The sequence below is a fragment of the Euphorbia lathyris genome, chromosome 7, assembly GCF_963576675.1.
Source record: "Euphorbia lathyris chromosome 7, ddEupLath1.1, whole genome shotgun sequence".
Classification (NCBI taxonomy): domain Eukaryota; kingdom Viridiplantae; phylum Streptophyta; class Magnoliopsida; order Malpighiales; family Euphorbiaceae; genus Euphorbia; species Euphorbia lathyris.
Window position 1 is genome coordinate 66458596 of NC_088916.1, and position 72089 is coordinate 66530684.

The following is a 72089-nucleotide window of genomic DNA, read 5'->3' on the forward strand; positions in this document are numbered from 1 at the left end:
TATTTATAGTTAGGATTAATTAACAAATTGTTTTGATTAATTAATTCTAAAGATAAATAAGTTTTAATTAATTGTTAATTAAAATAGATTGTGCGTATGTTCCTAATTATTTTGGTTGATAATCATCATAACAAAATCTATTAGTTTTATAGTTAGATTGATAAAATCAGTTTTATTAATTCTAAAGATAAAACGGAAATCTATAGTAGTTTTTCCTATTTTCTGAAAATCGTTTTAAAACCGTTTTAGAACTGATATATATATATATTTAAAATCGTTTTTATATTTAAATATATATGTTTCAGAAATTGATAGTTTTCTGGTTTGATTATCGAATGAAAATTTGTTTAAAAGTTTGTTTTACCAATTTGTAAATCAAAATGTTAAATGAATTAAAATCAAAATAATTGGGACGTGCATAATTAAAGTTTTGTATAGTTATATTAATCTAAAAATTAATATAAAAGATACGAAACTATTAGAAGTAAAATTGGATGGAAGTTAATTTGATAAGTTAATGTGATTAACATAAATATTACATAAGATAGTTATGTAATCAACCAATTAAATTTATTTAATTGAGTCTATGCATGTTTGGAGTTATGGACATATTTGGACCCTCTTTAGTCTTTTGGTATTTTTGAAATAGGGCCTGCGAGTCCTGCCTTTCTACTATCTATTGTAATTTCTCCTCTCATCTGATTCCCTTCAATTCAATTGAAGTTTTCTTTAGTAGTATAGAAATTAATATGTAATTTCAAGGCGCCATGGAGAAGACGGAGGACCTAAAGAGAAATATGTAATAGTTAGTATTTCCTTAGGTTTGCCCTTTTATTCCGTCTCTGGCTCGACGGAATAATTTAGATGATATGTCCATAACGCCAATGTATGTGAATGTATGTATCTGATGTATGCTAAAGCAAATCAAGACTAAGTTAGATTATGAGACCTAAAACAAAATCCCTCATTAAAAAGTTAAGTAAATAAACAAGTTATTAAAATCGGTTGGCCCTCCCTAATATTATAATTCAGCCGGCGGTGCTGAGGGCCTTTGGGTTGTTGAGTAAACTCAAGCTCGGGGTCCTTTCGGTAACACCTGAATTATCGAAAATCATTTTTCATGAATATGGGGTAATACTTAAATTAGATTATGATAATTGGATGAGTAAACTCATGTTGTTATAAACTAATGGGCAAGACGGTTGGGATTAATATGAATAGCATATTAGTTACTAATGTGGTTAGTAACCCAATAAACTAGGAATCACAGTAAAGATGTGACTGATTACATGAATCTACCTAATGAATGAGACTAGCTTGTTGAGTAAACTCAAGGCGAAATCTCATGAGTTAGGATCCTAGCTCACTAAAGGATTTGTGAAATTCTTCGAATTAATATGGAGGGCTATTAATCTAAAATAAACTAAAAGGCCTATAATTTTAGATTGATATACTTTAAGCAAATGAATGACATACGTTTACTCTTTCTCACTCTCAGGTTTAATTAAACACACTCTTATAATCATGACTAAAACCAATCTGCAAAACATTCTTACCGATAACAAATTGAATGGTTCAAACTTCACCGACTGGTTTCGTAACCTCAAAATTGTTTTGAAGTTCGATAAAATAGGGTATGTACTTGATACATCGATACCCCATCTCCCTGCTGATGATGCTCCCATTGAGGAAATTGATGCTTACCAGAAGCACAGGGCTGATGATGATCATGCCGGATGCATCATACTTGCATCGATGACACCGGAATTACAAAGGCAACATGAGGAAATGGATGCCTATTCCATCATCATGCACCTAAAGGAATTGTTTGGGAAACAAACCAGGTGCGAACGCTACGAGATATCCAAGTTGCTATATCATAGTAGGATGAAAGATGGCACATCTGTCATGACACATTATGTCAAGATGATTGGCTACATTACCAAACTTTCTAGTATTGGATTTGTGATGGATAACGAATTAAGCTTAGACTTAATTCTTCAATCCTTCCCAGAGAGTTATTCACAGTTCATCATGAACTATCGGATGAATGACTTGCAAACCTCTCTTGAAGAGCTTGCAAATATGCTCAAGTCAGTTGAGCCTAATATGAAGAAAGACAAAGTCATACCGGCTCTTGTCATTGAGGGATCAAAGAAGAGGAAAGGGAATTCTCCCAATCCTAAACATCCCAAGAAAGGTAAGAAAGTCGTGCCCAACAAAACTAAGGGAAAGGAAATGAAGAAGCCCAAAGGAGAGTGCCACGTCTGTGGTGAAGACGGGCATTGGAAAAGAAACAGTTGGTGTACCTAGCCTTCCTCAAAAGGGGAAGAAGCCGAGACTTCAACATCTGGTATGTTTTATATTGAAATTTCACAGTCTGAATCTTTTGGTATTTGATATCGGATGCAGCCTAAGGATATTCTAGGAATATCTAGAAATATTATTTCTATTAGCCGTCTTGTTGACGACGGCTTTTCATATTTCAATAAAAGACAAGAGTTGCAATTTTTCTAAAGATTCGATCTTTTATTTTTCAGGAATATCACAAAATGGGATTTATGTGTTAGATGACAAAATTCCTGTTTTTGCAATTGATACCAAAAGACATAAGCTAGATAATTCAACTTACTTGTGGCATTGTCGTTTAGGCCATATAAACAAGAGACGCATGCTAAAGCTACATTCAGATGGGCTTATAGATCCAATCGATCCCGAATCATTAGAAACATGCGAATCATGTTTAAAAGGTAAAATGACAAAGACACCCTTTAGCAATAAAGGTGAGCGTGTATCAGACACTCTAGGACTCATTCATTCAGATGTATGCGATCCTATGTCAGTCCAAGCAAGAGGAGGATTTAGATTCTTCATAAGCTTCATAGATGACCATACCCGATATGGTTACATCTACTTGATGAGGCACAAATCAGAAGCTTTTGAGAAATTCCAATGCTTCAAGAATGAAGTAGAAAATCAATTAGGAAAGAAAATAAAGACGCTTCGATCTGATCGAGGTGGCGAATATCTTTCAGATGATTTTCTGAATTATCTAACTGAATGTGGGATATGCTCACAATGGACACCTCCCTATACACCACAAAACAATGGTGTGTCCGAGAGGAGAAACCGTACCCTATTAGATATGGTACGATCCATGATGAGCATGGCCTTACTTCCAAAGACGTTCTGGGGCTATGCCTTAGAAACTGCCCTCTTCACCCTAAATCGAGTACCAACTAAATCCGCTAGTTCCACACCATATGAATTGTTCATTGGTAGGAAACCCGTGTTTTTATTTATGAGAGTATGGGGTTGTTCAGCATTTGTCAAACGCATTGCGTCCGATAAACTAGATTCGAAATCTGATAAATGTTTCTTCATTGAATACCCTAAGGAAACTATGAGATATTACTTCTATCATCCAGATGATCAGAAAGTAATCATATCCAAGCACGCAACCTTCTTAGAGAAAGAGTTTCTCGAAGAAACACAAAAGGGAAGCATGATTGAACTTGACAAAGTTCAAGAAGAAGAAACACCGACTGAAACAACAGAGGCGGTTGAGGTACCTGAAGGAGTCCCATTAGATGAGACTCTAGTGCCACCTACTCGTAGATCACAAAGAGTTCGTGAACTCCCAGTTAGATATGGTTTTCTAGTGGGAGATGATAATGAGGTTCCCGTGTTAGACGACGAACCCGAAAACTACGAAGAGGCTCTTACTAGTCCAGATTCTAAAGCATGGCTTGAGGCCATGGATTCTGAAATGGATTCCATGTATACTAACCAAGTGTGGACTTTGGTTGATCCACCCGAAGGGATAATACCCATTGGGTGCAGGTGGATCTTCAAAAAGATAGGTTAGTAGCGAAAGGATATCATCAGAAGCAAGGAATTGATTATGACGAAACTTTCTCTCCTGTGGCTATGTCCAAATCAATCACAATCATGCTTGCAATTGCCGCTCACTACGATTATGAGATTTGGCAAATGGATGTGAAAATAGCTTTCCTAAACGGAAACCTGCTTGAGGATGTATATATGATGCAGCCTGAAGGTTTCATATCAAAGGATGCAAATAAAGTTTGCAAACTTCAGAGATCCATTTATGGACTCAAGCAAGCATCTAGAAGCTGGAATAAGCGTTTTGACAAAACCATAAAACAATTTGGTTTCGAACAAAATTGCGAAGAAGCTTGCATTTACAAGAAAGCAAGTAGGAGCTCTATAGCATTTCTCATACTATATGTGGACGATATATTATTAATGGGAAATGACGTTGCTCTCTTACAGTCAGTGAAAGTATGGTTATCTGGTAACTTCTCAATGAAAGACCTTGGTGAAGCAGCTTATATACTTGGTATAAAGATCTATAGAGATAGATCGAGAAGACTGCTTGGTTTTTCACAGGCTACATACATTGAAAAAGTGCTAAATCGGTTTAGCATGCTTGAATCTAAATGAGGTAACTTACCGTGTTACATGGAGTAAAGTTAAACAATCATCAATGTCCTAAAACCGATGATGATAAACGACGCATGGCTGTAGTCCCGTACGCCAGCACAATCGGTTCGATTATGTATGCTATGCTATACACTAGACCTGATGTAGCGTTTGCGTTATCTGTAACGAGTCGTTACCAAGGAAATCCGAGAGACAAGCATTGGATTTCTGTCAAGAACATTCTTAAGTACTTGAGAAGGACTAAAGAAATGTTCCTAGTGTACGGAGAAGGTGATCTGAAAATAGAAGGATTTCCAGACGCAAGTCATCTCACAGATGAGAATGATTATAAATCCCAATCAGGATACCTGTTTATCTTGAATGGGGGCGCGGTCAGTTGGAAGAGTTCTAAGCAGGGAAGCGTAGCTTTCTCTACGACCGAGTCAGAGTATATCGCAGCTGCGGAAGCAGCAAAGGAAGCGGTTTGGATTAGAAAGTTCATTACAGAACTAGGTGTGGTGCCTGACATTGTCAATCCCATTACACTGTACTATGATAACAATGGAGCCATTGCGCAAGCAAAGGAACCACGGTCTCATAATACATCCAAGCATTACCTTAAGCGATACCACATCATTAGAGAGATTGTGGCTAGAGGAGATGTGAGAATAGAAAGAGTACCTACAGAGGACAACGTTTCAGATCCGTTGACAAAGCCTTTAACCTAGAGAATACATGATCGTCATTTAACTTCTACTGGGATAAGTTTTAGAAACAATTGGCTTTAGTCCAAGTGGGAGTATGTTGGGGTTTAGTGTCCTATAGACAATTGTTCTAGGATACAAACTTAATGTAAATGAATTGTTCTTTATATCATTTGTTTAATGAGATATATGTTTTATAACTATATATAAAGGCAATCCCTTTTAAGCACTAAATAAAGTCTAATAAAAGGAAATCCGTAAGTTTATTTAAAGTGATTATAAAGTGTTCATACAAGCATGAAGTGAGACAAAACTTTATAGTAAACTGATAAACTTAAAACCACCCCAAGTCAAGTGATATGTTTAGGATTGACATATCACTGTGGAGACTTGTATGTAACAATGTCTTCTGTCCGACAGAAAGCTGATCTCACAAGCTTCATATATACAAATATCTAGACAGTTACATAGATCCGATGAAACGTTGTTCATTAGGATTGGGGATCCGATTTGAGATAACAGGATGGGTAGATTCATCCTTGTCACCTGTTCATCTCATTGGTATTAATAGGTATAACTAATCCTCAGACTCAAAGGAATATTAATTGGTATTCTGGATTACGGAATGTGATGCTTTGACTCTGGTGTAACACGATCCTTAACAGAGATGACTCTGGGGTGTGAACAGTAGACGTTGGGTATCACAGAAAGTGATTGCGGAGTCGTTATATATTGGATTGAGCATTTATCACTCCCGATAAATGGGAGATACATCCATGGATCGCTTGTGGAAGACTCGACTCTAAATCCTTGCAAGGTGATAGCTTAAGAGTAAGAAATACAGATTTCACTTAACCTATCTTTTTGAGTTGACTCGGCCTGTACAAGTAAAACGAACGTCTCGCTATATGTGACTTGACATCACCCATAGTCATAAGATTCAGTTCAAGGATGTAGTTGATAAAGAATCGAATTATACTATAACTAATACGGAAAGGTTAACGACAGAATCAACCTGTTTTCTTATAGCTCTGGGGGAATGATTACAGACTTGCTAATCACATACTATGTACATCATTCCGTTATGCAAAGATTAAATATAATTCTTTGAAAATTAATTTAATAACGTTGCATACGGCTAGAAGCAATAAGAACCTAATGGATCACACATAAGACTTGGAACCTAAAAGAGAGATAGATGTTAATTAATTGATAGAAGCCCAATTGAGCCTAATAAGGCCCATGGACATAAGGGGGTCGAAATTCATGTAGTAATATACATGAATAATTAATTTGATTTTGTTAATCCTAATTAGATTAGGAATATGAATTAAATTAATTAAGAGATAATTAAGTAAGGAGTTTTAATTAGATTAATATACTCCTATTATTATCCAATAAGGTTATTATTATTATCCTTAATATATTAGATATATAGTGAGATAATAATTAGGAATTCTATTCCGAATGGAATTCCTATTCAGTAACCTAATTCTATCTAACTAGGGATTAGATACAAGAGATTATAAATACTCCTTCCCTTGAGATTTTCGAAATCCAAGAAAGCCATACCCTACTGTGATTTTCGAAAATCACCTAGTCCAAGAGAGAGAAAATTCGACACCCCTAGTTCGAGGACGAGATTTCTCTACGGCTTCGTTTGATCAATTGATTTTCATCTATTTCTTTTATCCTTGATCTTGTGTTGATTAATTAGAGGCAATCTACTTTGGTTGTTATTCAACGGTTGATTCCAAATTAATCTTCCCGTGTTTTATTTCGTGTTTGGGAACTCGAAGAAGAAAAACAAACAAAAGGGAGAAATTCGTTTTACTACTCCTACATCAGGTCAGTTCACAATTTTGCGGATTCCCGGAGATTGAACCGTCGGATCGTCGCGATGTTTGGACAGGAGCTTCTAGACATATTCTTCCACGTTTCCACCGAAGGGATTATCGTTCGGAGGTCTGGAAGGTCTGTTTCGGATAGGGGCAGATTGGTAGAAAGTTTCTATCTCTTTTGAAGTCGTGGGAACTTCGTTTGCAACGGTAGATAGAACTTCTAAAAGGTATTTCTTCTTATCCTTCTTTATATGAAATAACGGTTAACGGATCTTGTGGTTAAATGGAAATAGGTTAAAATTTTTATATTTCCGCTGCTATACCTTAGCCTAATTTCCAACACAACTTATCAGCGAATGGCTACGGCAGTGTTCCACTATATGATACACAAGGAAGTGGAGGTTTATGTGGATGCCATGATGGTCAACTCGGATATAAGAGAAGTGACTTCGTAGCACTTGAGAAATTTCTAGCACGCAGAATTTAAGCTAAGGTTGAACCCGAAGAAATGCTTCTTTGGTGTTTCATCGGAGAAGATCCTAGGCTATATAATCAGTAACAAGGGGATTGAGGTGGATCCCGACAAAGTGAAGGCCATACAGGAAATGCCAGCACCGAAAAATGAGAAAGAAGTAAGAGGATTCCTGGGGCAGGTTCAGTATATCAGTCGGTTCATAGCATGACTCACCACAATCTGCGAACCAATATTTAAGCTGTTACGGAAAGATCAACCCATGGTTTGGAACGATAAGTACCAACAAGCGTTGGAAAGTGTCCGAACCTATTTGACTAATCCACCGGTTTTGAGACTGCCTAAACTTGGAAAACCGCTCCTCCTATATGTAGCGATCGAGGAGCGATCAATTGGAGCAATGCTGGCCCAGGAAGGGGACACCAGTGTGGAGCATGCGGTGTATTATCTGAGTAAGAAGTTCTTGGAATATGAGCTTAAGTATAACATGATCGAAAAGACGTGCGTGGCAGTAGTATGGCTAACAAAGAAGCTGCGACACTATTTTCAGTCTTATAAAGTGATCATTATTTCCCGGATGGATCCCGTGAAGTATCTGTAACGAACTCCATCCCTAACAGGGAAGCTAGTCCAATGGTTGTTGTTATTGTCAGAATTCGACATCGAATATGGAACGAAAAAGGTTATTAAGGGAAGAGCCGTAGTGGAATTTCTGGCCAATCAACCCTTGAGTGCGGAAGAAGAGGAGATAGAATATGACTTCCCTGACGAGCACTTGAACGCAATAGAAGTTATACCGTGGAAAATGTTCTTTGATGGAGCGGTTAACTCGAATGGAGTCGGGGTAGGAGTGCTACTTATCTCACCAGAAGGAGAAAGGATCCCAATGGCAAAGAAGTTATCATTACCTCTCACTAATAATATGGCTGAGTATGAAGCGTGCATCTATGGGTTAGAGTCGTTAGTAGCGCTGGGAGCATCGTACGTTGAAATCAAGGGCGACTCAAAACTGATTATCGAATAAGCACAAGGAAACTGGGAAGTAAGGGAAGAAAGTTTGCGCCCATACCTAGACCAGCTGGAGGGGTTGGCACAGAGGTTCAGCGAGTGCCGCTTTTATCACATTCCTCGAGCACAGAACCAAGCAGCGGATGCTTTGGCCACTTTGGTGTCGGTGTGGGATAATCCACGGAATCTTGCCTCAAAGCCTTTGGTGCTAAAAAGGTCCCACAAACCATGCTATGAAGATGTAATGTTGTTAGGAGTTGACGAGAAGCCTTGGTACTTCAACATTGTGAATTTCATGAAAAACGAAACTTATCCGGCAGAATCAGAACTTAGGGATCATACTGTGATCAGGAGGTTAGCTCAGCAGTTCGTCATCCATAATGATTTGCTTTACAAAAGGCACGCTGATGGATTACAATTAAGATGCTTGGATGAGGGAGAAGCCCGTGAGGCAATGGAGTCGGTACACTCGGGAATTTGTGGAGCCCATATGGGAGGAGCAGTGTTTGCAAAGAAAATCGTAAGGCAAGGCTTCTATTGGCTCACCATGGAAAGAGATTGTAACAAATATGCGAAGAAATGCCATGATTGTCAAATCCACGGGGATTATAATCACCTACCAGCTATGGAACTGCACGTGTTAGCATCCGTTTGGCCGTTTGTAACTTAGGGCATTGATATCATCGGTGAGGTGAGGCCTAATGCGTCAAATGGACACAAATTCATCGCAGTTGCCATCGATTATTTCAGCAAATGGGTAGAGGCAGAATCGTTTAGCAAGTTGGGATCTAAGCAGATGAGGAAGTTCATTGAAAAGCACTTAATCACTAGGTTTGGGGTACCCCATCATATGATCACGGATAATGGGGTCCAGTTCCAAGGAGAGGTGAAAAGTCTCTTCCAAGAGTACGGTATTGAGCATCATAGATCTTCTCCATATCGCCCACAAGCTAACGGGGCAGTAGAAGCAGCAAATAAAAACCTCAAGAGGATCCTCGTAAAGACCGTGGAGTCGCACCGGAATTGGCACGAACAGCTTCCACTTTCTGTGTGGGCCTATCGCACGACTGTCAAAACATCTACTGGGGCAATGCCGTTCTCCTTAGTGTATGGGGCAGAAGCAGTTCTGCCAATCGAGATTGAGAAGCGATCGCTGAGAATCGCGGTAGAAGCATGGATTCCTGAGGTGGAATGGGTGAAGAAACGATATGAGCAGCTGGCATTGGTCGACGAGAAAAGAATGGACGCACTATACCATGTACATCTATATCAGAGGAGGATGGCCCGGGCCTTCAACAAAAAGGTTAAGGTCAGTCCTATCAAAGAGGGAGACATGGCGCTGAAACAGATCCAAATGACGCACACCGACCCTAGGGGGCAAGTTTAGGCCAAATTGGGAAGGACCATTTCTCGTGAAGAAGATGATGAGCAAAGGCGCGGTTAAGCTAACTATTATGGACGGCATGGAGTTCTCCGAACCTACCAATCTAGATAGGCTTAAGAAATACTTTTCGTAAAAAAAAAGAAAAAAAAAAGAAAAATTCCCGATAGGTTGAAAACCCGCAAAGGGCGATCTATGCAACAATAAGGGAAATCCCAATGAGTGAAAACCCAAAAGGGCGCTCATTTGAAAATTCCGGGATAATAAAAGGAGAGTTGAAAAATTGTTGTGATCTGAAAACCGAAAAAAGGCGGGTCCTGGTAACAGTAGTTATATCTTGAGAAATTACAAAAATACTATATAGTCGGTTAAGTATTTCTGTTGTTTGTAAATAAATAAAGGCATGAATATATTTGAAGAGAGTGATTGGAATCGTTATAATCGACTGAATGCATTGTATTATAAATCATGAGTTATACATTTCCTATCTCTATCACATGAAAAGCCTATACCTTTATCTTCCCCTCTCCCTACGTACAAAGTATACATCGGGGTAATGCTAATAAAAGAAAGCTACAAGGCATGACAATGGTGAGCCCGTCAAGGAGGAAACGATCCAAAGTCCCAGAAGTCCTCAAAGGCCCTCATATGTGAAGCCCGCTCCATTGCCAAAGCCTCCTCGGCGATCCTGCGCCCCTCCTCAGCAACACAGCGGCCCTTTGTCTGAATGTGCATCCTATCTGCCCAGCTAGCATCCCTCTCCCGATAGACGTGTCCAACCCGAGCGTCGGCGTCCCGCTGCAACTCCCTGAATCGCTGATCATTAGCATGAAGATCACTCTGCGAAAAAAAAACAACAACAACAGAAGTTATACATACATATGTGCATCACATGCATACATTTCACTATACTATGACGGAATAAGAATACTCACTAGATGGCTGGCACAACGCAGATTGAGCTGCTCTCGAAAATAATCAGATAATCCCACAAAGTCGGTGCACGTCTCCCTCGAGGTATGGAGGGCATTAGGGGGATCGAACGACACCATCAAGGTAAAAACCGGAGGGGCAGTCTCAACGCCGGAGTAGGCCACGCCCGCCTCGCCATAACGAACCACCGAGTACTCTCTCCCTGAGGTAGGGAAGGGTACGCCTAGGGAGAGCCGCTTTGGTCGAGCAGCGCCTGAGGACTCGCCTGCATAGTATGAGGGCTCGCTCGCGGATGCCCGGGTCCGGGTATCATCAAAAAAATCTAACGTGTGAGCGCTCCTCAAGGAACCCTCCTGCAAACAAAGGCAAAAATAAATACTTCCAACTATCTCACAAATAAGGAATAAGCAAGCCGAGTACTCACCAGAACCACATCAAGGCCAAAGACCCCAGCAACGGCCGCCGCCGAGAACACGTCATCCGCAGAATCGACATCCATCATGATCTCAGGAGGGATCGTCGGGGTTAGGAGCGTCAATAAATAGCGAGCTCGACCCCTCACATGGGTCCATACATCCCGAGGCGCTAATCTACAAATCAGGTCGCGACGTATCGTCCGTAGGGGCATAATCCTCACCGCGAACATGGAGACGGGGATCTCGCCCGGAGTCCAAAAGGTGACGTCAGCTCCGGTAAAGCTCTGATCACCCAAATACCACGCTCGCACTCACGGGCTGGTAAGTACGCACTGCTGCCTCTGGATGTGGGTAACATATGCGTAATCGGGACCGAAGTCGAGGTCGTCCCATCCAAAAAAGATCTGAAATACAAGGAAAATCAGACAAAAACGAGTAAAAATCCAGCAAAATCGGAAGACACTCACCTGCCCCAAGCTCCGTGTATCAATCCATGATAGTAGTCGTGCCACTATCGGTCTCCCCTCGGTGCTCAAATCGAAGTCCCTCCACCTCGCCATAAGCGGAAGCGTAGCCCCGCGTGGACTGCTCCCGCAGACGCTCGGGAGAATCCTCCTCTCGTAGGCCCAAACCTGCTCATAAAAACCTGCATCAGAAGCGAGAGTCATGAAAAGAATAAAAGATAAGCTAGGGATAACAAACGCACCAGGAGGGTGAAAGTATAACCACCGAAGTCCTTGCGCTGCCGGTAAGTCAAGTCCAGGAATCGGTAGAGGTATGCCAAACTAGCTCCGACCCAATCGTTGGAGGACACCGCATCTAGGTCCTGGAAAGCCTGGATGAGGCCCGCGTGTATAGACCCGCTCTGGGTACGAAAAACTGTCTCGCCCAGAGCATACAGGAGAAAGCTACGTGTAGCCCGGTCCGTATCATCTCGATCGCAGAAATCTCGACGACTCAGCAATCCGAAAGTAGTGAAGAACTTCGACGTGGTAGATCTAACGCATGTATAAACTCCAGGACCGATCAAAGCATCCATCTCGTCAAGATCAACCTCTGGACGCACCATATCGTAATAAAGAGGGACCGGAGTGTCGCTACCTCGTAATCCGGTCAGTAGGAAAAAGTCCCGGGGTGAGATCGTCATCTCCCCGAATGGAAGGTGAAAAGTGTGGGTCGATTCCACCCACCTCTCGCAAAGTGCGCGCAGGGCACGCCAGTCACACACACCATTGGCATGTGGCAGCGCCAGAATAAAGGGCTCGAAGCCCAGCTCTCGCACGCGGACTCTGACCGCCATGGGAAGCAAAGCGTACCAGGAGTGGATGCCCTCGGTGGAGCCCGAGGTGGCAATTACCTAGACAAATCAGTGCAAATAAGAGTGGGACTTAGCTAGAGTCATTATTCTTTAAAGGCCTCACTTCCATATACGTCTGATAGAAACTCAGTCTAACTAGTTATTCTTTACATTTCGTCTAAATTTAACTTAAAAAATTCTTTTCGTTAAGATCGTCATTCTTTAGAGTTCCGTTCGTAGGATCATCCTTATATGATTTAATTTAATTCGTTATTTTTTGGGGTTCCAATTCAATTCAAGTTTTGATAAAGGTGGTTTAGTATTATTCACGTTTTTCTTACTATTCATGTGCACTATTCACGTGCACTATTCACGTTTTTACTACTCACGTGCATTATTCACGTCATTTCACTATTCACGTGCACTATTCATATTTTACTATTCATATGGTTTCGGCTATTCACATGTATAAAGTTCATATTCTTTCCAAAAATCATAAAGTGTCGTTCACATGCATGAAAGATTCGCGTTTTCTAATTAAAGGAATCATAAGCGGTTTAAATGTTAGCATGCAAATAACGTTCAAATGGGGTTGCTAAAACCTAGAAGTCTTGACAAATAAAAAGCAAAGAGGTACTTACCCGATTGACATTGGTCCGACTTAGATGAGAAGCAGGGTTCTGGAAAGGGACGACACTAGCCAAGTCCTCAAAGACCACCTCCATACCCTTCGTGCCATCGTATTTGCTCGACACCATCGCAAAAAATGCTCAAAGTTAGAGAGAGAAGGAGAAGAGGAGAGAGAAGGTGTGGGGTTAAAATGAACCCCACCACCCTTTTATAAGGGTGAAAAATGGCATTATCGTAATAAGAGAAAAAGGTATGATGTGACATAAAGGTAAAAAGTAAATAATTAATTACCAAGTGCACAAATCTCCGATTCGCAGTTCGTTTCAGCCTGCGTTCTTACCAAGCAGTGACCATTGTCTAGGGAGATGACTCCAGGCGACAGTCAAAATTTACAGAACAGTGGCGCCAGTCAAGATACAGACAACAGTCACTAGGAAAATAATTTTTAACCCAAAAAGATTCCAGGCGAAGGGATAAGGTCGTTCCTATCCACAACTTCAGTATGCGAGACCGTGGCTCCAGTCAAAATACAAACGATAGTGCGTCAAAATTCTGAATCGCTAGAAATAGCAATTTTACATGCGGTCGATGTAGAGACTAGGGTAGCTAGAAACAGCAATTTTACCTGCGGTCGATGTAGAGACTAGGGTCGCTAGAAAGAGCAACTTTACCTACGGTCGATGTAGAGACTAGGGTCGCTAGAAAGAGCAATATTACCTGCGGTCGATGTAGAGACTAGGGTCGCTAGAAAGAGCAATTTTACCTGCGGTCGATGTAGAGAGAGCAACTTTACCCGCGGTCGATGTAGAGACTAGGGTCGCTAGAAAGAGCAATTTTACCTGCGGTCGATGTAGAGACTAGGGTCGCTAGAAAGAGCAATATTACATGCGGTCGATGTAGAGACTAGGGTCGCTAGAAAGAGCAACTTTACCTGCGGTCGGTTCAGAGACTAGAGTCGCTAGAAAGAGCCACTTACCTGCAATTGATTTAGAAACTAGGGTCGCTAGAAAAACCTAGGGGAAGACGGTCGATGAAGAGACTGAAGACGAGGAAGGAACTTACGACATGGAGATCAGGTATTTCTCCTCCAACTCTATATGTGTCTTTTAATTTAATATGTTTTCCATTGCATGCGTTGCATTCGCGAAAAAGTTTTTTTCGAAAAAGCACACACATCACTATTAAAATAGGACGTAGGGACAACTGTAGACACCGAGTCGAAGGACCTATGACGAAAACCCATAGCAGACGATTAGAGCAGTTGATTCCAATAATAAAAAAATAAAAAATAAAAAAAACCACGAAAGGGTTCGGAGGGATTGCGTGTCGTCAAATAGACGGCTCGCGAGTGCCCAGCAGCGTTGGACGAGCGCCCAACGGCGGCCGGCGCGCGTCCGACGGCAGTTGGGCGCGTGCCAAACAGCGCTGGGCGCACACCCAACGACAGTTGGGCGTCGCCCAACCTATGTTGGGCGTCTGCCCAACCTGCGTTGGGCGTCCGTCCAACGCGAAGTTGGGCGTCGCCCAACTTAAGGTTGGGCGTCCACCCAACCCCCCGTTGGGCACACGCCTAATCTTGGGATCCGTGCCTATAAAAGGCATGAATCCCCATGCAAAAAACGGGAAGAATTTTTGGAGCTTCTCACTCTAAAATATTTTTTAGAGAGAGAAAGTGATTTTTTTGGGAAAAAACATTTTTTTTCCTAAAAAATTTGAAAATTCCTAAAAGTTGAATATTTTACCAAACACGAAAAAACACCGAAAAATCATAACTCGTGGAATCGACCGAGATCAAGCCTTCAATACCGATCTTGAGGTATTATCCGAGGACTAGACTCGTTTTATTTATTTATTTCCTTTATTTAAGTTATTTATTTATCACATTTATTTATTCCGTATCTATTTAATTCCCGTCTCGTATTAAATAAATGTTTTGTTTTGTTTTGAACTAAAAAACCTCGTTTTAAAGTCCCAACACGAACCGTGACCCAATTAAAGGGGAGTTCGGGATTAAAACATTGTAAATATAGATTTTAAAAATATTTTTAAATAATGTTTTGAAATAAAACATCGTTTTAGGAGTCTCCGTTATAGACTATGATCCAATTTGGGTAGTTCGGAAGCCCAAAATGATAGAATAGAGTAGATTTAAAGTGTTTGAATAAATCTGGAAACTATTGGACTGATTCTGTAATTCTCCATTTTCTGTCACTAAAGGCTGTTTATCGACAGATTTTCCGTCGGTAAAGCTGATGGAACTTAAAAAATCACTTTTTCAATCTCTTTCTCATCTTTTTTGATATTTGGACTTGTATATATATGTATATAATTAGGTAGTATATTTATTAAAGTTATTTTTAGGGTATCTAATTACTAATTATTTGTGCATTCACTTATTTTGCACATTTGGGTATCATTTACATTAATTTGGTTTTGTAAAACTATATATATATATATATATATATATATATATATATATATGTGTGTTTTTCTTTTATTGTTTTGGGTGGGTTACTCTCTATATATTTATTATGTAGAAAAACTATTTTGGCTTAAATATAGTTTTCTTATTTATGAATTTTATCCATTATTTTTACATGTTTTTAAATTGGAATAAAACTGTATCATATCTAGTATTATATATATTATTATTTTTACTTATTAATAACTTGTATATATATTATTATTATTTTTCTTATCTTAGTTTTGATCTATAAGTATAATTATTATTTTTACCATAGTGTATATTTATATAAATATGTACATTTATTCTCCTTTTGAACTTCCTATATATATATATATATGTTTTAAAAGTATTTTAGTTGGGTGAACTTGGGGTAAATTACACCCATGGCCATTGAACCTTACCCATTTTCACATTATGGCAAATGAACTTTATTTCTTCCCAGTATAGCTACTGAACTTTACAGTTTTTAACACCGATGGTCACTTAATTTTAACTAACTTCTCAAAATGACCGTTAACAATTGTTAACGACCTTAAAATGAAAACATTCAAGAATTAAAGTTGTTCAGCACGACATTTACCATGAAATCATATTTTTTATTTTTGAAAATCACATTTTTTATAGCTTTCTCTCTCTAAAAATTCACTTTCCCTCTCCTCACCAAACAACACCTAAATGACCTCAAAACGAAAATTTTCAAGAATTAAAGTTCTTTAGAATATTATTAATATTTTGGATTTTTTATTTTTAGCCGTCAACTGTCGTTTTGAGGCATTGAGTGGCCACCGGTGTTAAAAAGTGTAAAGTTCAGTGGCCATACCGGGAAGAAATGAAGTTCAGTGGCCATAATGTGAAAATGGGTAAAGTTCAGTGGCCATATGTGTAATTTACCCGGTGAATTTGGATTTAATTTGATTAATTGTTGTATTCTTATGCAAATGAAGGTTAATTGAGTGAAAAATGGGAAATAAATCACAAAAAGAGAGTTTAACTTGCTTATAGTAAAGTTTTTCTAGATATTTCTAAAGTGTAAATAAAAGGCTTTTTTTATCCATTTCAAACCATTTCCTAAACGTCACGTTTTAAAACCTTAATTCGTTCCAATGGCGGATTAAGCGAACCTTGTAATTAAAATCGTTTTCATTGTAAATAATGGAGTTTTGAGTCGTTTTCCTAACTAAACGGTTTTGTACAAAAATAAATGGACTTGTATGCTTAATCACGTTTTTGGTTAAAACTTTTTGTTCAACGTTTTCACACGCTCGAGTCGTTCCAACGGTGATTCGAGTGAACATCATGTAAATTAACGGGGTTTTGAAACGTACTTAAATCGTTCCAACGGCGATTAAGGAACCATGTAAATAAACTCGTTTTTTGGGAGTGAGATTAGTGTAGATTTAATGTATAATACAAAGCATAACTCACGTGGTGAATAAACTAATTCTTTCTTCTATCTCCCTCTTTCTTCCATATACTCTAAATTCATGTAAATGGGTAATTCTGTGCTAATATGGCTTTCAATAATATATGCTCAAAACAGTTTTCAAAACGAGAAAGAAAAGGTTTCAAATGAATTTTAAACTTAAAGAAATATGTGATTAGTCCGTTAGCGCCTAACATGCTAAGTAGGAGGCCGGTGGTTCATAACCGGGCGATGTTGGGGTGCCTAGTAGCCTTTCTCCGGAAAGAAGCTAGCCTTCTCGGCTCGTACCTAAGTTTCCCGAACCCTCACCGCTCGTCCGCAAAGGATCGGTGTTCATTTCCCATTCGTGGGTGGCGACTCTTCCATACTCCGAGCTCTGGCCCTGCCGAGCAGCTTGATTCCGCGATTGGTTGCTTTCGGCGCCAATCACAGCATCTGTCGTCAACGGTGTCCACCCTCGGTCCGCCCGGGCGAGGCCGTGGCACCTACAACGGGTCACATAGTTTCTACGTCAAATGATTTCGGGAGGAAATATCGTAAATCCACAAATTAAATGGTATTAAGTTATGGATCTCTTGAGTGTATGTTGAGAAGTAACTTAACCTCTATTTATTGGTTTAAATGGATAACATGTAATCATTTTCTTCGATTTCATAAGGAATGTTAGTTTTCAGATTTTTATGGACCATTTTGAAAATTATAAGTTCTATGTGTGATAATAATGAAACTAATAATCTTTCCCAACTTTGTTTTGAGGTTGGTATCTATCTTCTCCTTATATAATTTCCTTCTCAACAGCAAATTACCAATTATATTGCAATAATCCTCATCTAAAGTTAGTGATTCTTGCACAAAATATTTAATCAATGATTCTTTCATTAGTTTATAGTTTTGCAAATCCTCATCTTCCATAACCATAGCCAAATAAATTCTACTTTTGACAAACATCATATAACATAGAGCCTCCGAGTTTTGACATTTCTCATTTATATTGTAATTTTCTGTAGGTTCATATTTCTCTTGGAAAACATGTTTCTAATGCTGTAACTTGAAAGAACTATCAAACTATCCATGTTTTCTACAGTTTAGTAATGCAATCACCAGTTTAATTTGAATAATAAGTTATATAAATTCAAACAGACAATCAATAGCTATTATTTTATTCAAAAAAAGGAGAATAAACATATAGATATAACTTGTCTAATCATTAATTATAATGAAGAAGTTTTTCCTCTGGTGGAGGAGGAGGTGGTGATCCACCTTCATCTCCACCTCCACCTCCACCTCCACTGCCACCTCCACATTCCATAAAGCACCAACACTTCTTTTTGAAGAATGATCCTTTACAACGACCTCCTTCAGCGTGTTCAGTTTCACAAATGTGATTGCAGATGTTGCTATTCTTGCATCTTCCATCAAATGAATGGCTCTTTTCCCAGCATTTATTTGCTCCCTCCACCATTTCAATGTTCACTGTTTCTGTGTTTTCAAAACAAGATAAGAACAGTCAATTAGTCGATATTAAGTGGGTGAAAAATTTACCATAGGCAACAAATAAGAATGCAAGTAAAAGAAGAAAGGAGTATAGCCTCATAGAATGCTCCATTTTAATCACAGTGAAAGAAAATGGATGATGAAGTGATGAAACCATCCCATACAACCACTGCTTATATAGGCAAAGGAAGTAATTTTACTTACTAATAGTATATTTAGAGGTTGATTTTGAGAATCAGCTAAAGGTGCGCTTTTTACAGAAACAGAATCCTATGATAAATAAAACAAAATCTGGCATCCCTTTAGAAACCCTAAATATGCAAATTAGTTTGATTTTATCATTACTTTGCACAAATTACAATTAGATTATGGATCTCTTTAATTCTGATGTTGCTGTTTAGTATTCCATATTTTTGGTGTTAATAGATATTGGATGATTTTTGTTAATAATGACCAAGCACCTTAAATCTACTATTCTTCTGAGGGGTGGCAATGGGGCGGGAGTAGTTTTGCATCTCCCATTCCGGCCCCAATATTTTCAGGGGTGGTTTCGGAGAATCCAAAAAAATGTTCTGGGATTTTTTTGACACCCACACCGGTCCCCATTCCCACGGGTAATGGGAAATGCCCCAATCCCCAAACCAAATTTTAAAAAAAAATCCAATCAACAATTTAAAAAAAATCCCCACATGTTATTGGTATAAACCAGTTAGTGGTATAAACCAGTTACTGGTATTTGGTAGTAGATTTTTTACAACTACTAATACTTCCATGAACATCATTTGTAGACGAATCAACATAACTAAATTTATCCACGATTCACCTACAAAATCAACATTAACATTCATTATAAAACATATAAAACGTATAAGTTTGTAGTAGCAATAAAACGAAATTATAAAATATAACTTTAGAACAGTAACAAAACAAATTAAAGTACTGATAGAATAAAAAAAAACTCAGCATTCAGTATTGATATATCTAAATACATGTGATATACCAAGAGCATAATAAAACAAAGCTAAAGTACTGATATAATAAGAAAAAAACTCACAATTCAGTACTGATGTATCTAAATACATCTGATATACCAATAGCAGCAAAAAAAACAAAATTAAAGTACTGATATACCATGAGCAGCAATAAAACTATACGAATAAAACAAAATTAAATACATGTGATATGTTGGATAAACCAACGTTACTATTTCTCCAAAACTCACAGAACAAAATAAATTGAAAGCACAAGTTATAAGTGTTTGAAGCAAATTCTTTCTGCATTCAATATGAGGAAAAACAGTACATATGGAATTAATTAAAAAGCTAAAATCCGCCTCCTACTTATACAACTTGAGAGTGGAGTTTGCTAAGCAAATTCAGCCACTAAGAAACTCCTAACATCGTGTATTATGGATGACTAAATCAGTCCTTCATCACACTATTTGTTTTGTATAAAAATAGGCTTATATATAACTATCTCCTAAAGACCAGGAACAAACTAACTGAATTGATTCTAGAAAGTTTAAACATAACGTTCACATGATATACCAAGAGCATCAATATACCAAGACAGACATGTTTTCCAGAATGTAGAGTAAGCTAACAGATTCTCCTGTATTCCTAATTTTCTTTGGTCTAGAATTGTAGACACAACAAACTTTGATTCAAATAAAAAACCCAACAACAAAATTTGATTAAAATCATAAGGAGTATGAATAACACCTTAATAGAAGCCACAGCAAAGTCATCCCGGAGATGCTTCTGATTCGTAGAGTAGAAGGTCGATTTGAAGAAAAGGATAGAAGAAGTCGGAGCAGCGTTGTCTGAAGTGAAGAAGGAGAACAAAAGAAAAGAAGGAAAGTGAAGAAGAAGGAGCCGTGTTGTGTCTGAAGGAGAGAAGAAAGGAAAAGGATCGACATATTATAGATAGGATTTTTAGGGTTAGTTTATTATAATATTTGTTTACTTTTGGATAGATCATAGATAGAAAAGAAACAATAGAATAGAATGGATATAGATACATTTTTTTAGTTAAAGTATTGATTTTTTTAAGGGTAAATTAAAAAAAAGACCCTCTGGTTTCAAAAAAAGAACTGTGGTTTGACTGTGGTTTATTCCGTTACACTATTTACGGATTTGGTGAAAATGTCGTTTATTTGCTGACGTGACTAAAGGGAAAATATCGATTTTTAAAAAAAATTGGGGTAAATTTCAAAAAAAAAAAACCTAAGTGGTTTCATTTTTTTTTTGCAGAAAAATGACTGTGGTTTTTTTTTCAAATACATGACTGTGGTTTATTCCATTACACTATTTACGGATTTGGTGAAGACGTCGTTTATTTACTGACGTGGCTGAAGGGCAAATATGAGTTTTTAAAAAATTGACCAATGGATTTTTTATAACTATTTTGGGTCTACAATATTGACCAATGAATTTTTTTTTATAACTATTTTGTGGCTACAATATTGACCAATATGTTTTTTTATAACTATTTTATGGCTACACTGTTGACCAATGAATTTTTTATAACTATTTTGTGGCAACAAACCAGGCCTCCACCATATTCGTACTGAAAGAAGATAAGGCTTCCCAAAGACGTTTGCGGTTGACTAGAATCGGATCCGCATACACAAAAGTAATAAAGAGGGGTTTATTCCCAGGGTAGGTCACTCTACTATGAATAAATTGTCTATCCATTTTAACGATATCCAACTGAACCAGATTAGGCTTCCAAAAAAGCCAAATACCACCAGTCCGGCCACAAGCCTCAGACCTGACACACTTCCAACTTCTAAACAACTTCACCACATCATCAGCTTTAGCTCCGCTGACCTTTGTTTCCAAAAGAGCAAAACAAGAAGGGTTAAACTGTTTAATCAAATCCTTAACATGGATACGGGTCGCCTTACTTGCCGCTCCTCTAACATTCCAAACAAACAAATCCATCACAAGAGGAACGCAAAACACATGCCCAAACAATCTAGACCAGATATTTATTAGGGGCTCTTGCGAGCCTAGCAGAGGTACCAGCAGCCCCCCTTTTATCTATGAACCCAAAAGAGGTTTGGCTAGTCTTGTGACTAGCCTTTAGTTTCTTCATGTTCATCTTATTGACTTTCATGGTTTTCCCATTTCTAGCCTCAATACTGAGTTTATAAAAACTAACCTCTTTATTTGACTCTGAACCTTGAAGAATTTGAACCTGAGGACAGATCTGGGCCTCATCTTTGGACTCAAACAAATGGTTGTCAGTCTCTACATTCTTCTCTAAAGGATCATCAGGTTCTAAATCTGGCATATCCAACTCTGAAAGATCAACAGTAGGACCTGGGTCTTGCTCACCATCCACCGGAAGAACCCCAAAGCGAGATCTAGAACAAACCTTCAAGAGGATGTCAGTAGCCCCACTTACCTTAGGGATGGAAATCTCCTTCTTCCCATAATCATTCTGGATCCGGAACTGCTCATTACTAATGTCAGTAGGGAGATTTTGGGCCACCGGAGCTCAAGTCCTTCGTCTCCTAGATCGCTTAGCCACCATCCAAGGACCAAAATTCCTCACATCTTCATGGATGTCCTCCTCCCTAGCCTTAACAGTTTCCCATAACTCCATAGTCACCATCTTTCTTTTAGGCCATCCCTCATAAGTATGACCAAACATCCCGCATTTATAACAGATATTATGAATCCCTTCATACTCAATGTAATAGACTGTATGATGAAGACAGAATTTAGACAAAAGAGGTTTTTCTAGGTCGATATCAATACATACTCTAGCAAATTTGCATCTTTCGGCTCCAATAGTTGTTTTATCCACATGGTGGACTTTCCCAACAAGTCCGACAATTTTCTTTAGAAATATTTCATTGTAATATTCAATTGGTAGACCCGGAAATCTAACCCAAGTCAAAATCCTATTGACTGAGCAGTCCATAGGATTAAAGTTAAGAACCCAAGGTCTTAACGCAAGAACATGATTGGAAATAATGTAGGGACCCCCATTAATGACTACTTCGTAATCTTCAACTTGTGTAAACTGAATTACATAGTAATCATTCTCCAAATCAGTGATACTGATTTTCCCTTTCTTGGCCCACTGAGCTCGGATTCTCTGAGCAAAATAACTAAATCCAATTTTTTTTCCCTAGGACTGTTACAATTAAGGACAATTTCCATTTAGATCGAATGGCTCGTTTGTCAGCCGAGGACAAACGAATAACAGGGCACAAGGGATCCTCATGTTCCCCGTCTTCCACATCTGAGTCAGATAAAAACTCCTCCCAGTCTTCCTCTTCCATCCCTTCTATCAGGGAATTATCCTCCTCCACGATGCCTAACAGTGTATCTTTCCAATTCATTTTCTTATTCCCCGGAGAAGTACCTCCTTGAACCTCATTCATCATTATTCCCTTACTCCTTATATCTATTGATGAGTTCAATTCTTCCACAGGGGTCATCACGGACGCCTTCTGCCCGTTATGTGAAATCAAAACCGCCTGACCGGAAAACCCGACCCCATCTGAATCCAGAATCCAGAATCGCTGCCAGAGAAAATGGCAGGCGTGGCTCTAGGCAGAACAGCCACATCTGTCGCCATCAAACAAAAGCCCACCGCCAGATCCACCTTAACCGGTGCCCTCTCCGGCCTCACACCAATAGATTCTGCCATCATAATATTCCCTCCGCCGAAAACCGCTGCAGAATAGCACTACCCAACACTCCTCTCACCTCCTAACAGATCTGAAACCATCGCCCCTATCGAAGAGACCCGCGCCTCCTCTGTCAGACGGGATGCCTGCATCGGCGCCACCATACCCGGACCGCCGCCCGACCTCGACCTCTCCCTCCGATCACCAACGATCTGTCACTCCACCATCGTCCCCAGCACCCCCTCGCCTCACGCGGCGATCTCGTTTTCATCGCAGCGTTCTTCGACTTTGTCTCTCGAATATCGCAGGGTTCTCCAATATCGCGTTTTTCTTAATCGTATATCTTCATCTTATTATAATATCTTTTCATTATTTACCCTTCATTCACATCAGCAAAATTTAACATTCTTATAGTTTATCTTCATGTTATTATAATATCTTTTCATTAGTTTACCCTTCATTCACGTCAGCAAAATAAATAGAGGTATGAAAAATTTCTTGATTTGCTTTTGTTTTGCAACTAAAATAATCATAGACATATATTTCGCAATAAATGTAACCACACATTTTTTTTTCATTAATTAATTACATATTTTTTCCTCAATGTAAAATTCTTAAAGTCCAACGCACAGATAATGCGGTACAAGTATAATAAATTTCCCCTCATAAGTCACATAGTCCTTCAAAACTAAAAACTAAATTTAGATGAAAATAATTCCTCTCCTTGTAAACATTTGTAAGTTCTTGACCGAAGTTACTATTTTCTAATAGAAAATCACTGTCTGGAGTTAACCTTTAAATTCAGACAACATACACTAATTGATCCATATGAATTAATACGGGGATCCTAAATCCTAATCTTCCATTCATTCACTAATTCATCCAATTCCACTCCTCTCGCTTCCTTCACCACACAAATTCATCACAAATTAACTGCCTCCTGTTGGGCGATTTCCGCAAGTGCACGGTATACGCTTGTAGTAATAAAAGATATCGAACCCACATGGAACGCTTTTTAACTAAAACTTATTTAATTTGGTTTTATTCACGTCTTTAGATTTAACTAAAGAAAATCGTTTAATTAATTGTATTGGTTCGGATTAATTAGGATTAGATGAGAATATTATATTGAACTTAGAGAACAATTCTGTCTTGAGATTTTGATTACAAGACAGACGCTTTCGTATTTGGAATAAATCAAAGGTATAAAACTTATTTTCATTAAACAAATAAAGCAACTATAACTTTGGTAAGATTATGAACATGGAATAATACAAGAATTTATGCAATTAGATGGCTTTGAACCGTAGAAATCTCTCTGGATCGGAGCAGATTTCTACCTTAATCAAATCAGTATTTTATATCCGATAAGCCGCCATCACGATCATATCATCCATAAAAACCAATTCTTTCAAGTGTTCAACAAAGTTTCTTTGTGAATATGATTGTATAAAACGTTTTAATAAAAACACAAATTTATCATTTTGAAAATCATTTTGTCAGAACAATATCAAAATAACAACTGGAAGAATATATTGAATAGAATAAATGTATTATTAGTGAATTGTTAATCTTCACAAGTTAACAGAGAGGAAGAAACATGGATAGCATTTTGACGAAATCTTTGAGATCCGGGTTGTCAATATTTCCTTCAAACTCCATAGGTTTGTCAGACCCTTTTGCACTTCAGCCGTTAGTTCTTCTCGCTGAATCTTCGGAATAGAGACCGCTAGGTCCACTACCAGAATGAAAACTTTTCTCTGATCAACCTTTGAAACTAAACTAATACTACTGTGTTTATAACTAATCTAATAACAACTTGTGTACATTAAGTTTGTTTGTACAGAAATGAAATCTAATTTTCTAACTCTTTCTGAATCAGAGTTTCTTCAACATAATAACAACTCTCTAATCACTAGTGGAAAAATGGCCATTTGCATCGGCTATTTAGAGCCATTTGCATCGGCCATTGGCCGATGCAAAAGCCCTCGATGCAAATGTGTTGCATCACATTTGCATCGGCCGTTGGCCGATGCAAATGGTTGTAGCATTTGCGTCGGCCCTCTAAAAGGGCCGATGCAAATGCATCTTATTTGCATCGGCCTTTTAAAAGGGCCAATGCAAATGATGTAGCATTTGCATCACATTTTTTAAAGGGTGATGCAAATGCAGTCTCATTTGCATCGGCCCTTTTAAACGGCCGATGCAAATGTCATTTATAAAAAATATAAAAATAATAATTTGGATTGAATGGAGCTCTATAATATAGCAAATAGCTTTGATTCATATATATAACAAATATGAGCAATCATTCCAAATATACGATCTGCAACTGAAATATGGCAATGTTGTTAGATCTCAAAATATGAGCAATCATTCTAAATATACCTGCATTCCACATTATTTCTTTAGTCACTGAGCAGATTTTAAATAAAAAAACTGATACAATGTCATAATCCAGAACATTATATTACTTTCAAGTGCCATCTCGCCATGATCTAGGGACTCTGTTGACCTCTCTAATTCCTTGTTGCTCTTGCTCCCTTAGTGCTATAATGTAGTCGTATGTGCTAATTCCCTGTCAAAATAACCATATTAAATGCATCAGCTAAATATCAATCAACTAACAAAAATTGAGAAAAAAAAAGGTTGCTGCCAATCTAGAAAGAAAAAAAGATTCAAAAGAAGATGGCACATAAATGGAACCATAATAAAGTTGTATCCCAATTTAACAGTTTGCCTAATAAAAAACTCTTGTATTACCTTTTTTAATGAGAAGGATGTGAAAGAAGAAAATATCAAAAAACATTATTTGAAATTTTCTTCTTTGACACACTGAGAATCTCATAAAACTGATTGAGAATTAATTAACATTAAAATTTATAAAATCTACTATAAATATCATAAAAGGAGCCAATTCTCCAGTGATAGAACGAAATTGCATAATGAAGCAATTTTGATCAATTAAATAATTAATTTATGTATACAGAATGAGATAATGAGTACAATGATATCAAGCTTTCCGAATTGAGATGTGATATGAACTATAAAGTTAATTGTTCAAAATCAACTATGGACTATGAACTATGTATAAATCCAATTCAAATTTCTCTTTAAATCCACTAATCAAACAGGATATAGGCATGAACTTTAAATGCAAAAATTAAGTGAAATTAGATTAATCATACCAATATATCAAGCTTTCCGAACTGAGATTTGATGAAATCAGCAAGAGCAGCGACACTATCAGAATCAGCGACATCAAGTTGATGAAAACCGAGATAATCGGAGAGACCAGAATCATTGAGCTTAAAGGCCTCTCTTCTCATCTCTGGCAGTTAAAATCACGAAACTCCGAATCCGGTCCGAGCCCCTTGTTTGCTCCTGTGACCACAGCATATCTGGAACATAATGAAATTCTCACAAATCACAAGTAAGAAACAGGCATAAAAGATATGGAAGATTAATTTAATTTCCATATGAGTGAAGAAGAATTACCTCTTGTTATGTTCGAAGATGAAAATGAAACAAGCCCATAAGTACGTACTTGAGCTTGCAACCTCTGGCAAGCAATTTCCTACTGCAGATGCCGAGGAAATTCTCTTCGGGGACATGTTCTCCGCTGAAACTACCATTAGAAATACCATTGATAACATTTCCGACTGCCCCTGCGTTTAATCCTTCCTCCGCAGGAATCACTGCTGCTATATTCCATACCTCCTTCAATGATCTGGCCTTTAACGTTGCTGCTTCGCGTAATGCTGCAAATTAAATCTTTAATTAAATCCCAAACTCATACCACCAAATTAATTTCAATCCATAAGATTCAAAATTTTACTCTGTAATTGAATAGTGAAATCAAAAGTAATAGTTAGGTAGCAGCAGCCATATACAAACAAATCGAAAAGAAAAAGATAACCTTAAATGAAAGAGATAAGTAGAAGAGAAGTGTGCGGTGATAACAGTCCTCCTTGCGTCTTCTTGAAGGACGATGAGATCGTAAGGAACCTACAATATATTCTCTCTTTTTTTCTTTCCTTGAAGTTTCCGTCATTGAGTCAACTGAAAATGGATTTTGGACAGAAGCATGAACAGTATAGCCTCTGTGTAAAAGGGTGTGAACAAGAGAGGTGCCTAAAACACCAGAAGCATCCATTACACAAACTATTGTTGAAGTTTGGAGAAGTTGATAGGTATTAAACATGACTGCTCAAGTTGGATTAATTGAAACTCAAACTGAAATGTGCACTTACCATTCTAGCTCTTTTTAAGAAGCCTAGCAATGGTAGATACTCCTTGGCATGTGGAAGATAAAAATAAGTAACTAAGGATAATAACGCAACAACAAAATCCACAAATGAATAGCTAAAATTGAAAAGAAAATGCCAATCGCTGTAATGAAAAGGAAAATGCATACATGCTTATCGTCAAATCCTTGCGGATAAATCACATAAAAGTCAATGCACAAGAAGAGAGAAAGCTGCTAATTATACCTAGCAATGTTCCAAAGAGAAAAAAAAATAGCATGTGAATCATCATGACTTTGGCTGAGACATGATTTTTCTCTATCTATTATGCCTCCAGCTATGTCAAACTCAAACCAGACCAAAATCCTATAACCACCAATTAGCCAACATTTTTGGCTGAACACCAATTGTTCAGATTCAGTAGTCTAATTCATATAATTTTCAAAACCTTAAACCAGATCAGCATATCTGGTTCAATTTCAAGTGCCTAAAAGAGATCTATGTTCAATCAGATACTTGAAATGAGATCAAGTTCTTTCAAACCATGTTAATCAGAAGAATATTTTGAATAGGAATTGTATAAAGAGGACAAGGCGAATATCAGATTTACTTTAATATTTTCATTTAGGCAATCAATCAAATGAAAAAGGGAAAAGAAAACCAAAAGAAAATGTCAACTATTATACGAATCTCAAATGCATAGACATAGCATAACCAAACATAACTTACAGAGACATGCTACATCATCTAAATCAGAATAAGCTTTGCTTAAGCAAACACGTCCGGACATATCAAAAACATCCAATTGCAAGCAGTTGAAAATGGCATTCTTTTTCCCCATATTCTCTATTGTTCGAGATTACAACTGCTACTGAAATTATTACTGACCTGAACAAGGTCTTGGGGAGAAGCATCATTAGCAATGGCATCTAAGAGCAATCAAAATACCAACCCTGAACACTGTTGATTGAAGGATTGATAGCATCTTCCCTAAACCCAGCCAAACCACATGAGATTGTAAATCCTACAAATAATCAGAATTTCAATTGCTGATCGAAAAGTTTAAAATAATATTGTTTCAAAAAAAAATTAATATAAGAGGAAGAAGAAGAGCAACGATGATGATGATATAAATGGCATTGGTATGTTGAGGAGGTGAGTAGCGAGAGGAAGAGTCTAATATTAGAGATTTTTGAAGTTCGTCGTCCATGGTGTTGTATCTGAGAGAGAGTTCAGATAGAATGATTTAGGGTTTCTGAAATCCAAATGAGGAAGTCATGCCTGAAGATGTCCGTAAGAACATCGAACGAAATATTGCCCCTCTTAATGATGGGAAAAACCATACGCAAGGAGTAGAAGACTGTATAGCTCTGGAAGCCATGGGGAGAGAGGAAGTTCCAGATACAAATCGCAGATTCACCAGAGATAAGTCACAAGGAAAGGTAAATGACTAGTGAACAACAAAATTAAGCAGCAGATCGTTGATGAATAATGGCTGAAGGAAGATATAATCTCAAGGATTAGGGTTTGGATTAGAGAAAGAGATAAGGTTGGTGTTTAAAGAGAGAGATGAAGAGTGAGACCAAGAAAGATAACATCGAGCATGCCTCTGTTTTTATTTTTTCTAGTGCAATTGCATCAGCCCGTTTAAAAGGGCGACGCAAATAATGCAACTATTTGCATCGGTCGTATTAAAGGACCGATGCAAATAATTCATTTAGTATTTGCATCGGTCCTTTTAAAAGGACCGATGCAAATAATACAGTTATTTGCATCGGTCCTGTTAAAGGGCCGATGCAAATACTAAATGTCATAACATTTGCATCGGTCCTAAATAAAGGGCCGATGCAAATGGACTTTTTGCATCGGTCCCAAATAAATGGCCGATGCAAATGGACTTTTTGCATCGCATTTTGTAAAGGCCGATGCAAATGGCCATTTTTCTACTAGTGAATTTCTCTAACTTTTTCCAACTTAACCAACATTGATTTCTGAAATGAATCACTTATTTGTAGTTGGTGAAGGGTTGTAATTGAAGGTTCGTGTCCTCTGGTGAAGGGTCGCTTTTATCCAAACGAACAGACGCGTTTTTTAGATTTAAACATGTGAAAGCTGTGCAGAATTCTTCGCTGTCTCAATTCAAATTCTGAAAATCTCCGTCGCGACAGGGGGCACAGAGGAAGGCTGAAAATTTCGATTTCTCGATGACTGGCATCAGCGTGTCGCGACTGAGATTCTGAAAATCTCAGTCGCGATAGGGGTATTCTTCCCCGTCTCTCGGCTGCTTCTTGTCTCCTTGAGTCGGTCTTCTGATTAATACGTATTTTTGGCACGTAACATAGGGTTTTCCCTCGTTTTAGCTCCATTTTAGCTCCTATTTGGTTTTAACCAAATAATTAAGTACCTTGCATCAAAGAAGTATATAAAGACGTAAAAGTACTCTAAATGAATATAATTATCACGCTTTCAATGTAAATTTAACGTATTTATATATAATATTTTAGGTATATTTTGGGCTTAACACCTCCAATTACCTATTGTGGAAGACGCAGGTTCTGCCTATTTTGAAAGGTCAGAAGTTGGGACATCATGTTGATGCAACTTCTGCATCGTCGTCCAAGAAATTACAAACCAGAGCAGACAATCCGGCGTTCGAAGTTTGGGAGCAGAAGGACCACCATGTCCTCATACAAATGACATCTAACCTTACAAAAACTTATCTAATGACACATGTGATAACTCACCAAATGACACATAAGATTTCTTATTTATTTTTATTTGTTTACTACAAATACATGTATATATTTGTTTTATTTATTTAATAAATTAATATGAAGTTAATTGAACCAAACACATCATACCCTTTGTCACATCCGACCCAAAACGGCATCGGGTATGAATGAAAAATAGGATAACGAACGTCTATTGGTCTGAAACATGAATCTATTTTCTAATAGATAAAAATTTAATTCGACTACGTAAAGTTTTATTATTTCACTAGTACAGAAATGGCCTATGGCCACGGCTTATTTGCCACGGTTTTGTTAAGCACCGTGGCAAATAATGTTATTTGCCACGATTCTGTTAGAAACCGTGGTAAATAATGTTATTTGCCACGGTCCTACAAGGAACCGTGACAAATAACACCTTATTTGCCACGGTTCATACATGGACCGTGACAAATAACACTTTATTTGCCACGGTTCCTACAGGGACCATGGTAAATAAAGTATTATCTGCCACGGTTTCATACAACCATGGCACAAAGTACCTTATTTTCCACGGTTCTTAACAGAACCATGACAAATAATATTAATTCAATAATAGATCAATATTAAATATAATGAAATATTTATTTATCTAATCTAATTAATTTATTTAATTAACGTATTTAATAATTTATGAATTTTATAACTTAAATTATATATAGCATAGATAATTTTCAAAATTTAGTTTAACTATATATAAACAAAATTTCTTCTCGAGGATGGGGTTGGGGTCCGTCTTCCTAGACTGATCCCGGATTAGGTGTTCTTGTTTGTTCTTTTCCTTTTCTTTCCTACCAAAAAAAATATATAAACAAAATTATATTTAATAGTTTTAATTTATTATTATATATAACTTTTATAATAATTCATATTTTCATACTTTTTTAATTAATAACATGAATATTTTTAGTAAAACTAAAATATTATATATGTATATTTTTAGTCCTTAAGACTCACTAGTACTGAAATGACTTTTGATCAAATGGCTCTGACTTAATCTAAATAAATTCATCTCAAACTTAATTTAACCCTAGACCTAAACTAGCCCCATCTTCTCTCTTTGCACTCCACTAACACAGATGGGAAATCAGAAACGAATGGCCAGACGACTTGACTCTTTTGCAGCCACCGATGATGATGGCAGCTCCGCCCTGTTCTCGTGTTCTACGTTTTGCCACTCTTTCGTTCTTCCGTCCGTATTCATCGTGGCTCTACCTCTGTCTTCTCTGTTATGCAGTTCATCGAGGCTGGTCCGCGTTCATCATAGCTCCCTCGTTCGTCTCTTCCGTTCGTCGTTATCCAGAAACTATGGATGTCGTCTTGCTCTTGCTTGGGTTCATCAATAAAGGAGATGATGCTGCTCATATCCCTGGTGATCACCTTAGAGGTGTAAATCCATAAGACATTGAAGAACAGGTGAAAGTGATCCTAAGCTGAACAGCGATTTGAGATCTGGCTGGTAAACTGTTTGGTTGCCGAGAAAATTGTAGAGATTTGATTTTTTTTCATTTAATTTATTTCCATTTTATAGCATCTGAAAATGGTAATTATCCCAAATCAAAGCTGCGCTTTATTGAATACTAAATTCTGCTTCCTTAGCTTAATTACATTATATGTAATTGATTTAAATCTTGAAAAGGTTTGAGCTCTGGAATGATAAGATTCGAAGATGGGAAGAAAAGGAAATTGGTTTTCTAGTGTAAGGAAAGCTCTCAGCCCTGATTCAAATTAGAAGAAAGCTCCGGTATTTTAACTTTCAGTTTTCGGGAATTTATTTTTCCCATACCATACAAATTTAGTGGTATATTTCATACTGCCTTAACAGAAGATCCAACATGAACCTATTTATCCTTAATTTTTTGGTTTCGTGTTTGCATCCCCTAAAGTATGAAAAGGGAGAATAGATTTAGAATTCATATCTAGTGGAGCTTAGGAGGCGCAATATAGAATCAAATTAGACATGGTGGTTTTTGTTTTTCATGTGTTCTCATTTGTTACTTTTTCCCCTTCCAGGTTTCAATTAGACATGGTGTGATGAATGGGGAATTGGAGTTCAAATTTTGTGGTTTGTCTGATGCTAATCCAAGCTCTTTGATAAGGTTAATGTTGAGGTAAGATTCTTAATATGAAATGTGCATTCAGGGCCTGCTATTGATATGTCTGTTAACTGCATCATCCATTAGTACATGGCAAAATGGGTAACAGCTGCATATCTTATGGGACGAAGGAACTGATTTGGACCATTTTACCAGTCTAAAGCATTTGAGAATCTCAAGTTGTAAGGAGCTCGGGTCATTAGGCTTTACTCTCTCCATTAAAACCTAGAGAGAGTAACATTTTGTGAGATAGCTATTAACTCAATATTTGAGAACAATGACTTAAGTTAAGTTAATATTAACTCAAACTTAGACATGTACTGCTTATTGACTTAAGTTCTTCCCATAGAGAACAATGATATAATCTAACATGGACATTAGAGAGTTGTATCTTGAGGTTAAATTTGTATGAAGTAATAACATTTATTTTCTATTGAACAAATTAAATGTCTGGGTGGTTTGGCAGTAAAGGAGAATACCTTTAAGTTTCAATTGTTGTTCATTAAATTACAAAATCAATGCATTTACGTTTCATTCAAATAGTCTCATTATATTAGATTAAATTACATCAATTTAGATTACAAATAGTGTGTTATTTATGTTCCCAAGTTATATATTCATTAAGTTTTATAGACCCGATGGAGTTTGATCAATCATCATTAGATTAAAATTCTAACCTGAAAAAATCTATACCTTATTTGATTACTTAATTTTTCTACCTTAAGATTTTAATTTAATGGTGAGTGATCAAATTTCATTTGATCAGTTTACCTTTTCCACCTAATATACACATTAGTTAGAAAATACTTAGTAATTATAGTCTGGAAAATCTGGATTTAAATGTACAAAATAGTAAAATTTTACTCCTAATCTTTTTAAGCAAGGTTGATTTTATCCTACTTCATAGGAAATTTGAACGAATTGGTTTAACCGCTATTTGACTGTCATATCAAACCGATAAATTGAAACAATTACCTATAATTGTATTATTTTACTAATAACATAGTAAATATTTAGACTTTTATGGAAGTTACTTGTATGATTATATTTAATGTCTTCATTAATTATGATTCATTTTTTTAGGTAATGGATTGATGGCAAGGAGTTTGAAGTGGAACAGGGGATGATTGAATTCGAAATTTACAAATTAGTTAGCATTATCACCAGGAACATCAATTAGATTTATTATGTTTTCTTGTTTTTTATTGATTGTTTTGTTAGAGCTTATGCCGATAAAGTCAAATTATTCTTTTTTCTTCTTTCAATTTTACTTTGAAATTCTATTGATCTACTTGGTAGCAGATAAGATTGATTTTGCTCATCTTTATACTGTTACTTTTGAATTAGATGTGTGTATCGCAACTTAGATTTGCTTTTTCCACCATGGTATAGTTTCGTAATATTTGAATTCAAATATCATCTATGGTAACTCATCTCTCGTTTACCATTAATTATTATTACAGTAGGAAAAAAATAGAGCAGGTTCAATTTGAACCTGCTGCTGTAAAATTGCTAAAAACAATAACATTAGGGTCGAACAACCGACTCTAATGTTATTGTTTTTAGCCACGGTTGTTACAATAACCGACTCTAATGATCAGAGCATTAGAGTCGGTTGTTACAAACAACCGTAGCTAAAGATCCTTTTAGCCATGGTTATTTGAAACAACCATGGTCAAAACATAAGGCATTAGAGTCGGTTATACATAAAAACTGACTCTAATGCCTTTTTGGCCACGGTCAACCAACCGTGACTAAAGATACCAAGCATTTGCCACGCCCCTTTTTGGTCACGGTCCTACAACCGTGGCTAATAACGGTAAACGACCGTGGCCACAAGCCATTTCTGTACTAGTGTTTGTTTGGCTTGGACTTGATAATTCTATCAAGCTTCCTACGTATCCCGAACGTCTTTTAATCTTTAAATCGGGAATCAAAGCCACGTAGTTCTACCTATTTTACGTAGTTCTATTAATTGGTAGTTCTCTTAACTTATTAACTCGTTTTAATTTATTGACACGTTGAATGACACGCTAATACTTTAATTGTATATTCACTTTGTTATCATCTTTATATATATAAATCATTTTATCAAAACGAATCAAAATAAATAACTGTTTTATCAAACTAGCTCATAAACAAATAAACGTTTTATCAAACCAATTCGTAATCAAAGAAACGTTTTATCAAACCAACTCGTAATCAGATAAACATTTTATCAAACAAACTCGTAATCAAATATATTGCTTTAACAAACCAACTCATAATCAATCAAACGTAAATCAATATAATTCAAATCATCAAGCATTTCCAAAACGTAATATAAAATTTGTGTGTCCATCCTCGAATTCCACCCGTGTAGCTTATCATATCATCAATCATATCAATAATCGAGATATCTCATTCATATCTCGCTTTGCCTAACGTTAGGACTACCAGCCGTGCACTCTGGCCATACCGCCCTTAGGTATGGTCTTACAACTTACAACTCCTACCCCGGGCAATCCTAGATGGACAAAACATTTTATTTATCTTTCAAACTATACAACTCATGAAAATCATCCAAAATAATAACAACCGCAATAACTATCTCAATCCAAAAACAATTCGTATAAGATCATCGAATTCATTTTCTCGACCAAAATTCCAAAATACCACGATAATAAATAATTATTCTTCAAATAATCAAACTCAAATAGTATATGAATTAAACAATAGATTTTAAACAATTAAAATCAAAAGTATATAAAATAACTTAAATAATATATGTATAGTTTAAATCTGAAACTTATACCAAATACGTTTATGAGATTTATTTTTATCTGTCACTATCGGCATCGTTAATTCCGATCGGAGATTCAGTTACACTCTTTATATTATCATAAATCTATTTAAACTAATTTTATATTCAAATTTTTGTACAGATTTTATATTCGATTTTATACCGACTCTACCTGGAAAATATCAATATTAGTCCTTCTATTTTCAAGGTATTTTCATTCGATAAATTAACGTCACTTAATCATTATATAAAATTAAATTTTAAACCGAACGTTTTTATTAGACTATTTATGTTCGTCACTGAAATTGTAATCTGTAACATTAAACTGATATCGTTAATTTCGACTGAAGGTTCCGTTAGACTCGTAACATTACTAGCAATTTATTAATACCGAATTTCACGTTATTAAAGGACTAGTCTAAAATTTATGTTTTTATTAGTAATTCATAGACGCTAAATCATTAATCGTAAATCTATTAAAATTTGATGAAACTATTGAAACTAAACGTACTTAAAATCATACATACAACATTTTAACAATAATTTAGGTATAAAATTTCATTACCGAAATATCGTCGTCGGCCACCGAAAATTAATCGATATGATCCGTTAACAGTCGATCCAAAACATCGTCGTCATTGATCGCTGAAATTTAATCGGTGTGATCCGTGATAGCAAAATAAAACGTTTTTCCCCTAAAACTTTTCATCTTTATATATCTTAGATGAATTTCAATGCTTCTCTTTTTCTTCCTTAAAATTGTATATAATTTCTATTATTATTATGATTATTATTGTTTATTTTATAATTGTTATCATCATATTAACAAAACTATCAATTTAATCATAATCATATTTAGGTAGTAGTTGAATATAAGTTATATGTAGTAACATAATATACCATTATTATATTATTTTCTTTTATTATTAAGGAGTAAATATTTATTAATAACTTAATCATTATATAATATAGTCAATTTTTAACCGTAAGTAAATTTTTAACAAAATTATGAAAATATCAATTAAAGTTCTTTCAATTTATAATTTCTTTTAAAACTTCCCTTAAATTTTAATTTTTCAGACAAAGACATAGAATTAATCACTAAACTATATCCATATTATTCAAATCATTACTCAGCCACCTAAAGAATATAACTGAACTAGAAATTTTTGGATACGGATGTGACACCCTTCTTTCTTACACGTATACATATATAATTTGGTAATTGAATTATTGATTTGATCCTTAAATTTATAAATATATATAAAACTTACCTAAAACTTTTAATTTACACATAAAAACATTAAATTGAACCTAATATTATATTTAAATTCATAATTAGTTAACACTTCAAAAGATATATATATTATAACCTATATCGGGGTACAAAGATTGAAACTTTTGGACACGGACGTGATAATTTCCCCACTTTAAAGAATTTCGTCCTCGAAATTCACTTCTTTTTAAATGCATTGCCCCAAATAGTATTTACGACCATCAAACCACATTACTTCAGCTAGCGTCACGACTTCGTTTTGATGTTTAGCTTCTTGTGACATATTACCGTTTTCCCACCTTAAATTAGCATCTGCCCCACAAATTTGGCTATTAACCCTTCTAACCATGTTTCTGTTATATCCTCTACTTGTATGTAGTTCATTATCTTTCCCAGAATTGTTCAATTTAGGACAATTTATTTTCACATGCCCTTCCTCACCACATCTATAACAGATAATTCTTCTTTTAGATCCAATCAATTTATCTGTTGCACATATATATGACCCATACATCCACATTTATAACATATCATAGTTTTCCTCCTACATATTCCTGAATGAAATTTCCCACATTGAACACATTTTCGAATCCTATTACTTGAGATTTGATTAATAATATCAAAAAAATTGACATTGTTTTTTGCCTCCTTGCAATTGAGATGATCCTTCACCAACCACGTCAATTCTGCGGACATTTCTACCTAAACCATCTTTAAACTTTTTAAATTTGATTTCTTCATTTTCACACGACTGACCACTTCGCTGTCTTGAACTCATATATATAATAAACACGTATTAAGCATATTAATCATTTAAACTTTTATACGTAATATGCATGAATCTTAAGTATGAAACACACATCTCCATATATCAACACTTTACTTTGATAAGCCTGATGAACTAATATAATCCTCGAAATTAACTATCACCGATTATATTGATTTTCCTCAATCACTATACACTTAGGTCCAAGGAATTTAACCTATGCTCTGATACCAAAATGTCACACCCGACCCTAAACGACATCGGGTATGAACGGAAGATAGGATAACAAACGTCTATTAGTCTAAAAGATGAACCGATTTTCCATTAGATAAAATTCATTTGGACTACCTAAAATTTTATTAATTATTTGGTTTGGACTTGATAATTCTACCAAGCTTCCTACGTATCCCTAACGTCTTTTAATCTTTTAAACTGGGAATCAAAGCCACGTAGTTCTACGTATTTATGTATTTATCTTAACTTATTAACTCATTTTAACTTATTGATACGTTGGTTGATTCGCTAATAACTTAATTGTATATTTCACTTTATTATTATATAATTTAATATATATAAATCACTTTATCAAAACGAATCAAATCAAATAACGTTTTATCAAAACGAATCAAATCGAACAAACCGCTTTAACAAACCAACTCATAATCAAATAAATCGTAAAACATTATAATTCAAATCATCAAACATTATCAAATTGTAATACAAAATTTGCGTGTGTGTCCATCCTCGAATTCCACCCGTGTAGCTTATCATATCATCAATCATATCAATAATTGAGATATCTCATTCATATCTCGCCTTGCCTAACGTTAGGACTACCAGCCGTGCACTCTGGCCATACCGCCCTTATGTATGGTCTTACAACTTACAACTCCTACCTCGGGCAATCCTAGATGGACAAAACCATTTTATATATCTTTCAAATATCTCAACATAAAAATTAATATTTGGATTTCGATCCAAATCACATAAATATTAACAACAACTGAATCAGCTTTCTCAGTCCAAAAACAATTCGCATAAAATCATCGAAATCATTTGCTCGATCCAATCACAATCATAATAATCATTCTTCAAATAATTATTCTCCAATCAAAATCGAGAGTATTCAAATATTTTAATAAACAATTAAAACAAAAAATATTCAAATCACTTAAATATGATATAAATAATTTAAACTAAAACCGAATATTTTTTATGAGACTTCGGTCTCCGAAAATCCTAATCAGGGACTAAAGTGAATAAATCAGAAAGTTATTTACATTAGGGATTGAAAGGGATGAAATTTTTTTTTATAACTATTGGTATTAAAAATGACCGTGAGATAAGATTTATCTCGGATTGGTTCGTTTACCCCCAAATCATAGTTATGAACAAAAAAAGATAAAACAATTAAATCAATAATATTAACGGGTAATATTATTAATGTCAGATTTGTACAAGAAAATGGAACAAGTTAATTAGAACAAATAAAAATGGTCAAAACAAGTGATTTAACTCGTAAATCATTGTTTTAGGGTTGATTTAAACCTATTTAGGCATCAAATATATATGGAAAATATATTTGACACCCTATAGATAATAAAAATCAGTATTGAAAAATAAAAGAGAAAAAAGGGATGACAAACAAGATTTTACATTGTAAAAATAAAACCAATAGACAGGATTTGTCCCTCAGAAACCTTTAAGTAGGTTGTAAGATGATTGGAAAATCAGAATGAAACACGGGTTTTGGATTTTCTAAAATGGTATTTTATTCGGAGTATTTTGGCAGAGCTTCGCTAATTTTCTGTGTAATTTTCGTCCCCCTTAACTATGTCTAAGGAGCAGCTATTTATAGAGTTCAATTAGGGTTCAGGGTCAAGTTTGGAATTAACCAAATAAGCAAGGATAAAAAAAAGAATTTTTGACCTTTTTCACAAAGTTCCGCCGCACAACTGTTGTGAACAACTGATAATTTGAATTTTTTTTTAAATTAACGATAAAGGAAGAAAGCAGGCTGCCGCACGTCAGACTGCGTCTGACGCACTGGCGCGTGCTGTGCACACACCAGCAGCCTGCTGGCGCGTGTCACGACCCCCCGAAACACGTTTTTATGGATAAATATTCTTTCTGGCCTCCGATTTTGACGATTCTTGTTGCGTTGGATTCATTTTGACAAGACGGACATTTTAATATCCAACAACCTAAGAATAAAAATTACCCGAATTAAGGTTATTACCCATCTTCATCCCGGGTTTCATCCGAAACTTCATCTGGTCATAACTTATTCGTTAGACCTCCAAATTGAGCCCGGAAAACTGCGTTACGGCACTCTTGGGGGGAACGACCCACTAAGATATCCTAAAACTCATTTTAGCTCTCTTGAAATTTTTGGTTTTGGCTGGGAAAGGGTTGATCTGGACTTCCTAAAGAGGATTTTTCCGTGATCCATTTTCCATCGTATTTTTCCAATCATCTTTGAAGGTTTTCATCATAGGGCTTCGGCTCCAGTGTCTACAGCTGCCCCTACTTTATCATGCATTGTGAATTGTGTGTATTTTGAAAGAAAACTGATTTCAATATAAATGTTTTTAAAAAACGGTGATTTGCCCCTACTTTGAAGAGGCGGAAGCAAAATGTGTGCAATGGAGCAAAGTAGGATAAAGTAAATACTAACCTGGAGTCGAAGTGATTGCGGGCCATGCAATTGTTGGTGTATTGTTTCCCATTCCGAAACTGTTACCAGATTTACTGAGAGAGAGTGTCGTTCCCCATTCCGAAAACGTTACTAGACTCTATGGTAAAATTGTCGTTCCCCATTCCGAGAGTGACATAAATTGCCGATCTATTGTTTTCTATTCCGAAAACGTTACCGGTCTTACTGAGTTGAATGTCTTTCCCCATTCCAAGAATGACATGAATTTTCGATGTATTGTTTTCCATTCCAAAAACGTTACCGGGCTTACTGAGTTGCCGATATATTGTTTTCCATTCTGAAAACGTTACCGGGCTTACTGAGTTGAATGTCGTTCCCCATTCCAAGAATGACATGAATTTTCGATGTATTGTTTTCCATTCCAAAAACGTTATCGGGCTTACTAGGTTGTCGATGTATTGTTTTCCATTCCGAAAACGTTACCGGACTTACTGAGTTGAATGTCGTTCCCCATTCCAAGAATGACATGAATTGCCGATGTATTATTTTCCATTCCGAAAACGTTACCGGGCTTACTGAGTTGAATATCGTTCCCCATTCCGAGAGTGACATGAATTGCCGATGTATTGCTTCTCATTTTGAAAACTTTACCGGACTTACTGAGTTGAATGTAGTTCCCCTTTCCGAGAGTGACATGAATTACCGATATATTGCTTCCCATTCCGAAAACGTTACCGGGCTTACTGAGTTGAATGTAGGTCTCTTTAGTGACCTATAGTTGTGGATCCCTTCAACGATCCCAGATTGTAGGTGTCTTCCACGATCTTTAGTAATCGATCTCTTCAATGATCTCGGGTTGTAGGTCTCTTAAATGACCTGTAGTGATTGATCTCTTCAGCGATCTGAGGTTGTAGGTCTCTTCAACGACCTGTAGTGATTGATCTCTTTAGCGATCTGAGGTTGTAGGTCTCTTCAACGACCTATAGTTGGGGATCCCTTCAACGATCTCGAATTATAGGTCTCTTTAACAACATGTATTTGTGGATCCCTTCATCAATCTCAGTTTGTAGGTCTCTTGAATGACCTGGTATGGTTGATTTCTTCAATGATCTCGGTTTGCAAGTCTCTTGAACGACCTATAGATGCGGATCCCTTCTTCGATCTTAGGTTGTGGGTCTCTTCGATGATCTTTAGTTTGGATCTCTTCAATGATCTCGGTTCACAAGTCTCTTGAATGACCTATAGTTGCGGATCCCTTCATCGATCTCGGATTATAGGTCTCTTCAACGACCTGTATTTGTGGATCCCTTCAGCAATCTCAGTTTGTAGGTCTCTTGAATGACCTGGTATGGTTGATTTCTTCAACGATCTTAGTCTGTGGGTCTCTTGAACGACCTGTTGTGGTTGATCTCTTCAGCGATCTGAGGTTGTAGGTCTCTTGAACGACTTGTTGTTTTGGATCTCTTAAGCGATCCCAGATTGTAAGTCTCTTCAACGACCGGTCTCATCAGTTGACTGCTCTTATCAAGCAATCTACTTGAGCTATGAAATCCTACTCTCCCTTCGGGAGCCATCTGGATTTATTGAATAATTGATCGGAACTCTTCATGTTAGCCGACTTTTCTCTAGGCTGCTATTTGGGAAATTCTGTCTATATGTTGACATTTTTTGTCATTTCACTTTGGACAAGATTTTCTGCATAAAGAGAAAAAACCATGCCCCACTTCATGGGAGTTAGATTATCTTTAGCCTAGCTTCCCTTCGAGACGGCTATCAGCTTCTGAAAAAGTTATAAAAATGGATTATAAAGAAAAACTGAATACTTATATGGAGTTTAAGGGTTGTTCGGAATTCATCATAGCTCGTGCTTTATCCAAGCACTCTCGAATTTGGGATTTGTTTCCTCAATGAGTGATCCCATCCATCTCTTTAACGCTTTTGAGCTGATGATCTCACTCAACAACCTTGAGTTGATGACCTCATTCAATGGCCATGGGTTTCTTGCTTCAGAAGATATTTTTTTGGTGCACCTCTAGGCCGGGATAATCTGCAAAACAACTTGAAAATGTGTTGAACATTGTCTTTTGGGACATTGTTGCCCCTATTTCTAGGGATAAATTGAGTATCACATCAAGCATTTTCTAGTTTAAACAATTCTCCTTTTCATCAGACTGGAATTTCAAGCATACCATGCATTAAAGCAATAAGCCTATTGACATCGAATCAAATGACACATGACTATGTGTAGTGATGCACGTGAGCCTATGCATGAGGATGCATGTGTCCTAATCTATGGGTATGTGCAAATACTTATGCGTGTATACATGTATGCATAAATATATATGTGTGAATGTATATGTGTGTTACACGTGTATCTTACTCTGTGTGGATACACTAGGAGATGTGTGTGTATGTATGAATGAATGAATGATAACATATATTTTCTTTTTCAAACTCGAGAGATGTGAAGCTTTTTAGGACCAAAGAAGGATGTTTCAGTGACCTACTTTGTGAGAGCTTAGACTGTCTACAAATGATGAGCATAGGCATGTCTGGCATGAGAAGCTCAGGGGGTAAAGTTTTAGCTTGATGAGGCTCATATCGTTTGTCAGAAGGCATCGACTTGTTCATATTTCCCCTAATTTTTGCCTGAGTTGCCTTTTTCAGGTTTTCAACTCAACGGGATCTCTCTATTCTTCTCTATCTCTCCTTTTGCCTGAACTGCCCCTAAGGGTTTTCCATTCAGCTTTTAAATTTCTCACAGTTTTTTTCTCTATCTCTCCTTTTGTCTGCACCACCTCTTTTGAGGTTTTCAATCCAACTCTTTTTTCTTTTTTTTTCATGGATGTGAGAGAAATTGGGTATTTTTTAGTGCGTGGACTCGATAACCATTTCGTTGTTGATTTCCATACTCGGCATCGAATGTGAATTGGTGCTCAGTCTCTTGACCAATGGAGAAGCCTCCTGAACAGGCTGGCGGATGATTAGATCATATGGATGTGTCTTTGTCGGAGATTTCAGCTTGGGTGATAACCAAAGGTTCATGTGAGTGGTCGCTCCTGAAATGTTTTGAGGTGAAGCCTCTATCTTCACTTATGTTATAGAACACCACCCTCGGGAGTGAACCCTTGTTGCACACTATATTGGCTAGTCCGTGTATACCGATGAGGAGCGAAAAGCTCGATATATTCCTCAGTTTGGAACGGAGTTCACTACTCTTGATGATTTCAAAGGCAAGATGCTTCAGTCAAAGTCGACTCTTGAGAGGACAATAGATGAGCAGAGAGACCAAGCTCCAAGGAACATGGGAAGAGATGAGTAGTCTTTTTTATGCATAAATTTTGGATGTGATATTTATTGATTCAAACATTTCATCGTATATGTAGCTTCTAACTATCCAACTCCAACAAAACACTCGGCAAATATACATTGAATTGTTTATTGCTCAGATTCCTAATCATTGTTACTAAAACGTGCCCTTTCAGGTTTTCACGTTCCATCTATTTTATTTCCTCACTTTTATTCCTGGAATTTTCAAATGAGTGCCCTTTTGGGGGGTTTTCACCCACTAGGAAGTCCCTAAATGTTGCATAGGCCGCCCTTTAAGGGTTTTCAACCTATCGGGATCTTTTCTTTTTTTCCTTTTTTTCTTTTTTTTTATTTTTTATTTTTTATGAGAATTATTGAGCTTGTCTAGGTTCGTCAGTTTTGTGAAGCTGTTACCATTCATGGTTGCCGACTCGACTACTACTCGATCAGAATCTTCTTCACAAATAGTTGAGCTTTCCCATTTTGGTTTGAACTTGCTAACTTTGGTCTATACGTGTTTGTCCGCCCAGTTTCAGCACAAAGTCTCTGACTTCCATAAGGCTTTTCCAGTTCATTCTAAGAAACTTTTGTCACCCTCTTTTGGTACAATGCGGTGCGGTAAAGCATCATCACTTGCTTTTCATCAATCCAGACTAACTGATCATGCTGGTTTAGAAGCCACTGCTTTTCTGGTGATTCTACTTTCAAGAGATCTCTTCTTCATTTTGATAGGAAACCATCGTTCTGCTTAATAGACTAGGGAAATAGAATTGCCCTTAAAAAAGAGTTCTTGTTGTTGTTATGTACCTCCATAAAGTGGCAGTTGCTCTCGCCAATCTAGTAAGACTTATCTGTCCTTTTGAGGATGCTCTTGATGTTCTTCTTTGTTGCTTCTACTGCACCATCAAGGTAGTACTTTGCACATTTCATGCCCCTTCTTTTTCTTAGGGCAATGTTGCCCCCACAAACTCTTTCTTAACGACTGGATAGTAATAAGGGATTCCTTGACCTCGGCGGCTACAATGTTGGAGAATTGATCAAGGACTCCCTACCAATTTTGACACTGTTCTTCCCCTTCCACTAGTTGATTCCTTCTAAATGGTTTGAAGAAAGGTGCACATATCATCATGAGTTGGATATATAGTGTTCTGTATAGGAAACCTCTGGCCTCGTTCTCTTCCTTGGGAGATGGTACCGTTGATTCATTTCGATTTCTTTTAGGTTCGAGCTATAGCCCTTTCAAACTGATTATAGGACTCAAAATCTCCTCAATAGTTAGACTCAAGACACACAAGCATATATCACACCTCCCTCTTTTAGCAAGGACTCATCTAGTTCAATGAGGTGCTACACTTTGGTCAACAATCCATCATACAAGCAACATACGCTTTCACTTGTTTGTGAAACAAGTCATGGGTAATGTCATTATTGTCTACCGCTGGGCGGCTTCATCATGACTTCATAGTAGTATGTACTCCATTCTGTCATGCAAGCCATCCTGTGCTCGTCTGCTTTAACCATCTTAGTCTCAAATTTTTTGCTGCTAGAGTTGCATCATATTAAGGGAAGCATTATGTATCACCACCCCTGTATTGAGCATAGAGAAATTTCCTCTCATGAAAGCTTTGTCCAAGTCTCCATAGTTTTCACACCTTCTGAACTTTCCTTCCTTCTTCGATATTGGGGCAATGTTGGCCGACCACCACTTGGATATTATATGGTTCATGACTACCTTTTGATCTTTTTTTTCCTCTGGTCTCAGCCATTTCTATGTTTTGACATAATGTCGGAACCCGTGCTCTGAAATCTACCACTGACATGTCATCATAACACCAAGCAAATAATTTCTCATGATTTTTTTTCATTTTTTTTCACCATTAATTTTCTCTCTTCAGGAATTAGGTTCTGAGCAATAAGTATATTTTTTTCCTCTGGTCTCAGCCATTTCTATGTTTTGACATAATGTCGGAACCCGTGCTCTGAAATCTACCACTGACATGTCATCATAACACCAAGCAAATAATTTCTCATGATTTTTTTTCATTTTTTTTCACCATTAATTTTCTCTCTTTAGGAATTAGGTTCTGAGCAATAAGTATATTTTTTTTGGGACTTTCATCCGTGCCATGAAAAAGAGGGAAGTGTTTCAATTCAGTGAATGCCAAATGCTGATATGTGGTGTGGATGAGAATGCACAAACTTATCAATACCGTATGAGTAAGCAAAAACAAAATTTTATTGGAATTAAAAGAACATGTTCATAATGTCTTGTTTAAAAACATGAAAGACAAAAGACTCAAAATTGTAAGCCCCCATTCCCATGTTGCTTCAAGGAGCTTTAGGTGCCTCTACTTCATTAGTGTCCTCGATCTCGAGAACTTCTTCCTCTGCTCAGTCTGATTCATTCTCAATTTCCACTGTTTTAGGTGTGTCGTTGAAGGATTCACTTGTAGGGAGAATTTGGATCACTTATCCTTCCTCCATCAATAAGATCTTGAATCTCATGCTTCAACCTCAAACAGTTATTTGTACCATGACCATACTTTTGGTGGAAATTGCAGTATTCACTGCATTTATTTTGGGCATGGGCCAATTCATCAGAAGCCGGTAAAGGATAGAGCAAATCGTGCATTTGTAGGCTCCTAAACACTTCAGACAAAGTTTGAGTAAAAGTGGAGAATTTCCTTTTCACTTCAACGGGCTGAGGGTGTGATAAAGGTCGAACAACTCTGTTGAACTTACTACTCCGACTGGGTGGAACTTGTTGTTGTCGAGGAGGAGGTAAATGCAAGGCAGATCATCATTGAACGAGTGTTGGTGGTGCAGACTGTGGTATGGGGTGGAAAATAGGCTCCGTAATCTCAGATCTGGGAGTCTCAATGATCAATGACTCATTCAGGACCACTCGTATCAACTTCTTCAGCTCAATCTTGAATTCGCTGGAAGCAAGAATATCATGGAGGACTTGTTTAATTGCTTCTCGGAGGTCATGATCTCCAGTTGCCCCCTTGGAACTCTGAACTTCTTCCCTTAATTCCCCAAATCGACTAGTTGCTTCACCAGTCATATCATTCTCAGAAGCCTTTTGGATGTTAAGAGCATGCTTGAACTCATCAGAAAAGAGACATTTCACTAAGGCCTTTTGCACTTCAATCTCAAGATTATGGTCTAAAGCACTAGATTGGGCCGTGACTGTGATCTAGAAAAGGAAGAGGAAAGATGCATGAGTGAGACAATCTAGACGTTTTGAATTTTCATGATTCAATGCATGTACAAGCTAAACACAATAGCTACCTATTTGTGCATTCTACATATGGATATATGATTTATGCATGGTTCGTGGTGTTTTTTTTTTTGTTTTTTTTTCAATATTCACAAAAAAAAGGTAAAATGTAAAACACAAAAAAAGTATTACTAAGAACAAAATAAGAAAAACAAAACAAGCAAACTGTTAGTTCAAACACATGTAGCACATAGAACAAAAGATCCTCTTCCAACCTTATTCCTCCCACACACGTTTGGCTTAAGTCTCTTCCCTAGGATTTTGGTTTTGGTTCATGTTGCATCAACATGGAATGCACGAAACCATCGTTATGCCTGACTCTTGAAAAGTTGATGTAAACATTCATCACTCATTTATGACTTTGTTCAAACCATTAGGATATCCTTTATATGGGTTATGCTAAAGGGTAAGGTCGTTGCTTAAAAGGCACCATTCTAGGCCTAACCCACGAGACATATTCATATCCAGTTTAGGAATTTTAACCTTCCTTCGAACGGATCTCGGGGATTGAAACATAGGATGAGTCATTTTAAGCAAGTCGTGTTCTTCGCCATAGGTTATCCCAATCAACATCCGATGATGATATTTGGATAGAGCTTATATCTCTAACTTTTTTTTAATTTTCTTGACATGGGATAAAGCTACCACAAAGAATATGCCTTTTTCTTTTAAGATAGTCTATGTCAACCTTAGACTTTGCCTTTTGTTCCAACTTAGGGGACGAGAATCCTCTTTTTAGTAGGCAAAATTTTTAGGTATAACGAATGCCATCATAAACAGAAACAAACTCTTTCTTCCTTGGTATGGACTATGTCATCCTAAAAATTATCAAATAGGGAAATTAGGGCGTAGCACAACTCATGTCTAAGGAAGAACAAAAATATGTTCAATAAGAATAGGCCATATCTTCCCTCATTTCTAAACACAAACCAACTAAAATGGCATAAATTTCATCATAAGCCTTGAGGTAATGCCTTTGAAAATAGTTTGTGGTGACCTTGATTTCACGTGTAGTGTCTTTAAAATCGTTTACTTTAAATCTGAGAAAGTTAAATCTACATTGTTTTGACATGATTCAAATTAATCCCATTGAACCGTTGATTCCCCTGATTACAAAAGAGGTTAAATCTCTTTCGGGGTCTCTAAGATTTTTGGGTTGAATGTGAATTATGTCAAAATTTGTCTATTCGACTTTCTACAAATTCAAAGTCCACTATCTTAGAGACTAACATATGGAACTTCAGGTTTATGCTACCAAACTATTGACACTTACATTATACCGTTCTTATAATGTAATTCAAACTATTTTAGTCACATTGGTTTAAGGTTTTTGGATAAAACATGTACTATACCTAAAAACATAACTTTGGCCTTACTTAGATAGGTTGTACTAAACTAGAACATCCTTCCTTTTTCCTATTGAAAGAGGTTAAATAATTTTTTGGGTAATGACACAAACCACAACAAGGAAGTTTAAAAAGCCAAACATACTTCACAGCAAAAACTCTTAACGGGTCATACTTCCTAAGGATAATTACTAAACTGCTATATGTGGGCTGTGTTCGGAACATGGGGACCTTGCAACAAACTCAAACTACCCCTATCGAATGGAGTGAGATAGTTTGAAATTTCTTGCAAGGGGGAATTCACACTAAGCTAGCCTTTAACTATCGATTGGATTGTCAAAGTGCTTAATGCCAATTCCCACCGGGTTGTATCTAATGCTCATGCTATGCATACAAAAAAGAATAAGTATAATTAGTTCAAGTAACACGTCCAGAATGTAATCGAAATCAATTTCTCTATCCCCAACAGAGTCGCCAGTGTGGGTTCAGTGCCTCATCGCAAGCGACGGGGAGAACCGTTGACGACACGACTGTTTTGGGCTCGTGGCCCAATTGAGATCACGATGCATTTTCGACAGGGTCGGCATCGGAGAATGAGAGTCACCACCCAAACAAGGTTTGAGAAATGTTACCGAGATTCCTTACGGGAAGCAAGCGGGTTCGGGAAATTTGGTACACTTTGGGGAAGGCTAATATCCTCTCGGAACAAGATATTAGGCACCCCAAAACGCCCGGTGAACCCACCGGCCTCCTACTTAACATTCCGAGTCTTACCAGGCTAATCATATTATTCCTTTAGGTTTAAAATTCTTTTAAGAAAAACTTGTTTTGTTTTGTATGAATAATAGCACGAATAAATGAAAATTCTCAAATCAAGTCAAAAAATTATACAAAATGGGTACAAATTAATTAATTAAATTACAAAGACATCCGAGCATCCCCGGATCTTCAACCATATTTAATTATTTAATAAAACCTGCAAAATCCGGGTTAGAATCAAATAATTAAGAGAATAGTGAGAAAAAGAGAGTTTCAGCATTTCTGACAGAAGGGTTTTGTCACAGATTCGTAACAGAAGGCTTGGAATGGCCTATTTCCGTTTTCTGACGAAATTCACAGACAGAATGTCTGTCAGAAGGACCTGCTACTTTACTTGATTTATTTCTCATTCTTTTTCAACTCCGTTTGCCTCGAAACTCCACAAAACACACATTAGTAACTTCTAATAATTAAATAAAATACTAACTTGTGGAAATAATGCTAAAAAAAATTAACCTAATATTAATTGATTTAAACATGTTAATAATAGAAAATATACTTACATGGGTCAAAGTGAATATCAAAAAGTACTAAATCAGGGACATAGAATGAAAGTTCCTAAAACAGGGACTAAAGTGAATAAAACAGAAAAATCCTAATGAGGGATTAAAGTGAATAAATCAGAAATATCATAATCAGGGACTAAAGTGAATAAATCAGAAAAATCCTAATCAGGGACTAAAGTGAATAAATCAGAAATATCCTAATCAGGGACTAAAGTGAATAAATCAGAAAGTTATTTACATTAGGGATTGAAAGGGATAAAAAAAAGAATTTTTTATAACTATTGGTAGTAAAAATGACCGTGAGATAAGATTTATCTCGGATTGGTTCGTTTACCCCCAAATCATAGTTATGAACAAAAAAAAGATAAAACAATTGAATCAATAATATTAACAAGTAATATTATTAATGTCAGATTTGTACAAGAAAATGGAACAAGAACAAGTTAATTAGAACAAATAAAAATAGTCAAAACAAGTGATTTAACTCTTAAATCATTGTTTTAGGGTTGATTTAAACCTATTTAGGCATCAAATATATATGGAAAATATATTTGACACCCTATAGATAATAAAAATCAGTATTGAAAAATAAAAGAGAAAAAAGAGATGAACAAACAAGATTTTACATTGTAAAAATAAAACCAATAGACATGATTTGTCCCTCAGAAACCTTTACCTAGGTTGTAAGATGATTGGAAAATCAGAATGAAACACGGGTTTTGGATTTTCTAAAATGGTATTTTATTCGGAGTATTTTGGCAGAGCTTCGCTAATTTTTTGTGTAATTTTCGTCCCCTTTAACTGTGTCTAAGGAGCTGCTATTTATAGAGTTCAATTAGGGTTCAGGGTCAAGTTTGGAATTAATCAAATAAGCAAGGATAAAAAAAAAGGAATTTTTTACCTATTTCACAAAGTTTCGCCAACTTATAATTTGAATTTTTTTTTTTAAATTAAGGATAAAGGGAGAAAGCAGGCTGCCGCACATCATACTGCATCTGACGCGCTACGCACGCGCCAGCAGCCTGCTGACACGTGTCAGGCGCGTGCCTGGCGCATGTCACAACCCCCCAAAACACATTTTCGTGGATAAATGTTCTTTCCGACCTCCGATTTTGACGATTCTTGTTGCGTTGGATTCATTTTGACGAGACGGACATTTTAATATCCAAAAACCTAAGAATAAAAATTACCCGAATTAAGGTTATTACCCATCTTCATCCCGGGTTTCATCCGAAACTTCATCTGGTCATAACTTATTCGTTAGACCTCCAAATTGAGCCCAAAAAAGTGCGTTACGGCACTCTCGGGGGAATGACCCACTAAGATATCCTAAAACTCATTTTAGCTCTCTTGAAATTTTTGGTTTTGGCTGGGAAACTGTTGATCTGGACTTCCTAACGAGGATTTTTCCGTGATCCATTTTCCATCGTATTTTTCCAATCATCTTTGAAGGTTTTCATCATCGGGCTTCGGCGCTAGTGTGTACAGATGTATTCAGCCTAATTTTTTTTACTATATTTTGTTATTACAACACCTAGACATTGGTATCTAATAGGGACATTTTGTCCCTGTCTTTTTAGGGAGATTCACGGTCTATTTTGAGCTAATAATTAAGTTTAATACCTAAAAACAAGCGTGTTTCATTTAATTAGTAGACAAATAATAAAATATGTACTCTTAATAATTTTGCATTCTTTTTTAATCATATTTCAGTAAATAAAGAAATCAAGTAATCTCGGGTTCACTGGTTGTGCTTTACATGTTCAAGAACACACACGAGATGCAAAAGATGATAAAAGCAAGAAACAACACACGACATGTAAAAAGAAGAGTCTATTTTCCCACAGACACACGGAGTGTGACTTCATCCACACAGAGCGTTGACTTTAATGACACAGTACCCACTGAATTATGGCAGTCAATGAAGTCAATCTGATCATTGTCCCCCTAGTCAACAAACAGCCCACGCGGAGCGTGAAACTTATAATAAACGGAGATAAAGTTCAGTAGCTCACTCACGTGGAGCTTGGCTATCACCATGCGGAGCTTGGACTAGGTCAATGAATGGGAAATAATTCTTTTAGTGGTGTGAAGACTGTATGTCATGAAGGAAAACAAACCACGTGGAGCCTGACATGTCCCACGTGGAGCGTGGACCTTATTTTCAGCATCAAATGTGAACAATCAAAAGACCTTTGTAATTTACGATTATGCCATGAGCTTGGTTTTTGTATAAATAGGAGTGCTTGCTACTCAAATCTTCATTCAGCTTATAGGTAATAAAACTCTAGCACCTTGAGAGCTTGTTATGATCCCGCTTCACCGATGAAGATACGCTCCATCCCCGTTCACCAAGCTCGAGTGTTCCACCTCTGAATCCGAAGTGACAGCTTTTGAGTCCGGAAAACTAGTTTTAAGGGCTTATTATTCTCCCTTTTTTATCTTGTTAACGAGTTTGCACTCTTCCTATATACTAGATTCGGTTGTATTCCGTATTTATATTTTCCACAATAATAATATATGATTTACAGTTTTCAATTTCATTATACATGTTGATATTTATTTCTTGCTTTGATACTTATAATTGATTATTATGTAGGTCACTTATGAACTCCGAAATCCATTAGGATTCACATAGGTGTTTCCTTACCGGAAGTGACAAACCGGAAACCATAGGAATTGAGAAGGCACGGAACTTACGAGCCCTTTTTCTGAACCTAAGAATTAGAGTCACATTCAGAAGGGACCATGACCTAATGTTAGGCATGAATATGACTGCAATTAAACAACATGTTAATAACAATTTGTGTGTCATTTAGGCGAAATATTCCTAAGTAAAAGAACTTATAAGTGTTTTATGCAGATTTGTATTGATTAAGTCATACAGGGCTACCACACAGCTTGTTTTGCAACGAACCTTGAGGAGTAGAGCAACTTTTGATCCAACGGATCTCCGCTGCGTACTTGATGACGAATATCGACTGGACAAGTGGCAGGAGCGGCGTGGCAGTGGCAGCAGACGTAGGAAAGGCAAAAAAGCAACATGATGACAAGATTGATCACCCCCTTGAGTGTTCAAGGGTCAAATTAGAATTAATCATTTCCTAGTAACTTAGCTTTAGAAAAACAATCTTTTGTAATATTTTGTGGTACGGCTCGTATTTCTTCCTTTATATAGACATAGTGGAGGAAGGAGAGCAGTACCTTTTGACTTCGGATAATCGTTTTAACTAGAATTTTGGCTTCTTGGAGAGGGAGGAAGCTCTCTAAGGAATATGACTCCATCAATGGAGGTTTGTGGAATGAACTCAGGCTGTTCACTCTATACTATGAGTGAGTAGTCATTTTGAATGGGTTTGGCCAGTTAGGGCCGGTTATGTAAGTCTTCTATTATCTTATTTATGAATGAATGGCCATATATTATGTTGTGCTTGTTGAGTCTTTAACTCCATTGCTTAAGGCATGTATGTCAGTGTTAGATGCATGATAGAAAACTGCTTTCATCTTCACGGAACTATTTGTCAAGCATTCAACCCCCGAAACAGAGATGTCAGGAGGTTGTATCAAGGGTTTTCTTAATAGAAATGCTATTTCGATCGTAATGCAAGAAAGAACCAACTTTAGGGACGCTTAAAGTTGTAGTACGTCTTAGAATCTTGAGAACACACGAGAGTTGACTTAAGTGAGCATTAAAGCAGAGACCTTGACTTCACTTTACGTCATTCATGAATAAATAGGGTGTTTAGAGACTGAAAGTAACCTGTTCCGCTGTGCTTAACCTGTTATGCCTTTTACCGTCATTAAGTACTTCTTTTAATCAACTAAATCATTGACTTTGTTACTGTCTAAACAACATCTCACCATTTAAAGAATACACACACCACGAACACATGTTCTACAAAGTAATTCTTATTAACTTTGGTCCTCAATTCCTGTGGATACGATACTTGACTTATCACTTTATTACTTGTATCTAGTACACTTGCTAGAGTCCATTCAGAAGACAACAAGGTTTTGTCGCCGTTGTCGGGGATTGAAAGCAACAAAGTTTATACGAACTTTTCTGTGAAACAAGGTGTTTTTAATCTGTTTGCTAAATAGTGCAGCCAAAGGAATCTTTGTCAGCTTATGCGCTAAGCTGGACCTCCTGTTTTTCCTATCAATCTCGAATTGGAGAGAACGTGTAGACGAAACAGAGCGGGAGCTCGACGTGCAAGACAAAGAGAGAGAAGAATGGCTGGAAGGGTACCACCCGAACAATCAGTTCAACCAAACCAGGAAGAAGAGGGAGAAAATAATAACCCTCCTGTCATGCGAATCAGAGATTATTCGAGACCAACCACGGAAGGACATTCATCATGCATCGTGCTGCCCAACGAAGGGAACAACATGTTCAAGGTGAAAGCATCTATGATACAAATGTTGCAGGCAGTCGTACAGTTCAATGGATACCAGTCGGAAGATCCAAATGGGCATATTCTTGAATTTATCACGCTGTGCAACACTTTCAGATCAAACAGAGGCGTTGCTAAAGACATAATCCGACTAAAGCTGTTTCCTTTTTCTCTAAGAGATAAAGCGAAGAATTGGTTGAAAAACTTGCAACCAGGAACGATTACTACTTGGGAAGAAATGGACAATGCTTTCTTAATGAAATATTTCCCACCGAGACAAGCCATTAAGCTCAAAAACGAGGTTTCCCATTTCGTGCAAGAAGAGGATGAATCCTTAGCTGAGGCATGGGAAATGTACAAGGAATTACTAAGGAGAGTCCCCAATCATGGCATCCCTATGTGGATGCAAATGCAGAACTTTTACAATGGGGTAACCAACATTTATAAGATCCAGATCGAGTCCATAGCTAATGGAAACCCCGAAGATCTGGAACCACAAGCCTTGTACGACCTTATTGAGAGAGTAATGAGCACAAGTTATAACTGGCACTCTGCCAGAAGTGAGGGAAAAAGAGTGGGAAATGAGTATGTTGTGTCAAAATTGACAAACCAGGTAGAACAGCTTGCCAGACAGCTCAACAAGATAAATGTGTCCTCGATCCACAACGAACCACCATTCAATGACATTTGTGATTTTTGTGGAGGCCTTCATTTTAGCATCAACTGTCCCGGAGTTAAGTAGGGAAAGGGTGCACAGGCAGAATGTGATTATGCAGGATATAATCAAAGGAATCCACCTAAACCGTATTCTAACACGTATAACCCTGCCATAAGAAATCATCCGAATTTCGGATGGACAGGCCAACCCAACCAGCAGGAACAACCGAGATATCAACAACAGCAAGGAGGACACTACCAGAGGCAACCTCAGCAACATTATAAACAACCTGTTCCACCAAAGGAAGATATAGAGCCAGATATGAAGACAATGATGATGTAGTTCATGAAACAGACACAAGCATCAATTAAAAATCTAGAAACACAAGTCCACCAATTGGCTGCATCTACGTCAAAAGGGAAGGGAATAATGCCAAGCAACACAGAGCCAAATCCAAAGGGCGATGTCATGGCAATCACCCTGAGATCTGGTAAGCAAACTCAACCCATTATATCTACTGATGAAAATGCTGAATGCGCAGAAACATCCAAAGAAACTAAAGGAGAGCAGGAACAAACTGTTCATAGTCAAGAAGAAACCAGGAAGACAAAATCTACCAGTGAGCAGAATTAGGAGGAAAGCGGAAAGATGTACTAGCCACCTCCGCCGTATGTTCCGTCTGTGCCATATCCAACGCAGTTGATCAACAAAAAGATGGAAGAACAGAATTCTAAGGTGTTAGACACCTTAAGGAAATTGCACATCAACATTCCGTTCGTAGAAACACTGGCACAGATGTCGTCGTATGCAAAGTTCTTGAAAGATCTGATGTCAAACAAAAAGAAGCTGGAAAACATATCAATGATCCAACTCAACAGAGATTGTTCTTCAATACTCCAAAACAAGTAGCAGCTACCGAAAAAGCTAAAAGATCCAGGGAGTTTTTCTATTCCTTGTTCAATCGGAAAGCTAAATATTGAAAATGCACTATGTGACCTAGGAGCTAGCATAAACCTAATGCCTTATTTTGTATATGCTAAACTAGGATTAGGAGAGCCACAACCTACCAGAATGTCTATTCAATTGGCCGATCGATCAGTATATTACCCTAGGGGAGTGGTGGAGGATGTGTTGGTCAAAGTAGGAAAATTCATATTGCCTGTTGATTTTATCATAATGGACATAGATGAAGACCTGCATGTTCCTATTATCCTAGGTCGAACGTTTTTAGCCACGGGTAGAGCATTGATAGACGTGGGAGAGGGACAACTATTCTTAAGGATTAATGGGGAGGAAGTCATTTTCAAAATGAACGAGGCAATGAGACGAGCTAACAACAATGATGACACATGTTGTTTCTTGGATGAGTTTCAAAGTATTTCTACTTTGCAGGAACAGGACACTCTAGAGACTCTATTGGGAGAAGAGGTGAACTTATATGAAGGAACAGGCTGTTCCATTGAATCCAACTTACCCACACCTCCTTTCGATCCTACTGTTCCCACTTATCAAGAACCACCGGAGATACCAACTGTGCTAGTATCTAAACCAGAATTGAAACTGTTACCTGCACACCTCGAGTATGCCTTCCTGGAACCACCCAGCGGGAGTCCAGTTATTATATCCTTAAAGTTAACTCCTGATCAGAAAGCGCAACTCATGGAAGTTCTGCAAAGGAACAATGATGCAATCGCATGGAAAATTGATGATATCAAAGGTATCAGTCCAGCAGTCTATGTCCACAGAATCTTGATGGAGAAGGAGCACAAGCCATCTGTCCAGCCGCAGCGCAGATTGAACCCCCACATGAAGGAGGTCGTGCGAAAGGAGGTGATCAAGCTGTTGGATGCCGACATTATTTACCCAATTTCTGATAGTGTGTGGACCAGCCCTGTTCACGTTGTACCAAGGAAGGGAGGAACAACCGTGGTACTCAATAAGAAAGACGAGTTGGTTCCCACGAGAACAATAACAGGATGGCGAGTTTGTGTGGATTACAGAAAGCTCAACGAAGCCACAAGGAAGGATCATTTTCCTTTGCCCTTCATTGACCAGATGTTAGAACGGTTAGCGGGGTATGCATTCTAGTGCTTCCTTGACGGTTACTCGGGGTACAATCAGATTGCAATTCACTGTGAGGATCAGAAAAAGATAACGTTCACATATCCATACGGGACCTATGCCTATCGGCGCATGCCGTTTGGACTGTGCAACGCTCCAGCCACGTTTCAAAGATGCATGATGTCTATATTTCATGATATGGTGGAGCGAACTGTAGAATAATCATGGACGACGTCTCTGTTTATGGAAACTCTTTTGAGAGCTGTCTAAATAACCTCGAGGCCGTGCTTGTGCGATGCAAGGAGACCCACTTGGTATTGAATTGGGAGAAATTCCACTTCATGGTTACAGGTGGAGTTGTTCTCGGGCATAAAATTTCAGAAAATGGGATGGAAGTGGACAAAGCTAAGGTGGAAGTAATAGAAAAGCTGGCTATTCCGGCCAATGTAAAAGATGTGCGAAGTTTTCTAGGGCACGCAGGGTTTTACCGTCGGTTTATCAAAGATTTTTCAAAGATTGCGCTGCCCTTGACAGCATTACTTCATAAGGATGCGGAATTTTCTTTTGATGCAAGCTGTCTAAATGGTTTCGAACTGTTGAAAGGCAAGCTGATCAACTCGCCTATACTGGCAGGACCTGACTGGGAACAACCTTTTGAGATGATGTGTGACGCAAGCGATACATGTGTGGGAGCTGTTCTGGGGCAGAGGGTTGAGAATAAATTTCGGCCTATCTATTATGCAAGCAAAACATTAACCGAGATCTAGCAGAATTACACCACGACGGAAAAAGAGCTCCTCGCAGTGGTGTATGCTTTCGACAAATTCCGCCCCTACTTGGTGCTTTCAAAAGTCATTGTTCACACAGACCATGCTGCACTACGCTACCTGTTCGCCAAGAAGGATGCAAAACCAAGGCTGATACGGTGGTTACTTTTACTTCAAGAGTTCGATCTCGAAATAAAGGATAAGAAGGGAACGGAAAATGTAGCAGCTGATCATTTGTCAAGAATTCCTCACCAAAGCAACCAAGAACAACCTGAGATTTTGGAGAGTTTTCCAGACGAACGTCTCTATATTGCACAGCCTGCTCTATGGTTTGCTGACATAGCCAATTATCTAGCCAGTTCACTTAAGCCTCACAACCTGTCCACTAATCAAAGGAGGAAGTTGTATGCTGAAATTAAATATTATTTTTGGGAGGACCCCTATCTTTTCAGGTTGTGTGCCGATCAAATTATTCGAAGATGTATATCTCAAAAGGAGGGACAGGCTGTTCTAAGCCATTGTCATTATCGAGAAGCTGGAGGACACCATAGCGCTAGCAGAACTGCAGCAAAAGTACTTCAATCAGGTTTTTTCTGGCCAACACTTTTTAAAGATGCCAATCTGTTCGTTCGCACTTGCAATGAGTGCCAACGAACAGGCAATATCTCAGCTAGAAATGCCATGCCCCTCAATAACATAGTTGTTGGTGAAATTTTTGATATATGGGGCATAGATTTTATGGGACCATTCCCTACATCTTTTGGGCATAAATATATCTTAGTAGCTGTTGATTATGTGAGCAAGTGGGTTAAAGCAATGGCTAGTCCTACCAATGATGCCCGTGTGGTTGTAAAATTCCTGAAAAGGCTGTTTGCCCGATTCGGTGTCCCACGAGCGATCATTAGTGATCAAGGAACCCACTTTTGCAATGCCAAATTTGAGAAGATGATGGGCAAGCTTGGAGTCTCTCACAGAATTGCCACACCTTACCATCCACAAACAAGTGGACAGATGGAGATTTCCAATAGTGAAATCAAAAGAATTTTAGAAAAAACTGTTGGCAGTTCTAAGAGAGACTGGGCAAACAAGCTTGACGATGCTCTTTGGGCATATAGGACGGCCTATAAAACACCAATCGGAATGTCTCCGTTTAGATTGTTATATGGCAAGTCTTGTCACTTGCCGGTTGAAATGGAACACAGGGCCTTTTGGGCATTAACCTTTGTCGCACCCTGGCTTCCGGTTTTTTTACGCAGGTCGGGGTGCGTGGCCGGCTCGATCCGCCTTTCTCGTGTTTTAAGGTTTCGAGTCGCCACCAATCACCACTTGGAAATACGTGTATGCGGGCGTGATTGGTCGCCCTATCTATTTGGAATGACTCTGTATGGTTTGGTTTCGACAAGGATGGTCTTCAGAGAGATTCAAGGTTCGTTTTTCCGGTTACGTGTAGGGAAGAGATGTGATCTCACCCTACCCCGCCCGACGTATCGGTACTATTGTGATATCATGTGTTTGCTATTCGTTTTGCTTTGAATTGTCTATATAAACTAGGTACTTGCACACGTTTTGGGATTATAGGGTTTAGTACAGAATTCTAATGACGTTTTCACATCAATTAGAATTAACTTGGTTTAGGAGTTCGAGTGACGTTTTCACATCAATTCGAGTGAATTTAATATTCAAATGACGTTTTCACATCAATTTGAATTAATCTAATTTATAAATTCAAATGACGTTTTCACATCAGTTTGAATTAATTCAGAGATAAATTCGGATGACATTTTCATATCAATCCGAATCAGTTTGGTTTAATATATTTTTTTATTGATTCGGGATAACATCTCGAATTGATTTATTTTCGTTTTAAATTACGCGTGCGGCGCACACGTAATCTCTTTTTATTAAATTAGAGTTTAATATGATTTTACGTATATCACATATACGATAAAATAGAATAAAAGATCTAAGGGCGAGCATCTCGAATTCAAGCGACGTTTTCACATCGACTAGAATTAGCTTGGTCGCGCATTCGAATAACGTTTTCACATTAGTTCGAATTAATTTGATTAACTATATCGGTTCGAGATGACATCTTGAAATTTGATGTATTATTTCTCCGAATACAATATATATGGCATGTGTGTATTCAGAGCCAGTGCAAAGTTTCTAATGAAGAATATCCTCACGCGTATCGTCGAGTTAATAATGCATTTTTGTATTGGCTTAAACTAATTCAAAAGAACCGCGCATTGTGTTATTTAGCCCCTTTTTTCGAGTCAACTTTATTATTATTGTTTTTTATTAGGGTCGTGTGTATCACATACACGCAGGGATTCATATTTATTTCACTATCTCGGGTCGGTGACACGCGAAACCGGATAATTAAACTCGAACCAACATAATTGAATTAAATGGGCTTGTTTATTCCAACCAAAGTTAAAGGCCCAAAATTAATAAAAAGAATACCTATATCTAAACCCACACCACCTCCATTCATTTGTTTTATCAAACTCTTCAAATCCCATTTTCTTTTCTTCCCCTCTCATCTTCTCGAACTTTCATCTTCTCACCCCTCACTGCCATCGATTCTCTCTCTTCGGTTCCCATGGATTCCGACCACTCTTCTCGCCGTTCTCACTCCGTCTACTCTTCTATGGGCGTTTTTTGGTCATCTCTCTGTATTTTGACATGGTTCGGACCGTTGGGTCCGTTTTTGGGCGATTCGGAGACGGTTGCCGTCCCTCACCTCCGATGACGAGTTCGAACTTCCGAGGGGGTGGTTCTAATCAGTGGGAACCTACATGTAAAGGTGAGCTATGAGGTTTGTGTCTCTTTTGCTCTCACTCCTCCTCGACCTCGGTTTCTCTTCGGGTTTGCCGCGAGTTCTGAGAACTCTTAGAGGCGTATGAAATGTTCTGTGGTTTGAGGTAGATGCTTGCTATGTTGATCTTGTTAGAGGCGTGTTGTTTATTCGATTTGTAATGCTTGTGGTGTTTTTTGTTGGGAATGGATTATTTACTGGGAACAATTTGGCTTGAGATATTTTCGGGATGCTTGGCTGTGTGGGTTCGATTTTGGCTATTCCTACTGTTATAGTCCATTCTTACTCGCCTGAATTTAGTTTTGTGTGGAGATGGTTTCCCGTGACCTCCAAACGGGTTCCGAGAACGCAACCAGAGCCGTTATCGGCTCTGGAGGGTGTTTCGGTTCTCCGTTTGGCGTGCTCGGGAACGGGTTTGAGTTACGGTTACTACTTGGTTGATTTATATGAGAAAAAAGAAGAAGCAGTGATACAATAACGGATATATACGTGTATATATGTATGAATGTGAGTAAATTGCAAATGAATTTACCCTTGCTCTTTTGATTGCTTTTCTGAGAATTACAGTATTGGAGAAGCTTTTCCTTGCATCCCCTCTTTACAGTGACAACTCTTCCTATTACAGTGATGAAATATTTTCAATCTTTTTTTCCTTCCCCTGTTACATTGAGATTACAGATGTTTTCTCCCTCATTACTCCCCTTACATTGTGTTTTTGGCTCTCAATTCCCCTTTTTCCTCTTTTTTCTGTATTACAGTGATGAAGCTCTTTAAAGAAATCCCCCCTTTTACAGTGATAGACTCTCTCTATTTATAGTAAGAAATTTGCCTGTGAATTATTGCTCATCATTTTTCTTCTGTACCCTTGAGGGTTGTTTCGTCAACCTGCTTGCCCATTTTATCTGTATTTTGAAATTTCTGGATGCCTGCTGGATGAGATCATCTCTGTTGAATTATTGATTTTTTTTGGTAAAAATGCCAATTGGTCCTTGTAATTGTGATTTTTGCAGACTGACGCCGTTGGAATGAATTCTGGCCTGAATTTGACGCGGACCCGGAATGAATTTGAATTGTTTTTGACCCGAGCGGACTCTGTTGGACTCGTACGGAAAAAATTCCGAGCTCTTGAACTGATAGTTATTCGTGCTTCAGGAATATATCGGACTTGAACTGACAATTACCCGTGCTTTGGAATCGTACTTGAATTGAAAATTATCCGTGCTTTGGATTTTGTTGGACTCGTATGAATAGTTCTCCGAACTTCTGATTTGTTGGACTTGTTGTACCGCAACGAGATAACTCAGTCATTTGAACGTGATTTGATCATTTTTTAGAATATTTTTGCCTTTTGGGGATAGCGGGAATTTCTGGGTATCTCAGACATTGGCGAGCTGGTCTTCAGATTCGTCAAAATTACTGTAAAAAACAAAAATAATAAGAGAAATATTCATATTAATAATGCAATATTTATTTGTTACTGAAAATTCCATTTTTAAGCGTTCAATTGTCGTTAATTTATTAACTTCTCAATTTCTGAATCCATTTGTCATAATTCGTTATTTAGAAATCAACTATATTCTAAACGTTTAATTATAATATAAATCGTAACTAAACTTTAATATACGATACTACATCATAATCCGCAATTCAGACTATAGACATTTCTAGATATAGTTTACGACAAATAAATAAGCATTGAAATGTTAATTCGATTGATTGACATTTGAACCTTAATAAATTATAACTCGGATTCAAGCAAATTCAATTTTATTCAAAATACAAGGAACATATCTCGAATAAAATTCATAAAAGGTTAAAATTATACTTTAATTCTATTAAGTCGCATTTTGAATATAATTCGATATTTTTATCGATTTATACCGAAATATGACAAATTAGCCTTAATAGCACAACTTTTCCACAATAAATTATTTTCGAGATTATACCATATATTCTGGATAATTCATGAATTGTTCAAATTTTGAGTGAAATTTATTAAAAACTTAAAAATTGGTCCGGACAAAAATGAGTATCTACAACCTTCTTAAAATTTGAGCAACAGGCTGTGAGAGACCAATAAAGACTTCAACTCTGTGACATGGAGGAGTTCAGGCTGTTTTTGTATGAGAATGCGGTGAATTACAAAGACAGGACCAAGATGTGGCACGATAGAAAAATCCAGATAAAGACATTTCACGAAGGACAAAGAGTTCTCTTGTACAATTCGAGACTCAGGTTGTTTCCTGGGAAGCTTAAATCAAGATGTACGGGACCTTATCTGGTGAACAAGGTGTTTGGTCATGGTGCAGTTGAAATTGGCAAGGAGGGTCAGGAACCTTTTAAGGTGAATGGGCAAAGATTGAAACCCTATCTAGAGAACAATCACACAAGGAAGATCGATACAGTTCACTTCCAAGACCCCCCAAGCCAGTAGAAGCACAAACAGGGTGTTCGCTACAAACACCAATTGTAGCACAAGTTGTCACATCCAGTTATATTCCTTAGGTGGCTGAGTAATGAGTTGAATAATATGGATATAGTTTAGTGATTAATTCTATGTCTTTGTGTGAAAAATTAAAATTTAAGGGAAGTTTTAAAAGAAATTATAAATTGAAAGAACTTTAATTGATAATTTTGTTAAAAATTTAGTTACGGTTAAAAATTGACTATATTATATAATGATTAAGTTATTAATAAATATTTACTCCTTAATAATAAAAGAAAATAATATAATAATGCTATATATGTTACTACATATAACTTAGAACTACTCCCTAAATATGATTAAATTGATAGTTTTGTTAATATGATGATAACAATTATAAAATAAACAATAATAATCATAATAATAATAATAGAAATTATGTTAGTATGACACATTGTTACTACATGTCACGACCTTAAAATATCCAAATTACACACGTCAATAATTGGGCTATGTATCATTCATTTGAATTTCTATATATAATTGTATATATACAATTTTAAAGAAGAAAAAGAGGAGCATTGAAATTCATCTAAGATATATAAAGATGAAAAGTTTTAGGGGAAAAATGTTTTATTTTGCTATCACGGATCACACCGATTAAATTTCGGTGATCAATGACGACGATGTTTTGGATCGATTGTTAACGGATCATATCGATTAATTTTCGATGGCCGGCGACGATATTTCGGTAACGAAATTTTATACCTAAATTATTGTTAAAATGTTGTATGTATGATTTTAAGTACGTTTAGTTTCAATAGTTTCATCAAATTTTAATAAATTTACGATTAATGATTTAGCGTCTATGAATTACTAATAAAAACATAAATTTTAGACTGGCTGTCCTTTAATAACGTGAAATTCGGTATTAATAAATTGCTAGTAATGTTACGAGTCTAACTGAACCTTCGGTCAGAATTAACGATATCAGTTTAGTGTGACAGTTTACAATTTCGATGACGAACATAAATAGTCTAATAGAAATGTTCGGTTTAAAATTTAATTCTATATAATAATTAAGTGACGTTAATTTATCGAATTAAAATAAGTTATAAAATTAGTAGGAGTAATACCGATATTTGTTAATTAGGTCGGTATAAAGTTAAATATAAAATTGGTACGTGAATACATGAATTTGAATATAAATAGACTTGTGATAATATAATGAGTCTTCGGTCTAAAATAGTTATTCCGGTGACATCAGTTTTAAATGATTTAAGTGGTTTTGAATACGTTTTATTAAATTGTTTAAGATATCTTGTTTAAAATATTTATATACTTTGATTTTGATTATTTGAAGAATAATTATTTATTATCATGGTATTTTGGAAATTTGGTCGATATAACGAATTTGATGATCTTATACGAATTGTTTTTGGATTGAGAAAGTTGTTACGATTGCGGTTATTATTTTGGATTGAAGTCCAAATATGATTTTATGTTGTGATACTTTGAAAGAAAGATAAAATGGTTTTGTCCATCTAGGATTGCCCGGGGTAGGAATTGTAAGTTGTAAGACCATACCTAAGGGCGGTATGGCCAGAGTGCACGGCTGGTAGTCCTAACGTTAGGCAAGGCGAGATATGAATGAGATATCTCTATTATTGATATGATAGATGTTATGATAAGCTACACTGGTGGAATTCGAGGATGGACACACACGCAAATTTTGTATTACGTTTTGATAATGTTTGATGATTTGCATAATAATGTTCTACGTTTGTTTGATTACGAGTTGATTTGTTAAAGAGATTTATTTGATTATGAGTTGGTTTGTAAGCGATTTATTTGATTATGAGTTGGTTGTTAAAGCGGTTTATTCGATTTGATTCGTTTTGATAAAACGTTGTTCGATTTGATTCGTTTTGATAAAACGTTGTTCGATTTGATTCATTTTGATAAAAAATTGTTCAATTTGATTTGTTTTGATAAAACGTTATTCGATTTGATCGTTATGATAAAGTGATTTATATATATTAAATTATATAGTAATAAAGTGAAATATACGATTAAGTTATTAGCGAATCAATCAACGTGTCAATAAGTTAAAATGAGTTCATAAGCTAAGAGAACTACCTAATTAAGAGAACTACCTAAAATAGGTAGAACTACGTGGCTTTGATTCCCGATTTAAAAGATTAAAAGATGTTCGGGATACGTAGGAAGCTCGATAGAATTATCGAGTACAAGCCAAATAATTAAATAAAATTTTAGGGAGTCCGAATAAATTTTTTATATATAGGTTCGGGTTTCAGGCTGTCCGAAGTTCATTATCCTATATTCTGTTCATACCCGATGCTGTTTAGGGTCGGGTGTGACACAAGTAACTTTGCATTTAAATTAGTTTGCATTTCAAATTTTATTAAATTTTGTTAAAGGTAGTTTAGATCCATTTTGTGTAGTGTAATGGTCCGTATTATGTATCTCCGGCGCAAGGATCGAGTTTTACGTTTTTACTTATTCAAATAGGGAGTTGATTTACCCTTCCATGGACAGACTGTCCTTGGAAACTAGGAGGCGAACTAAAAGTCTGAAAAAGTAAAATGTCTCATCATAGTTCACTAAGTACTTCTTTCACATGCTCTCCTTTCCTCGATAAAATCCAACGGATAGGGGAGTCATAAATTCAAATTTTGAAGCGTGACCATTCGTCGCCCTAGGGTCTCTACATGTAACGCGCCTTTTGCCAACCACTTGTCCAGGTGGCGTCCTTTGGACCGCTCTCATAAAGGCGGGTTGGCAACATGACGTTTCATTTCCTCTCCCTACTTAAGGAGAGCAACCAAAAATACGGCCCCTCGTTCGACCTATATTATTTTCACATTTTTATTTCACGGTTCACCACATGCTCTGTGCTCTTTATCATTGGGAAACCCTATTTAGACTTGAGCGCAGGATGAGAACTCGTGGATCTAGCAAGCAAGTAAAAATCGAAGGATCAAAGAAGAAAGAAAAAGCTAAGGGCAAAATGACGGGAACAAGCACAGTTGCTTTCATCCTTGACAAAAAATTGGTGAAAAAGCTGTCCCAGTTCAAAGATGCTGCAGTGCAGACATACTATGAGGAACTTGCGCAACTTGAATTCGGGCCTGTGAGAACAGTTTTCTGGGAGACCTTGAAGAAGCTCAAACTTGACGTGCGTGTCCGGAAACTCATGGAGGCAGGCCATTTGGGCTGTTTCTTTGAAATAACGGAGCCGGCCTACAAGGAACTCACGTTGGAATTCCTAGCTACGTTTAAGCATCATCCCGAGATCACAGACCCGGACGAGGAAGGAAAGTTTAGTTTCAGACTAATGACCCACACCCAGCGGCCTTCATTGAACATGTTCAACAGTCTATTGGGTGCCACGGATGACGATGACCTAGAGTCGGAAAGTTACAAGGAGGCGTTCACTCAAACCCCTGATGTGTTTGACCCACAAGCTTTCTAGCAATCTATTTCAAACCAGCCGAGGTATGACGGTAGTGTTTCCAAGGCGTTGAATATTGATGACTATGTCGTCCGTTACCTACATAAACTGGTCTCTGGCACCATCTTTGCCCATGAAAACCAGGCCATTATTCCCCATGCCGACCTTACGGCTCTGTGGAGTATGACAACCGGGCCCAGAATGAATTTAGGCTATTGGTTTGGGGAGTACATTGCCAACTTTGGAAAGAAGAATTCCTCGATCATTTGTTGTGGGAGTATCGTGACTCGGATTGTAGCTGAGATTGGAGTTTTTAAGCCAGAGGACCGCACCCAGCTCACTGTTATGAACCACCCTGACCAGATTGATTTAAGGAGTTTACAGAACATGTTGTTTGGGAAAATGGTGAATGGGAAGTGGGTCTAGATGGCAGACTTTGTTGAATCAAGGAGAGTCGAAAGCCGAAAAAGAAAGAGTCAACCTACTGTCTCTGTCTCCTCTGAGTCCGAGCAAGTTGAGCACGAAAAAGACCTTGCCTTTTACATGAAATGTGCAAAGCTCACCAATGATGATATTGTCTGTAAGTTCAATGCCCTGTTTGCGCAAAATGTAGCTAACCGAGACCAGATCTATGCCCTTGAGCATAAAACTGCTATTCTGCAAAGTGAGGTGGATATGCTGAAGCACCTCTGTGTAGAAGAGCATGGGCGGGAAAGTCCTTCGGGTACCTCGGTCAAAAGTCCGTTAAGAGCGAAATCTGCTGCCCCTGAAACACATGCTGCTACCTCCTCGAAAAGGGATGGTACTGCTCCTGCTAAGGATCGAGAGGTTGAGTCCTCTCGTTCCCACTTGTCTAAACCTTCACACTTGTCGCTATCCAAGCATCCGGTAACACTTATAACCCTTCTTTACATTTATTATTACACTCCAATGCGATCATGTTATGATTCTTTTTCTCCCGTTTTTAGTGTAACATTGGGGACAATGTCGATTTTTATTTGGGGGTGGGATGCATGCGTTTAAACTGCAAATTTTTTTGTGCATAACATGATAAAAAGATGAAATATGCTGTTGTTATAGACTGATATGTTTAGCAAAATACCCTCTAATAAATCTCGACGTTCGCTTTAAGCAAATTGTCCGTTATTTGTTTTCTTGTAATTATCTCATTCTCTTGTCTAATTCCTAGTTGTTTGTGCTTTTGTGATTGCGATTTGAGGTAATAGCTTTGTGTAATTATTTGAACTCCCAAATCGAGAAGTTCTAAAAAAATTTAAGTTTTAAATCAATCTTCACTTAAAGAATCTCTTGCTCCAATGCAAAAGCCCTAAAATGTGAGAACTTGAGCCTACATTAGCATGAAAATGCATTGTTTCTTCATGAGAGGGCTAGTGCATATTGTCCTTAGGTAGGTATTGCTTTGGTTGCCTAGTCAAAATGGTAAAATTGTAGAAGAACATTGGAAGAAAAAGGCATTTAGATCCCAAATTCACTCCACAAAAAGCCTACCCGTGCTGTGCACCCACATTTTTAGGATATCCAACTTGAGCCTTAGCCTATTCTTTCTTAAACACTACGTAATGGAACCAATTCCCTTCACTGAAATTCCAAAATACCTTGAATTTGTCTCATGCCTCAGAACAAGCTGCTCTAGTTAAAGAAAAATACAATTTTAAGAATTTCTGAGTGTATAAAAATAAAATTGTTGAAATGGTGACATCTGAGGAATGATGATTGAGTGAAGTTTTGTTGTATGCTCAGAACATATGTTCATATCTTGAGCCTGAAATGAAATGTTTGAATTGGTCGCCTCTTGTGTGTTTGAAGGTTGGTTTGGCCAATGTTGTAAAACAAACTGTGCAGAGTAATAAAGTGAAACAAGTTCACTAAATGTTTAAAATGTAATTAAGTTGAATCGCTTGGCATGTGGACATAATTCTTACACTCAAATGGCCATTCGTTTCCATACCCTAGCCTTAGCTTAACGTTACAACCTATGTGTAAGACCTTTAGACTATGTTCGGGAAACTTTTGATCCATCAAGATAGGGCCAATAAGCAATGTCATAACCTAACGATGATTGTACTAAGCTGAGGAGTGATGAATATGACTGCAATTAAACATCATGTTAATAACAATTTGTGTGTGATTTAGGCGAAATATTCCTAAATAAAAGAACTTATAAGTGTTTTATGCAGATTTGTATTGATTAAGTCAAAAAGGGCTACCACACAGCCTGTTTTGCAACGAACCTTGAGGAGTAGAGCAACTTTTGATCCAGCGGATCTCCGCTGCGTACCTGATGACGGATAGCGACTGGACAAGTGGCAGGAGTGGCGTGGCAGTGGCAGCAGACGTAGGAAAGGCAGAAAAGCAACATGATGACAAGATGGATCACCCCTTGAGTGTTCAAGAGTCAAATTATAATTAATCATTTCCTAGTAACTTAGCTTTAGAAAAACAATCTTTTGTAATATTTTGTGGTACGGCTCGTATTTCTTCCTTTATATAGACGTAGTGGAGGAAGGAGAGCAATACCTTTTGACTTCGGATAATCGTTTTAACTAGAATTTTATCTTCTTGGAGAGGGAGGAAGCTCTCTAAGGAAGATGACTCCATCAATGGAGGTTTGTGGAATGAACTCAGGATGTTCACTCTATACTATGAGTGAGTAGTCATTTTGAATGGGTTTGGCCAGTTAGGGTCGGTTATGTAAGTCTTCTATTATCTTATTTATGAATTAATGGCCATATATTATGTTGTGCTTGATGAAGCTTTAACTCAATTGCTTAAGGCATGTATGTTAGTGTTAGATGCATGATAGGAAACTACTTTCATCTTCACGGAAATATTTGTTAAGCATTCAACCCCCGAAACAGAGATGTCAGGAGGTTGTATCAAGGGTTTTCTTAATAGAAATGCTATTTCGATCGTAATGCAAGAAAGAACCAACTTTAGGGACGCTTAAAGTTGTAGTACGTCTTAGAATCTTGAGAACACACAAGAGTTGACTTAAGTGAGCATTAAAGCAAAGACCTTGACTTCACTTTACATCATGCATGAATAAATAGGGTGTTTAGAGACTGAAAGTAACCTGTTCCGCTGTGCTTAACCTGTTCTGCCTTTTACCGTCATTAAGTACTTCTTTTAATCAACTAGATCATTGACTTTGTTACTGTCTAAACAACATCTATCCATTTAAAGAATACACACACCACGAACACCCTGTTCTACAAAGTAATTCTTATTAACTTTGGTCCTCAATCCCTATGGATACGATACTTGACTTATCACTTTATTACTTGTATCTAGTACACTTGCTAGAGTCCATTCAGAAGACAACACCTAAGCACCTCACGGAGTTCTTCGGTTTATAGATAATTGTCTTTGCAAGAGTAAATTGTTACTCATATATATATATTTTGAAGTATTGTTTGTCATATGTTGTAACTTATCGCGCCACTGGTAATAAGGGTTAAAATACATAAAAACTGTCTCACCCATAGTCTTGGAGTAGTTTATAGTTTTTACCAAACCAAACCTAAAGTATTCACCGTCAAGATAACGTGTAGAACCGAGTAGTTTAATACGTGTAGGTATAAATCCCGTGTATTCGATATCTAGACTTAACCAGATTATTACTTGATATGATGAGGTACACTTATCCCTTAGTTGCAGAGTGCATATTCGCTACTATAAAAACAGAAAGATGAATATAAGGCACTTGTGCAAAAATTATGTATCTTCATAATTTCAAAATTATGTTTAGTATTTGATAATGGCCTTGAATTTCACATGCCAAATTATTATAGTAATTATTAGATTTTGCATCAAACATCTGGTTTAAAACACAATAGCAAAGTAGAAAGATAAAAAGAAAGCATCATAGAAAAGCGTGCAACAGAAAATAGAAAAAGGTCGAGTTTATAAAAGAGTTTTTAAAGTAAAATTAGAGCATTGAGACACTTTAGAGGTTTTGACTTTGGTAAAGAGATGTTTGAAAGAGATTATTGGATCCTAAAAGCTAATTTTAAAAAGTTCATTGAAAAAGCTCCTAAAATGAGATTACTTGATTTCTTTATTTACTGAAATATGATTAAAAAAGAATGCAGAATTATTAAGAGTACATATTTTATTATTTGTCTACTAATTAAATGAAACACACTTGTTTTTAGGTATTAAACTTAATTATTAGCTCAAAATAGACCGTGAATCTCCCTAAAAAGACAGGGACATAATGTCCCTATTAGATACCAATGTCTAGGTGTTGTAATAACAAAATATAGTAAAAAAATTAGGCTTAATACATCATTTCACCTCTCAACTTGTACAAAAAGCTTGATTGATCGTTGAACTTTTAAAGTATCTTGATTGTCATTAACTTGCATAAAATGTTCAGTTAACCTCCTGAAGTTGCATAAAATATAATCAACTAATCACTTATTGTAAAAAAATAAGTTAAATGCGGAAGATGTGTTGCACGTGTCTTAGAATGTTATTACATAATTCAGAAAATACATTAAAACATATTAAAATGAGGTCTAACTGAACATGTTATACAAGTTTAGGGGGGCTATTAGAACACTTTGAAAGCTCGGGTGCCAATCAACCTTTTTAGATAAGTTCATGGGACAAATAATGTATTAAACCAACAAAATTATCATCATCAAAATAAGGTAAATTGTACTTATGGTCACTGAAGTTTGACATCTGTTTTGAAAAAAACTCATTAAACTTCATTTTGGTTTAATAAAGTCATTAAAATTTATTTGTATGTTAATAAAGTTATTCTGGTAATTTTAGATAGAAAGTTCACAAGAATAGTGATTTGATAGTCACGTTCAAAATGAACGTGTCGTAATGCCTTGAATCAGTGTTTCCTATTCAGAGTAGTATTGGGTTTCAAATTCCTAGTTGGATTAGGATCATGGGTTCCTAGTTGGATTGGGATCATGGGTTCCTAGTTGGATTGGGATCATGTAAACCTAATCATTGTAATCTGATTTTTACCTCCTAATAATACTATTCTCCTTCTGCCCGTGGACTAGCCAACACAACGTTGGTGAACCACGTAAATCTGTGTTTTTCGATTGTTTATTATTTAATCTTTCATTAATTCCGCACAACAAACTGGTATTAGAGCTTTCGGTTTCCGATCGGGGTTTTGTTTTTTGGAGAGAAAGATGTCTGCGATGAACGTGAAAATCGAAAAGTTTATTATGAGAAATAGTTTCAGTCTATGGCAGATCAAGATGCGGACTTTGTTAAAACAACAAGGTCTGTGGACGTCATTGAAGAAGGCAACGGGAGAAGTCACTGCTGAGATGACGATTCTGGAAGAAAAGGCACATTCAACAATTATGTTGTGCCTCGCAGATGACGTCATCACTGAGGTCTCAGACGAAGACACTGCTGCCAGTCTGTGGATGAAGTTAGAGAGCTTATACATGACGAAATCTCTAACGAACAAACTTCTTCTAAAACAACGTCTGTTTGGCCTGCAAATGCAGGAAGGTACGCAACTCAGGGATCATTTAGATCAATTGAACACATTATTACTAGAATTACGTAATATTGATGTGACAATTGAAGATGGAGATGCTTCTTTGATTCTGTTGGTGTCTTTACCGCTTTCATATGAGAATTTTGTTTAATCATTTATTGTTGGTAAAGATTATGTGATTCTGGAAAAAGTTAGGTCATCTCTTCATAGCAGGGAGTTGCGCCATAAGGCGAGCAATACAGGTGCAGATAATCAGGCCTCTGGACTGTTTGCCAGCGGCAGTAAGGGAAAGGGAAACGGTGGAAAGAAAAAATCTAAGAAGCCGTTCTCAAAGGGTCCCAAGCCAGATGACACCTGTAATTACTGTAAGGAGAAAGGACATTGGAAAACTGATTGTCCAAAGAAGAAGAATAAATCAGAAAATCAACCAGGTTCTGCTGCTGTAGCAGATGGCGACAGCAGCTCTGAAAACGATATTGCTCTAGTTGCTGATGGACACACTAATCACTCTGATGTGTGGGTTCTTGATTCTGGAGCATCTTATCATATTTGTCCAAGGAGAGAGTGGTTTTCAACTTATAAGCAGGTAGATGGAGGTAGCATTTCAATGGCTAATAGTCATGTCTGCAAAGCAGTTGGAATAGGCTCGATCAAGTTGAGGATACATGATGGTAAGTTCTGCACGTTGAACGAAGTCAGGCATGTTCCGTTGATGACGAAGAATCTGATATCTCTGAGTCTGTTAGACAGTAGGGGTCTCAACTGGTCAGGAAAAGATGGAGTTCTACATGTATATAAAGATTCTGATGTGATTCTGAAAGTTGTGAAGCATGGTACTTTGTATTTCCTGCAAGGTTCCACTGTTACAGGTTCAGCTAATGCTGCATCGTCAGAGATTGACCAGGAGGATATGACAAAGATATGGTATATGAGACTTGGTCATATGGGTGAAAGAGGGATGCAGATTCTAT

General features: G+C 37.1%; 3 long non-coding RNA genes and 1 other non-coding gene across 5 annotated transcripts; 2 read left to right on the plus strand and 2 right to left on the minus strand.

The window, feature by feature from the left end:
* Positions 1 to 25646: 25646 nt before the first annotated feature.
* Positions 25647 to 27287, minus strand: LOC136234978 (uncharacterized). Its single transcript, XR_010691590.1, has 4 exons — positions 27080 to 27287; positions 26659 to 26921; positions 26349 to 26561; positions 25647 to 25738 (listed from the first exon to the last, which is right to left on the minus strand). It is a non-coding gene; the product is annotated as an uncharacterized lncRNA (long non-coding RNA).
* A 3893-nt stretch (positions 27288 to 31180) lies between these two features.
* Positions 31181 to 33625, plus strand: LOC136201039 (uncharacterized). Of its 2 annotated transcripts, none has more exons than XR_010673647.1 (3): positions 31181 to 31919; positions 32189 to 32286; positions 33355 to 33625. It is a non-coding gene; the product is annotated as an uncharacterized lncRNA (long non-coding RNA). The 2 variants fall into 2 exon arrangements; XR_010673648.1 differs by having other exon boundaries at positions 31181 to 31718; positions 31815 to 32286.
* A 20069-nt stretch (positions 33626 to 53694) lies between these two features.
* On the minus strand, positions 53695 to 53801 carry LOC136201806 (small nucleolar RNA R71). Its single transcript, XR_010674145.1, has one exon. It is a non-coding gene; the product is annotated as a small nucleolar RNA R71 (small nucleolar RNA).
* A 5611-nt stretch (positions 53802 to 59412) lies between these two features.
* Positions 59413 to 61192, plus strand: LOC136235056 (uncharacterized). The gene is made up of 2 exons (XR_010691628.1): positions 59413 to 59703; positions 60726 to 61192. It is a non-coding gene; the product is annotated as an uncharacterized lncRNA (long non-coding RNA).
* The last annotated feature ends 10897 nt before the right edge of the window (positions 61193 to 72089 follow it).